Genomic DNA, 71,283 nt, shown 5'->3' on the forward strand with positions numbered 1-71,283 from the left:
AAAACACTCACATAAGACGCAGACCTTCACAATAAAACAGGAAACACAAACACACAAAGACACAGACTAAGAAATGCGGACTTAACACAGGAATAGATGAGCAGAACAGAATAACACTAAACAGGAGGAACAACAAAACCAAAATCACACTAATAGAAAACACAAAACGCTGGGTCAAAAGGACCCAGGATCAAGTTAAAATCTCCCAATTCTTTGAATCTTTGGGCTGAAGGAAGGACAATACTCGGTGTATAAATGCTCAATCAACGATTATTTATTTCCATACAATGAGCATAAGCCATCCGGCATGGGGAGACATGCATGAAGAGGGTTACAGCAAAATCTCAAAATGGTGATGGGTTACACAGCTTCTTATACCCTCTACTGGCCCCCACCTAGTCGTAAAAGCCTAAACATTCACATTCTTTCTCTGTCACGGCGCCTTAAGTTATGACCTCGGCTCCCTGTCTTTCTGCCCTCTACAAAGGTGGGGACATGGAATGTGGTCTGTTTCTTCTATTATCGGCACAAGGTCCTTTGCACACAACATTCTCTTCGTGATTTAGCAGTCTGACATGTCAAGAAAACAGTGTAATACATTCACAGCAGATAAATGGCATGTCTAACAGAATCCAAAGATGGTCACATTCTTTCAATCCCAAAAATATAATGGAACACCTGTCTAACAAACTACAAAAATGGTCAGGTTCTTTTAACCTAAAAATATAAGGGAAACTAAGCTACATACTTTGCACACAATCTAGACTAAGGGATATATTTATGTTCTACAGCTGTTAACATAATTCAACTACCTTGACTATAGGTATAAGATACCATACATTTAGAATAATAATCTCACAATCATGACAATACCAGAGTAACCAGATAGGATAATATATATTTTAAATATATAACTTTCTACAGGACTGAATATAACATCATTATGTAAAGGTTTTTAAAATGTTACCAGGCTGTAGAGCGCTCTGTGTGAACTGAATCTAAAACTGTTTAAATGCATATAATTCAGATACTAACAGTAACTCTGGGTCTCTGTGGAGTCTGCTGCTGATGTCATCTCTGTCTAAAACAGGATAAGAAAAAATGAGACCTGTGGAATCATTGAAGCATAAAGACTACGGGAGTAACAGGTGTGCAGCATCGCTAACTAGCAACAACCCTCTGATACAGTGTGGCTAATCTAGCTAATGATCGCTTACAGTTAGAATGACAGAGATGACATTTTGTATAAAAACTGGTAAAACTGTTTAACAGGTTGTTGATCCTGTCGTGTTCTTTGTGTGTTTGGCAGCCATCATGAAGCTGTACGTGTCCATCACTGCTGTCAGTGTGAGAGCAGGACTTCTGTGTATTCTGGCTATCAAACAGCTCTACAGAGCACACTGTTTGTTCTTTAAAACATTTATTTAATCACAGTTCAGTGGCCGTGATATCACCACTCCTCTCTGTAATTCCACTTCTAAATCACAGAATTTTATAGGGGTGGGTGAAAAATCGATACTGTGTAGCAGGCACGTGCAGAGGGGGGGGCTGGAGGGGCTTGAGCACCCGCCCCTTTCCTGATGGGTGCCCAAAGTGCCCTTTTGTTGAGGCAACTTTTAAAAAAATGTATTTATTTATTAATTTTTTTATCTGTGCCCCTCAACAATAATATTTAACTATTAATCACAGTTTTGCTAAATAAAAGGATCTGGCTTCCATCAGTCACATGATCACATTTAACCAATGATCGCCCTTGACGGCAGAACGCGCTGGTTATGAGCCGGGAACGAGCTCACAAAGAGCACGCGCATTTTTTGCAGTCCGGAGCTGTAGGAGAAACACAAGTTAACTCAGAGACACAGACTGATGCAACAAAACCAGTAAGTAGGCGTACAGCGTACACTGTAGTGTGTAGCACACAGGAGTGTTAGCTTATTATGTACAGGTTGGTAAATTGTCTTGTCTGAAACAAATGAGCGTGCTGTGTTTGCAACAGCGTGACAAACATTACCTGTCCTTTTATTAACTGCTAAGTAGTGCTGGTCATAGCTGCTGGCTACCTGTGTAAGGCTGTCATGGGTCTGTAGCTCTGTCACCGTTTTAGGGAACATATTTAGTTTTAAAGTAAGTTTCCGGGCTTTTCCTGCCTTTCTGGGGGGATTATATTTCACTAAAAACGATCTAATATGCATGTCCACATAATTATGCATTATTATAATATTTAAAAAAACACACGCTGTATTTTAAAGAACATACATTAAGAAGCAGATTATATTAGATTTATATTTTAAATAAGACAAAATTTGGATTTTACAGCAGTAAAATGATTGTATCTCTACAGTTTAAAAATGTAATAAGCTTTGCTCTGCACAGAGTGGATAGTGAAACAAATGGAATCATCATAAATACATTATTTCATATTTATTACTTCTCCCTCCTCATTGCTTTATTATTGTAGCCCCTTTAAACATCTCTGCACGGCCCTGGCCTGCAGGACAGGTAGAAGCCTCTGGAACAAAGGATGGACTCAGCCTCAAAGTCCTCCTGATAGCTGTCCTCCAGTAGCCCCTAACAGGCGAGAGAGGGAGCTGGCTACACAGCAAACTGAGGACACTCTGCCATTGCCTGTGAGGTGTCAACCTTCCCCACATTAGCCTTAGGCATGTCAGGAAGTCGTTGGCTGGTACGCTGGTACGAGTAAAAAAAGGCGAGCACGAGCCTCTCTGTTATGTGCCGGCAATATGAAACAGTCCATGCAGGACTGTGGAGCTTCCCTGGTCTGCATGGCATGTTCCCAGAGGGAACACAGCTTACAACAGCGAGCATGGAGAGGGCACCGAGCACGAGCTCATGAGACTGTGAGAACAGCTCGATGTCCACCAGAGAACTCCCACACACTGGGCAGAGGATCCACAGCAGGACCTACTGGACCTACCAGCCGAGTGTGCAGCCTGCGAGACGTGGCGACAGCAGCACGTCACCGCAGGAGAGCTTTTCCATTTTGGATCGGGGCAACAGAAACCTGGGAGGCTGCCTCGAAAGGCTCCTCACCTCAAAGGTAATCAACACACACCAGCCACACACGGTACCACACACAAGCATGCACACACTAAAAAGTGGAGATCCAACGATCACCAGTTTCACATCTGCAGCTGATTTATAGTTAAGCTGGTCTGTAGAGTTCACATAGAGCCGGTGTGGGTGAGGGGACTCGCCCAGCTCTAATGACCAAAGTCGTCATTAGACATTCGTCATTTAACATATTGATCAGGATCATACTTTGATTATAAATTTGATTAAAAATAAAGATGATTTACTACTAGCTGACATGGACAAAGCTCTTTTTTACAGTGATACCAAAAACCTAACACATAAGGCTGGATGTTAATTTTACCCCCTCAAAGATGTGCTGACAGGGGAAAGCCAGTAGACTTCAACCTCTCTTAAGAGTGAAATTGTTTTTTTTGTTGTTTTATTGAGCTGAGATCAGATTTATGATGATCACTCTGATAACTTCATATTGTTTCCTTTAAACCATTTTGCCACAGTTTCTGTACAACTGTGTGTTTAAACTTCAAGTTCGTCTCTTGAAGGTCTTCAGCTGCTCATGTTGCAGATCCACTGTGAGCTGAAATTCCAATGAAGCTGTTAGAAAAATCAAAGTGATGTTTCAGATTAGTCAATGAGCTCATTAGTTAATAACTGTGTAAGATGGTGTTATGGTCCCCTGATCCTCTGCTGCCTACCCACCATCTATCTTTCCTCCCTCTGCTTTCTATCTTTGTCTCTCTGTGAGTGTGGCATTTGTGGTGTGTGTGATGTTTGGCAGTTCTGCTGGTTCCTGCTCCTCCTCGGCTGGAGCACCTGCAGTAACTGATAATCAGTCCAGCACATCAGTTTGGAAGAATTTGACTCCATTTTTGACACAGAGCAGCTTTAATTCTGACATGTTGGATTTTCTCACATGAACTGCTCGCTTCCAGCTCTTTCACACCATCTTTGTTGGACTCTGTTGGACTTGGTTGTTGCAAAGCTCTATTTTTAACAGCAGGCATGGACACTTTGTGTTCCTACGAGGCTGCTGGAGCTGATTGAGGCCACTCAGTACAACACTGATGATTCCAGCAGACATGCCACAGCACATTTCAGAAGCATCCCTGAAGCATCTCTTTGCTCTGCACCACTAAAAATAACTCTGGATCTATTTTTTACAGAAGCTCCATCAAGCTGCAGAAAACAGAGGAAAATGTGCAAAACAGAAGAAACAGCAAAGGAAATCCTGTCAGTGTTGAAAATAGAAGAGCCTGTGCAGACCAACATGTTTCTCTTCTAAAATACACCAGGTGTGGTTTGAAGGACGCAACAAAACCACATCAGAAAGACATCAGAGACTCATCACATCACTCGCTGGATTCACTGGATTATTTTTCTCTCAACATTATTTGGAACAAAGAAAACAAACTTGACTGGTTTGTGTCATTGTGGTGCTGCATGGCCCACTTTCTCCTGAGATTCAGTTCACAGACACATGTTCTGATAGTTTTCTTCAGAATTTGCTGCTATAATTCAAAATTGATTGTGTGATTAATGATGGTGAGCCAGATGGGCCAAACCATGATACTATCAGCAGATGTTTCATTGTAGTGGTGGCATCATTGATGGGATAAATGGACTGGTGCTTATATAGTGATTTTCTATTTTCATGTGGACTAAAGTAGTGGACTGACCAACAGACTGACATTAACATCAGAGCCGTGCTGCTAGTGTGGCTAAAAGAAAAGAGAAGAAGAGACAGTCATGTTGATATGAACATTAGAGAAACACATCATGGAGCTGAAATATGATCCTGCTTCCTCATTTGGACTCATTCACCTCAGCTGACACGTTCAACAGCAGACAGGTTTTTGTAGCAGTCTTTCTCACTGTGAGAGTGGCAGGAGGGTGGTATGACTACTACATCTTTGGCTCTGGAACTAAACTGTCTGTAACAGGTAAGAACAAACATTTATTTTCCTTCAGTTGTTTTATTGTAGAAGCTGAAAATGTGTTTAAAGTCAGTTTCTGCTGCTTCAGGCTTTACATGTTAGTTTTTCATCATTAGTAGAGAATTCATCTGCAGCCATTGTTACAGAAGAAAAGCTCAATAATCTCTGAAAACATGTTGAAATCTCACTGAACAACTAAAGTTATTCTTTATTTCTGCAAATATTAGTGATGTTACAAATATTTAGGATTTGATCCTCTCAGTGATTCTGCTGGTTTTTAACACAAGATCATATTTGATGTTAAAATTAAAGTAATATTGATTTATAAATTTATTGTTAGGAGATTTTAACTTTACGTTGATGAAGAAAACTTATTTTTAATTGTCAAATATTTATGTGTCTACTTCAAAAAGTATCTTTTAGTAAACAAAATTTTTAAATGAGATACTGATTAGAAAATTCAGAAGCAATTTGATGTAAAAAAAAATGTAGGAAAAAATGACTTTGTTAAACTCAGATATGTATTTTTCACATTTATCATATGACCCTAAAATGTACATTGAATTAAAAGGGTAACGATGTTCAAATTGATAATTGTGGTATTGAAATGTACAAAGAAATCTGAGCTTTGGTTAAATTTACATAACAAAATTGAGAAATGAGACATTACATTGTTAAACCCTTTGTGCAGCATGGACTGTTTGGAAATGTGCTTTCTAAATACGCTTGACCTTGACCAAATGTGTTCATTCAGAAAGCCACTTTTTTAAGAATATATAAATATCTTTGTTAAAACGGACACTGTTAAAGACTTATAATAAAAATAATTAACATACATAATCTTTAGTTAGCAAGTGATGATTTAATAGCAATATGTATTTCAGTTATTTCTTTTAAAACTAATAAAAGAAAACAACTGGAGGTAATCTCTGCGTTGTTCAACCAGCAGGACCCAGAGTCCATGTGGAGGGGAGCAGCTCCCTGCTGTGTGTGCCCCCAGCCATGTTTCCTCCTCTGGTCCAGCTGTCATGTAAAAGACAGAAGAAGAACAGAGGAGAACTGGAGCTGCCCCCTGCTGAGGGAGAGCAACTGGAGCTGATCCATGAACAAGAGAACAGCAAATATAAATGTAACTGCTACATCAAAAATGTCAGCAACAGCAGAGTGGAGGCCCGAACACAACAAGGTAATGAAGGCTTGGTGACTGTGTTGAGCAGTGATTCAGCTTCATGTGGAGATGCTGTCAAAGAGAGCAGAGCAGCAGAGGACTGACATTTCTGCGGAACAAGTTTAGGGTCTTAAAGTTGCACTAATTGATCAAATCTTCATCCAACAAGCTCTGATAAAGCCACTGTACACTAGCTGCTCAGCACCAAACAGCAGACAGACCATAATATGTCAGAGATCAGTTTGTTAGCTGCTTGTGGAGTTCTTCTGCCCCCAAGTGGACACAAACACTACATCAATTCATCCACTTGAAGAAGAAGCTGTGACTGTTTCTATTTGGACTTTTTCTCCTTGATCTGAGAGGAATAACCTGACTGTCTGTCTGTCTCTTTGTGTCTGTCTGTCCTTCAGTGTCCTTCCAGTCTCAGTGCAGGGTGAAGCTGCTCTGCCTGCTGTACACAGTGCTGATAGTGAAGAGTCTGGTGTACTGCTGTGGACTCTCTCTGCTGATGATGCTCACAAACAAGGGAGCGTCCACCAACTGCACACATGCTGACTGACTGTTTCCTGCTCGCCTTTTCTCACCATCAGATTTCCTCCAGTCAGCAGTCAGAAATGTAAATTAACTTCTGGTTGGTTCAATGTTTGTTTATTGAGAATTTGACCTTTTCTCATTTAATCATCTTAAACCTTCTAATATAAATGCACATAATAAGTGTGCTTTATGTGCTTGTATAAAGCAGATTATTTGTGAAGTTTACATTTCTTAATGTAAAGTTTAATTAATTTTTTGTTCAGCTGTGCAGAAAAACTCAGCTGATGCATTCAGATCCCACCATAACAAAATAACAGTGTAGTTATTTGTCTGAAGTAAAAATAAAGATTTGGATTTTAAGAATGCATTTCTCATTTCTTCTGTGATACATAACCTGTGTGACTGCAGCATTCACAGATCATAAACTTGCTCTCCTGCAGCAGACGGGCTGTGTGGCTTTCTGCTCTGCAGCCTCCACACCGTTAGCTGTGGCTTTTCACTTTAATAACACAATGACAGTTACAAGCATGAACTCTGCTGAAAGTTGTTCAGGAAGCATCTGTGTTCATGTGTGTGAGAGAAACAAAGTGTGAACTCAGAGCTGTTACAGAGTTGATGTTTAGTACGATCACAAAAGACAAATACAAGATGAAGTCTAAACATTAAATCCCACAGAACTCAAGTTGAACCGTTATGATTTAAAAACACTGAAAAAGTGAATAAATTAAGAAAACATTTGTAAAAACAATTTCACAAAACACCATCAGTTCAGATGGATATTGAGCATCTTTCTCACTTTTTCTAATAATTATAAATATGTAAAATGTTTAATCAAAATGTGTCATTGATTAATCAGCTTAATTATTCAGACTAGTACAATTTATACAAATAATATAATTGAGTCAAAAATTGAAATCAAATCATAATTATTATAATTAAGACCAGCACAGAGAAACAAACTCAAACAAAGAACATTCATCAATTTGATGATTTAACCAGTGATGAATATTTATTAAGTTCACGCTGTGCTATAAATTCTGTTGATATGAATATTAAGGTTTAACCCTCATAATGTCGTCCCGATTTCCATACACCTGTGGTCCTCAGGGTCAGAAATGTCCCCACTTCATTTGAGTGTTTTTTAAAGTATAAATTGTCAATGTGTAAAAAAATACATTAAATGATCAGTTATTGTGATTATTGTTTCACAACCAGAGTCGGTCACTTTAACAGATGATCACAATCAGATTAAGGCAGTGGTAAAATCTTGCTTCTTTCAGCTCAGGGAGCTGCAAAAATAAAGCCAATTCTTTCACGGCAGCACTTTGAGACAGTGATCCTCGCCTTTGTTAGCACTCGGCTGGATTACTGTAATGCACTTTATGTTGGGCTCAGCGCATCATATATTAGTCATCTACAGAGGAGGCAAAATGCCGCAGCTCGTCTTTTAACTGGCACTCGAAAGTTTGAGCACATTTCCCTGTTTTAGCTTCACTTCACTGGCTGCACATTTCTTCTAGGACTCATTTTAAAATTCTTTTATTTACTTTTAAAGCTCTCCATGGCCTCGCCCCATCTTATCTCTCTGAGCTGCTACAGCCTCATACACCCACCCGCTCTCTCAGGTCAGCTGATCAGCTGCTCCTGCATGTACCCAGGACTGGGCGTAAACTTCGTGATCGTGCTTTTGCTGTAGCAGCTCCAAAACTGTGGAACGAGCTTCCTTTAGAGATCAGACAGGCCACTTCTTTATCTGTTTTTAAGTCACTCTTGAAAACCCACCTCTTTACCCTGACCTTTGACACCACGTGAGATGTTGGTTTTTATTTTTATCTTTATTTCAGTTGTTTTTAGGAGATTCGATGCTGTTTTATCTTGTTTTTGTTTTAATATAGGGCTGTTTGAATTTTATGTTTGATGTGTTTCATTTATTTATTTTGCTGTTTTCTGTTATTCTATTGTTTTAACTTATTCTCTGTACAGCACTTTGTTCCTGTGCTGGGTATTTTAAAGTGCTTTATAAATAAAATTGGATTGGATCACAGACGGGTTTATGTCAAAGTTAATGTAGGAAGCTGTTTTTAAACTACTTCAAGTTTTTTATTGGCAGCAAATAATCACGTTTTCCTTTGGGCTCCAAAATGACCCCGTCTGCTTTGACTATTTCTAAATGAAAGGTATAAAATATCATCCATCTCTGTGTTTCAAGGTTTCATTCAACTTTATTCCAACTCATTGCCTGACAGTTTCCTGTATTTTGGCATGGTAGGAACAGCAGGGCATGGGTCTGAGTGAAGGCAAACTTTCATGAGGACAAAGGCGTGTCCATATTTGACACAAGTGCAGGAGGATAAATTATCAATTCGCTGAACTTTAGTGATGCTTTTAAAGAATCTGTGATTTTAAAATCTTTAATGCAAATATAAAATCTGATGAGATTTATTCCACAGATTTGTGTTTTATGTCAGGGTAAATAATCTATAACTTAAGTGATTTACTATGAAGTGAAAAAGACAAAATATGAAACAGATGTCGTCATCGAGGAGTGGACTCAGGCGCAGACAAAACTCAGACGCTGGATGGTGAAGAATTAAGTGAAGTTTATTACAGGAGGTTCGGTGTGACGACAACGAGTGATTAAAACAAACATGAACTAAAAATCGTCTCTGAGGTAAATGACTAATTTACAAGGTATCACGTATCACACCACGCTGTGAGACGCTGTCAGCAGCACTGAAGGAAAACACTATGAACAGTGTTGAGACGACACCAGCCTCTCCGATCCTTTTGTCTTAGTAGAGATCACAGAGATGTTTCCAAATATTCCTACTTTTGTACTGTTGTGTAAATGTGTGTGTAAAGGTGGATGACTGCCTACTGCAAATGAAATCTAACCATGGCTACAAATAAATGAAGCTGACGTGAAACACAGCCCTGTTTTTATTACTGTTTATAGATATTAGAATTGATGATCATCATTTGAATGATTCTTAAAAAGGCTTTAATGAATCCTTCAGTCTGAAACCAACTTGGAACAAAACACATTAGAAGATGTGGGAAAGAAGCACAGTGTGCACATATTTTAAACACACAACAGAACCACATGTGTTTGTTTCAAAGAAGATTTTTACTCTAAATGTTCTTATATATGATTTTCTTTTTTTAACTACTTTGTGTGCAATTTATGAACTTTTAAAATATTTAACCATATTATTATTTTTAATTTTTCTATTTATTTATAGTTTAGTTATATTTAGTTTGTATATTTAGTGTTTTCATCACAGCTGTTAAACCACAGATAACAGTGTGTGTTACTAAATTCACAGCAACATGAATGTTTCTGAGTGTTTGTGCATCATGTGACCCAGATTTTTGGATCTGCTGTCAGATTGAAATGAAGACGATGAAACCACAGCAGCTTCAGCTGAGCTGTCAATCAGCAGCAGCAGTCTTATCTGTGGGCCGCAGGGGCTGATGGGAGCTTTGAGGACCTGTTAGAAACCACGTGGCCCTCGTCTGATCTCGCAGCTCGTCCTTGTTTGGCCTCAGCTGCATCAGAGCGCCACTTCTCCCCAGGTTCACCAGAGGAAACACCACTGCACAAAATGCTTTTCCTCCCAGCTGCTGCTCTGTGCTGTCTGTGTTCAGGTGAGTGTTTCCAGCCAATCAGGAGCCAACAAAGTCAACCTGTAACAAACACTGTCACACTAACCTTCATCTATCTGTCTGTGTCTCTACAGCACTGGTTACCATGGCAGCAGAACAGCTGATTCAGGACGATTTAACATTGACCAGGAGAGTTGGAGAAAGTGTCTCCTTCAGCTGTGGAGGGACTGAACAGTGTTATGACAGCTATCGGTACTGGTACCAGAAGAAAGAAAAAGAAACATTTAGAATAATTCTGTATAGTTATAAGAGTGGTGGTAATTACAGAGTTTCCAAGCCTTACAATCATCCTCAGCAAGATGATTTCATAGTTGAGAATGAAGAAAACAGCTGTAAGTTGAAGATAGCGAAAGTTAAACTCAATCATTCAGCCACCTACTACTGCTCCTGTTATAAGTATGCTCCCCACAGTGAGAAATGATCCCTGCAGCCTGAACAAAAACCAACAGATGAACAGATGTCAAACAGTGTCTGTGACAGGAAGAGAGCAGTAAACCACAGCCCAGCTTCACATGTTTCACCTCCATCTCAGAGTCACAAACATACTGAGCTCAGGGACGATTTTTATTTACTGCTGTCAGAAATTCAATTCTATTTATTTCTGTTTTGAACAGATTTTTCATCCTGTTTTAAGACAGAAACAAGAGGAACAGATGACATCAAACTTCCAAATGGAAACAAATGTATCCTCAGTCCCACAAAAACATTTATTCAAAGTGAAAGAAAAACAGATTGTGTCAAACTGAATCAAAGTCCATCCCTCATTCACAGTGTTAATGTTCTCTTCATGAAAACTCTTCCAGCAGCACTTGTTGTTTAACACCTTTCAGTACATTTAACCAGACACTTGGACTGATGTCAGGTCAGGATTTTGTCCTTCTAGCAGCGGCTCATTAGGACGCTGATGTTGTTGGACAGATTTCCATCAGTTTCCTGTGGATGTTTATAGAGGATGAATCAGTCACGGTGCCTCATCTTTCTCTCACCGTCTTTTCTCTCTGACAGAAAAAAACAGATTTTGTATCTGAATATATCAAATCTGGAATAAAAGGACAAGATTTCTGCTCTCTGTTTGTGTTTCTGACCAATAACATGCAGCTTTGGTTGTGTGACCAAGTGGTCGGCGGGGTTAGATAAAAAGTAATAAAATGACAACGCCACCTAGGGGAATTTCACCCCCAGGAAATATATTTAAGAAAAATAAATAAGAATAAGAGGTCGCACAGATTCAAGGATGCACACTGAGGCAGGTTGGCTCCAATATTAAAACAGTTTTATTTATAATAAAAATAAATAAAATATTAAAACCCAACATGTAGCGTCATTGTTGACAGTGTCCTAAAGTGAAAATAAAACAATCAGGGAACTTGGACTTACCAGCAGCCGTGGACCAAAAAGAAAATCACACAAAGAAAATCATTGCAGCCCACCCGGTGCTGTACAAAAGAAAGTGTGAAAACGACCCACCACCTGAGGTCCCAGGGCCACTGGCACGTCCTCCGTTCACTGAAATAAAACACAGAAAAATATGTTAAAAGAATAAAAGGACACTGAGCATCAGGCTCGCTACAGATCATTAAAAAAAACTAAAACACTTTAATAACAGGAAACACACACACACACACACGCAGGAAGGCTTATACCCCACGGGTCAAACTACCACTCGTGCTGGTAGTAATTATCCTCAATCGCAAGCCGGTCTGGCTCCTCACCGGCTGAGACCGGCAACCGAGGCGATTTAAAGTCCCAGCACGACACTCGGGCAGAGGGTCGCTTCAGCCCGATCACAGAAGCGTGGGTACGAGCAACAGTCCAGGATAAAATAGAATAAAACCAGGCGAACCAGAAAAAGGTAAGCCTACTTAATAAAAACAAGATAAGACGAGACAAGACAAGACAAGACAGCAGGCTCCACTGAGGAGGAGTCCTCACACCAGCGGCTGGGAAGGCGTTTCACTCTTCCGGTTTAGGTTGGGCGATTTGCCACGGAGAGGCGAATACAGCAGTCAAACCCTAAAACAGATAAATGTAACCTTAGACTCTTATAGCTATGAATGCTAATAAAAGTCGTTTTAACGGCTTACCCCAGGACCGGAGGCGCTGTACTCTCACTGGTGGGGACAACAGAGCACCTCTCTCCGCTATGCCGGAATAAAACAAACTGCCGCGCTACAACAGGCCGCAAAACTATTAACACAAATTCCAGTGCTCGGAGGGAATCTGAGGTTAAGCGAGAGCACACCTGTAGCTGTCATATGCTCGACTCTTGCTGATCAGTCCGTCGCAGTGGGCCAGCATTTACTGCTGCCTTGTGCCGAATGCACGGGAGGAATGATCCAACAAAAACACCGGCTTGCTTTATACGGGCTAACGCCACCCTGCAATCAATATGCAGGTGGGCTCCCAATCAACCTAGCTACGCGGCGAAGAGAGCGAGCGCAGGAGAGAGCGAGCGAGAGAGAAAAAGAAAGGCGAGTAGCCCATCTGGCCACAGTTGCATGCAGGTAAACAGTCTGTGAGGAGAACAAAAGAGTCCATCTGCTGAAAATGCATCACATCATCAAATATAATCCAGACATGACTTTTTATTCAGTCGATTTTAAATTCTCTGTTTTCATAAACAATGAGCAATAACAAGAAATTGAAGTCTTTGTCCAGATATCTGCTGGATAAACCAGAAGCCAAGAAGAATTGCTTGTTGTATCCTGAAGCTAAGTCAGCAGACTAATCAATGGGTTCCCGGGTTGTCCAAACCCAGCAGGTCATGGCCGCCCTGACCTGGTTGTGCCAGAGGTTTGTTTGAAATAGAAGACAATAAATACGATTCTAGTTTATCAAAAATCATTTTCAGTGGGCACTGGATTAAAATTCAATGACAAAAAGACTGAGGTGATGGTTTTTGGTAGCCCCACTGAGATGCCCAATGTATATTTAGATACCTTGGCCCAGCACAATAAGCCAACTGTCACAAACCTGGGAGTCAAAGTGGACTCAGATTAAGGCAGTCATAAAGTCAGGCTTCTTTCAGCTCAGGCAGCTGGCTAAAATAAAGCAATTCTTTCACAGCAGCTCTTTGAGACAGTTATCAACACCTTTGTTAGCATTAGCTGGATTACTGTAATGCACTTTATATAGGGGCCAGTGCTTCATACATTCCTCATCCACAGAGGCCGTGAAATGCTGCGACTCGTCTTTTAACTGGCACTCCAAAGTTTGAGCACATTTCCACTATTTCAGCTTGACTTCAGACATCACACCATGCACATCTGATGCAGTTTTATTGGTTGCCATGCTGACAGGATACGATGGGAGGTGGAGAAATTAAACAACTTGCAATTACTGCATATCCAACCTGCTACCATGGATGGACAGAGAGTTAAATTAGCTCTTTTAAATGCAAGATCTGTATCAAATAAAAGTGTTGACTCAAAGGACCATGCCAGTTTCTACAGTCAATATTCCCCAGCAAGGCGACATTGATCAGTGGCCTCATCTTAAACCTGTTAAACTTCACAACATTGATGCAGAGGTGGAGCTACTGATAGGCACTGATGCTTCCAATGTTTTAGAACCATGGAAAGTGATAAACAGTGTGGAGGGTGGACCTTATGCTGTAAAAACAAAAGTTGGCTGGGTCATAAATGGTCTCCTGCGCACTGGAAGTAACAGCGGAAATAATAACAACTGCACTGCTGTAACAGCCAATAGGATTTCTGTTGAGCGTCTTGAAGAAATGTTGATTAAACAGTACAACCATGATTTTAATGAAAGATTCTCAAAGGAGCAGACTGAAATGTCCAGAGAGGATATGTGTTTCATGGATATTGTTAGTAGTTCAATAAAACTTATTGGAAATCATTATCACATTGATTTGCCTTTCAGGAGAGAAGGTCCACGCTTGCCAAATAACCTCTGTGTCACGGAGCAGCTTCTCTAGAGTCTCCGACGCAGATTTGAAAAGGCTCATTATAAGGATGAATACACTGAATGTGTAAACAACATGCTTGAACAAGGATATGCCGAGCTTGTGCCTGCAGAGGAGTTGCACAAAGATGATGGAAAGGTGTGGTACATCCCTCATCACGGAGTGTATCATCCCACACATATACTGACGTTGACAGGGAGACAAGATGGCGGCAGTATGTTCGGCTCGCCGTCACTCCACCTGTTTTCTGGTTTTCTGTTTGCTGTTCATTGCCTTAACTATGGAAATTAACTCGCTCCGGACTTATGACCGAAAAACTCTTTTTATCATCCGGGACTCAGCAGTGACAGCACCTTTGTCCTTTGTTTTTGATGGGCAAACAAGCAGTGCACCTCCACCGCTCCATGGCATTCCGCCTTACCTACATCGCACCTGGTTCCTCCCTCCCAAGCTACACCGGAGAAAACGCTGGAGAAGACGAGGGAAGCGAAGTGGTCTCCTGGCTCGTACAAAGGCATTCCTGTCACTTTCTTGCCTGGCTGATCCTCTCCTTGTACAAATGGGTTTCTGCTACTCTGCCACTGTGAGAGGCTCACTCCAACCCAGAGGACCCTGGGTGCGCACTGTCTCTCCAACTCCGCCTGGTGCTTCTCCTGTTTCACCGGTGGGCCCGCTTCTCGGCCCGCGCTTCCTTCAGTCGTCTGGTTCGCTCCTCGCCATGCCGGCGGTGGCGTTCTCCTCAGGTGAGCGACTCTCTTCCACCTCCGGCCCGCGCCTGATGCCTGCTCCTCTCCTGCGTGACTCTTCAAGTACGTCGCTGTTTGCTCCTGTTCCGGGTGCTGGGATATCGGCTCCTTTCCAGCCACGGATCCGCAGACTTGGTACCGTTATTTCTAACCTCCGCCCACTCAGCCGCACATCAACCCCGATGACAGCTACTGATCTCACCTTATCTATGGCTTTGATCAACATTCGATCCCTCTCCAATAAGACGTTTCTGCTCAAGGATTTCTTCTCTTCTCATGAACTGGATTTTATGTTCCTGACTGAGACCTGGCTACATGCTGGTGAGACTGTGGCTTTCTCTGAGCTTCTTCCTCCAGGCTGTTGTTTTTTCAACTCTCCCAGGTCTTCTGGTAAAGGTGGAGGCCTTGCCTGTGTTTTTAAATCAGTTTATGACTGTCATCAGATTTCATCTTTCTCCTTTTCCAGCTTTGAACTGCAGCTTTTTAAACTGAACTCATCTACTCCATTACTGTGTGCAGTAGTGTACCGTCCTCCCAAATTCAACAAGGATTTTATCAGTGAGTTTGGGGAATTCTTATCAGGACTTTCAGTAGATTTTGATCATTTTCTTATTGTTGGCGATCTGAATATCCATGTGTGTTGTCCATCTAAACCTCTGGTTAGAGACTTTGTATCACTGCTGGACTCTTTTAACCTGACTCAGTGTGTGTCTGGCTCCACACATGAGAAAGGTCACACACTGGACCTCGTCATGTCTCACGGCCTGAGTATCCACGTCTCTGAAATCTGTGAGAGTGCGTGTATCTCTGATCACCTTCCTGTCCTGTTTTCTGCCACTGCACAATGTTCTGTTGCTGCAGTTAAAGCTCCTTCACGCCGCCACCGGATCATCAATACCCATGTACCATCCCAGTTCTCTGCTGCTTTCAACAACTCTGAGCTCTCCACGGTGGACTGGATTGACTCCCTGTGTGCAGAAGATTTAACTGCTCTTTTTAACTCAACATGCACTTCTATTCTGGACTCCATCGCTCCCCTAAAATCACTCCGTCCCAAAGCTCACACTGAACCCTGGATTACAGACTCTGTTCGTGCTCTCAGGCGCTCTTGCAGGTGTGCTGAGAGAAAGCGGAAAAAGGACAAGCTGCAAATCTCCTTCAATATCCTGAGAGACTCTCTTTTAACTTATCAGAAAGCTGCTAAAGAGGCTAAGTCCTCCTACATATCTAACCTGGTCAGCAGTAATGTCCATAAACCTCAGACTCTGTTTCGTGTTTTAAACTCCATTGTTGATCCTCATACGTCCACTTGCCTCACACCTTCTGCCACCCTCTGCAATGACTTTTTATATTTTTTTGTTAATAAGATTTCCTCCCTTCAGTCTGTCATTCCACCTCCACCTTTAAATCCCTGTGTTTCTCCCTCGTGCCAATCTGCCTTTAACCAGTTTGAGCTAATCTCTCTTTCTCAGCTGCATGAAATAGTCTGCATGGTCAAGTCTACCAACTGTTCCACTGACGCTATCCCCTCTCGTCTTCTGAAGCAGGTCCTGGACTCAGTTGGACCTGTCCTTCTGGTCCTGATCAATGCCTGTCTCAGCTCTGGTTGTTTTCCAACACTTTTTAAGCATGCTGTTGTTCAACCTCTCCTTAAAAAGCCTAACCTGGACCCATCTATACTCTCTAACTATAGGCCCATCTCCAATCTGCCCTTTCTGTCCAAAGTACTGGAGCAAGTTGTCCTCAGGCAGCTCCAGTCATTTTTAGACAACAACAGTCTCTATGAGAAGTTTCAGTCTGGTTTTAGAGCTCGTCACAGCACTGAAGCCGCCTTACTGAGAGTTTTTAATGATTTGCTTTTAACTGTAGACTCTGGTTGTGCTGCTGTCCTAGTAACCTTAGACCTGACAGCAGCCTTCGACACTGTTGATCACAACATACTGTTATCCCGCCTGGAACACTGTGTCGGTTTGAAAGGTACTGTCTTAAAGTTTTTCCAGTCCTACCTGTATAACAGGAGTTTTTCTGTCCACCTCAGTGAACTGTCATCTCCCAGAGCTCCTTTAACTTGTGGTGTACCTCAGGGGTCCATTCTAGGCCCCCTGCTGTTTACTCTGTATTTGCTCCCTCTGGGCGATGTGCTGCGCAAACATAATGTGTCCTTCCACACCTTTGCTGATGACATTCAGATCTACCTCCCTCTGAGGTTAGACTGTAAGGACTCTTTGCAGCCGTTATTCTCCTGTCTGTCTGACATTAAGACTTGGATGGCTCTTAACTTCCTACATCTAAATGAAAGTAAAACTGAAGTCATTGTGTTTGGGCTTCCTAAAGACCCCAACCTTTCCTTTGATTTTATGGGACCCCTAACTTCCAAATGTACTTCCTCCATTAAGAGCCTCGGTGTTACTTTTGACAGTGCTTTTAAATTTGATAAACAAATCAGCTCCGTAGTCAAGGGATCTTTTTATCATCTACGGATTTTAGCTAAAGTCAAGTCCTACCTGTGCAGGAACGATCTAGAAAGGGTGGTCCATGCTTTTATTACATCACGGCTGGACTACTGTAACTCCCTTTATGCTGGTTTAGATCGTTCCTGTCTGCATCGCCTCCAACTGGTGCAGAACGCTGCTGCTCGCATGCTGACCGGTTCCAAAAAGAGAGACCACATCACTCCGGTCCTCTGCTCTCTCCACTGGCTCCCAGTTGCTTTTAGGATTGATTTTAAAATTTTACTGCTGGTTTTTAAGGTTCTTAACGGTACTGCACCTCCTTACCTGGCAGAGCTTCTTAGCATTTACCGCCCCAGGAGATCTTTGAGGTCAGCAGACCTGATGCTTTTAGATGTTCCCAGGTACAGATTAAAGACTAAGGGTGAGAAGGCCTTTGCTGTGGCTACACCCAGACTGTGGAACAGTTTACCTCCTCACATCAGATTCTCCACAAGCCTAGGAACTTTTAAAACTGCTCTTAAAACTCACCTCTTCTCATTGGCTTTTAGCAAGGTTTAACTTACTGTATTAACTTATTGTTTTATCAGTGAGGTGTTTTATGTACTTGTGTTTTATTGTATTTTATATTTGTATTTTATTGTACAGCACTTTGGTCAGCCTTGGTTGTTTTTAAATGTGCTTTATAAATAAACTTGACTTGACTTGACTTGACACAAAGGGCAAGTTAAGAGTTGGATTTGGCTGTGGAACAACTTATAAAGGAGCATCATTGAACTGCCAGCTTCTACAGGGACCTGATCTCACAAGCTCGCTGGTTGGAGTTCTGATCAGATATATACAAGAGGTTGTTGCATTAATGGCAGACATTGATTCCATGTTTCACCAAGTTCACGTCTCAGAAAAACACGTCAACATTCTCCATTTCCTGTGGTGAAAACATGGTGACACTACAAGGTCTGCGCAGGAATACCGGATGAAAGTGCATTTATTTGGAGGAGTATCTTCGCCAAGCTGTGCAAATTATGCTCTACAGAGAACTGCAGATGACAATGCACAACAGTTTCCAGCTGAAGTGGTTGATACAGTCAAAAGAAACTTTTATGTGGATGATTGTTTGAAATCTGTTGCTTCAGAAGAGGAGGCAGTGCACATGGTGAAGAGGCTGACCAATATCTGCGCTAAAGGAGGATTTAAGCTTTCAAAATGGATCAGCAACAGTCGCACAGTGCTCATGTCCATCCCAGAGGAAAGAAGAGCGAAGGAAATTAAGGATCTGGATTTGGACACAGATCAGCTTCCAATTGAGAGAGCACTGGGTTTACAGTGGTGCATAGAAACAGACAATTCCAGTTCAGAACCTCCCTGCAGGACCGTCCACCAACCAAAAGGGGCATTTTGTCTGTGGTCAGCTCACTGTATGATCCTTTGGGAATCTTGTCTCCCTTCAGTATGCCAGCTAAACTGTTGCTACAAGAGCTTTGCCGACAAAATTTAAGTGGGATGAAGTTATTCCCCAATTTCTTTCCCAGCGGTGGCGTGATTGGCTGGAGGATCTCCAGCTGATTTCAAAGTTCAAAGTGGAACGTTGCTTTAAACCAAGTTGCTTTGGAAGACCAGATAAGGCACAACTTCATCATTTTCTGATGCAAGTCAAGATGGTTATGGAACCGTGTCATATTTAAAGTTGGAAAAGAATAACATCACGCATGTTGCTTTTATCCTGGGGAAGGCTAGAGTTGTTCCTCTCAATCAAACTGCAATTCCCAGGCTGGAATTGACGGCTGCAGTTCTTGCAGTTCGAGTGAATATGCTTCTGCAAAAAGAGCTGCAGATAAGGTTGGAAAAATCTGTTTTTTGGACTGATAGTACAACAGTACTGAAATACATCTCCAATGAAACCAGAAGATTTAATACTTTTGTTGCAAACAGAATTGCTGTCAATCGAGAAGCAACAGATGTGAATCAGTGGAGATGCGTTTCTTCCAAGGAGAATCCTGCAGATGATGCATCCAGAGGCATGAGTGCTGGGGATTTCCTCAAATGTAGAAGATGGATAAAGGGGAGAGAATTTCTCTATAAGTCAGAAAAGGAATGGCCTAAACTGGATGTGGAGTACAGTGTAATTTCTGCAGATGACCCAGAGGTCATAAAGGACCTGACAATGAATGTCATTGTGAAGGAATTACAAAATCCTACCAACTATCTTATCCATTACTTCTCGTCTTGGGCAAAACTTAAAATCTCTGTAGCCTGGCTTTTAAAGCTGAAAGAGGCCTTGGTGTTGCTGGTGCAGGTTTGAATAAGATTGATCTGGAATGTCAGAAAGAAGTGGAGATAAGAATGGAAAGATTTAGGACCACTTTGAAGAAAGGAAATCTGACTCCAGAAGATTTAGCAAAGGCAGAACAAGCTATTATTCAATATGCACAACAACAGAAATTTAAAACTGAAATGGCTTTAATCAGCAATGGCCTCAAAGGAGTCTCCAAGGGAAGTTGTCTTTACAAACTTGATCCAGTGTTGGATGCAGGAATCCTCAGAGTGGGTGGCCGATTGAATAAAGCAGCCACGACTATGGAAGTAAAGCATCCTGCAATTTTGACAAAGGATATGCATGTGTCAACACTGATTTTACGCCATATCCATCAAAGGTTGGGACATGCAGGAAGAGCACACATGCTGTCAAAACTAAGACAAAAATACTGGATATTAAATGCAAATTCTGCTGCCAGGAGAATCATCTCTCGTTGTATCACGTGTAGACGCAACAGAGGAAAGTTTGTTGAACAAAAGATGGCGGATCTGCCTGAAGAGAGAGTCCTGCCAGACACAGCTCCATTCACAAATGTTGGAGTGGAGTATTTTTGACCTATAAGTGTTAAAAGAGGACGAAGTCTCCTTAAAAGGTATGGAGTTCTTTTTACTTGTTTCACCAGTCGTGCAGTACATCTGGAGATTGCATGTACACTTGATACAGACTCCTGTATAAATGCTGTGCGGAGGTTCATCTGTAGACAAGGCCCAGTTTCGACCATCAGATCTGTTAATGCTACAAATTTTGTTGGGGCGAATCGAGAGTTGAAAGAAAGTTTGACTGAGCTGTACCATGCTAAAATTCAAAAGGCTTTTGTTCAAGATGGCATGAAATGGACCTTTAACATCCCAGCTTCTCACCAAGGCGGTGTGTGGGAGCCCCTCATTCGTTCAATAAAGAGTATTTTAGCCTCAGTTCTCAAAGAGCAAGTTTTGGATGATGAAGGACTCCAAACAGTCTTCTGTGAGGTTGAAGCTATATTGAACGACAGACCCATTACTAGAGTTTCAGATGACTCAAATGATCTTGAAGCACTGACACCCAATCACTTGTTATTGCTGAAAAATAAACCAGTTTTACCACCAGGACTGTTTGATCCAAGTGATCTGCATGTCAGGAAAAGGTGGAAACAGGTACAGTACATGGCAGAGTTGTTCTGGAAGAGATGGCTTTCTGAGTACCTACCTCTGATGCAAGAAAGACAAAAATGGATGAGGACTAAAAGATGTCTTATACCTGGAGATGTTGTTTTAATTGCAGACGCTGCAGCTCCAAGAGGATCGTGGATGATGGCGAAAGTCTTAAGTGTAAACCAGGGTGCAAAAGGCTTGGTGCGTTCTGTGAGACTACAAACAAAGACCAGTGTTTAGGAAAGGCCAGTGACAAAACTTATTTTGCTACTGGAAGCCTATATATTATATTTTGTTTCAATGTTTGTTTGATGTTACTTTGTTAAATTCGTCAGTAAGAGCTGTAGGGCCATTTTCTTTCTATAAATAAAGAGACTGGTATAGGACCAGCATGCACTGGGGTGGGCCTATGGTTTTTTACCAGAGCAGGAGAAGCAGCAGGAAGTAACAAAAAAATGGATCTTGTTATTGCCAAACTGGATAAATAAACCATAAAAACGCAACTTTCAAGTTTGGACAGTGGACTTCTTTTGCCTGCGTACGAAATATTATCTCAGTGCAGCAGTGGCTTGTGGACTTTTAATTGTGGGATGTTTGGTTTGTCAAACAAAAGGAATTGCCACTACAAAAAGATCTGGACTTTTTCGGTACTTATAAGCTGAACGTCATGTTCCTAACTGAGACATGGCTGCGCGGTGGTGAAGTGGCAGTTTTGCTGCAACTTTGCCCCAGTTGCCAGTTTCTTCAGCTCTTCTCAAATACACCAGGTGTGGTTTGAAGGACGCAACAAAACCACATCAGAAAGACATCAGAGACTCATCACATCACTCGCTGGATTCACTGGATTATTTTTCTCTCAACATTATTTGGAACAAAGAAAACAAACTTGACTGGTTTGTGTCATTGTGGTGCTGCATGGCCCACTTTCTCCTGAGATTCAGTTCACAGACACATGTTCTGATAGTTTTCTTCAGAATTTGCTGCTATAATTCAAAATTGATTGTGTGATTAATGATGGTGAGCCAGATGGGCCAAACCATGATACTATCAGCAGATGTTTCATTGTAGTGGTGGCATCATTGATGGGATAAATGGACTGGTGCTTATATAGTGATTTTCTATTTTCATGTGGACTAAAGTAGTGGACTGACCAACAGACTGACATTAACATCAGAGCCGTGCTGCTAGTGTGGCTAAAAGAAAAGAGAAGAAGAGACAGTCATGTTGATATGAACATTAGAGAAACACATCATGGAGCTGAAATATGATCCTGCTTCCTCATTTGGACTCATTCACCTCAGCTGACACGTTCAACAGCAGACAGGTTTTTGTAGCAGTCTTTCTCACTGTGAGAGTGGCAGGACGGCGGTATGGCTATGACATCTTTGGCTCTGGAACTAAACTGTCTGTAACAGGTAAGAACAAACATTTATTTTCCTTCAGTTGTTGTATTGTAGAAGCTGAAAATGTGTTTAAAGTCAGTTTCTGCTGCTTCAGGCTTTACATGTTAGTTTTTCATCATTAGTAGAGAATTCATCTGCAGCCATTGTTACAGAAGAAAAGCTCAATAATCTCTGAAAACATGTTGAAATCTCACTGAACAACTAAAGTTATTCTTTATTTCTGCAAATATTAGTGATGTTACAAATATTTAGGATTTGATCCTCTCAGTGATTCTGCTGGTTTTTAACACAAGATCATATTTGATGTTAAAATTAAATTAATATAGATAACAACAAATATGGTTTCAGGAAATATTTGCTTTATGTTGAGGAACAAATATTTTTAATAGTCAAACATTCATGTAGCTGCTTCAAAAAGGTAAATAAAAGTATAAAAACAGATACTGATTAGAAATCTCAGAAATGATATGACAGATAAATTTAGGATGAATATGACATCGTTAAACTCTGATATTTATTTCTGAGATGAAGTCGTGTGTGTGGATTTGTACGTGACAATAAAAAGTTAATAATACTTAAATTTTCCAAAATACTTTACGATACAAATTTTTATTAAATATACTTTGTCAAATAATTTGTATTTTATGACTAAAATATCATGAAGTATATCTCATATTATTGAAAACGTTTTATTCAACATTTCAGTTTTAGTGTTTTAAAATAGTTGCTACAGTTTTTTATTTGAATACAAACATAACTTAAAATAATCACTGCATCACTTTTCCAATTTTTACACAAAAATATTTAAGAATAAATTAGTCTGAAAGACAAATATGGTCTTTATGGTAAAATATATCAAAGACAAGAAGAATGGAAATTTTATCTGCTGAACTGAATTTTGTGAAATGATATTTAATTTTATTAATAGTACAAAACAATATGAAAAAAGATGAATTTATTTTTGGACAGAAGAGGATCTCTGTTAGAACTCGTGTCTAAGGACTAATAAGAAAAATACATTTTCACTTGTATAAAGAGAAATATTTTGAAATTGGACTTAACTAAATTTCTATAAAACAATAACAAGCAACCGCATGACGAATTAAACTGAATTTAATTTGACTTTTAAAATCATGCTGAGTGTTCCTCATGTGAGCCATGATGACATGAGCTGATGACTGTGTTTGATATGAAGCTGAATCCAGTGTATGTAGTGAACTTTGTGCTGTATTGATGAGTAGTTTAGTGATCAGAGTCCATGTAGTTTCCAGGATCAGACTGAATGCAGTGCAGTGCTGGAAGCTGCTGCTGACTGTGTGAATGTGTGTCTGTGCTGCTTGTTGCTGCTGTCAAACTTCAGATGAGCAGGTAGTGAAGCCCGTGGTGAGCGTGTACCCAGCAGCATCCAGAGCCCACCTGGAGGGGAACAGCTCCCTGCTGTGTGTGGCCTCAGCCATGTTTCCTCCTCTGGTCCAGTTCTCCTGGAAAAGACAGAAGAAGAACGGCGGAGAAGCGGAGGAGCTGCCCCCTGCTGAGGGAGAGCAGCTGGAGCTCAGAGAGTCGGGACGCACCATTGCCATCAGGATGGTTGATGGGAGCGATTCTGACACATATAAATACAGCTGCTGGGTGAAGCACGAGGGGGGCACAGTGGAGGCCCGAACACAACAAGGTAATGAAGGCTTGGTGACTGTGTTGAGTAGTGATTCAGCTTCATGTGGAGATGCTGTCAAAGAGAGCAGAGCAGCAGAGGACTGACATTTCTCACTGCAGCTCCAAACATTTGACTCCTTTTCTGTTTCAGAGCTTCCAGCTCCAGCAGCCTCCTGTCCTCCAGAGAGAGAGCCAGCAGACCTGCCAGCTCTGCAGCCAGCTGACTGTAAGATCACCTGCTGCTTCTCTGCATGGACAGCTCCAATGTCCAATGAGGGAGCTGGAACAAGTTTAGGGACTCATTCTTAAAGTTGCACTAATTGATCAAATCTTCATCCAACAAGCTCTGATAAAGCCACTGTACTCTAGCTGCTCAGCACCAAACAGCAGACAGACCATAATATGTCAGAGATCAGTTTGTTAGCTGCTTGTGGAGTTCTTCTGCCCCCAAGTGGACACAAACACTACATCAATTCATCCACTTGAAGAAGAAGCTGTGACTGTTTCTATTTGGACTTTTTCTCCTTGATCTGAGAGGAATAACCCGACTGTCTGTCTGTCTCTTTGTGTCTGTCTGTCCTTCAGTGTCCTTCCAGTCTCAGTGCAGGGTGAAGCTGCTCTGCCTGCTGTACACAGTGCTGATAGTGAAGAGTCTGGTGTACTGCTGTGGACTCTCTCTGCTGATGATGCTCACAAACAAGGGAGCGTCCACCAACTGCACACATGCTGACTGACTGTTTCCTGCTCGCCTTTTCTCACCATCAGATCTCATCAATTCATCTCATTCATCACTTTGATCAGTATTGTGTTCATGATGTAGTTCATTCTTCTTCTATTCTGTTTTTATATTGCATTTTTATGCACACTCTATTCTAAAGTACTATATATATGGACAGTTATGGATCAAATGGAAATTCCTATAATAAACTGATCACTGATCAAAATAAATGTGATTTGTATTGTCTAGTTTATTTTGATTTTTAATTTGGTCATGTATTCTAAAACAAACAAATAAAGCTTCATATTTTATCATTGTTATAGTTACATTATTGCCCAGAGTGAGTTTTTTCATGCATTCAAAAAATCAGTAATTTATGAAACCATGTTAACACTTGTTTGTCACATTTACATCTTTAGTTTTAAATTATATCCATTTCCAAACAGAACTCCTGCATCTGAAGAAGACAAAAGTCAAATGAATGATCCAAATGTACTAAAACAAGTAAAATATTTAAACACAACTTTTAACCGAAATCATCTGAACTGTGACTGAATAGGTTTTTCTGTGGATGAAAAGTTCGTCAACAGCGACACCTGGAGTTGTTTTGTATGTCAGAGAACATCAGACCTGTGCTGATAATACTTAGTGATACTTTTTTCAAAATACAATTTTGAAAATATTTTAAAACAATGACAAAATAATTATGATCACAACACCTCACACTCAACATTTACTTTTGAGGTAAAAGTATGGTATTCAGCAGATATTCATTTGGTTTTATTTGCTCTTTTTAAAAGTACTTTTAAGAGGTTTTTAGTGCTGTTGGTATATATTAAAATGGTTGACATAACTGGCAGATGTGATGTGTAAATGTGAGGTCAGACGTCAAATGTGACATGACATTTGGATGCAGGCCACATGTGAGGTGCAGAATCCTCGTATTACTTCCTAAGTGTTGCCAATACGCACAAAGGCAGCAGCATTTTCAGCTTTAATCCTAGAGCTGAAAGACATTTTATGAAAGTTTGACATTATTTGACCTTGAAGAAGAGCTCAGAGGAATAAAGTAATGTCAAATTCAGCATCTCCATATATATATATATATATATATATAAAACACCCAGCACGCCCCTGCGGGCGGTTTATCCTTCAAGCTCGGGTCCTCTACCAGAGGCCTGGGAGCTTGAGGGTCCTGCGCAGTATCTTAGCTGTTCCCAGGACTGCGCTCTTCTGGACAGAGATCTCCGATGTTAGTCCCGGTATCTGCTGGAGCCACTCGCCTAGCTTGGGAGTCACCGCACCTAGTGCTCCGATTACCACATGGACCACCGTCACCTTCACCCTCCACATCCTCTCGAGCTCTTCTCTGAGCCCTTGGTATTTCTCCAGCTTCTCGTGTTCCTTCTTCCTGATATTGCTGTCATTCGGAACCGCTACATCGATCACTACGGCCGTCTTCTTCTGTTTGTCTACCACCACTATGTCCGGTTGGTTAGCCACCACCATTTTGTCCGTCTGTATCTGGAAGTCCCACAGGATCTTAGCTCGGTCATTCTCCACCACCCTTGGGGGCATTTCCCATTTTGACCTCGGGACTTCCAGGTTATACTTGGCACAGATGTTCCTGTATACTATTCCGGACACTTGGTTATGGCGTTCCATGTATGCCTTGCCTGCTAGCATCTTGCACCCTGCTGTTATGTGCTGGATTGTCTCTGGGGCATCTTTACACAGCCTGCACCTGGGGTCTTGCCTGGTGTGATAGACCCCAGCCTCTATGGATCTTGTACTCAGAGCTTGTTCTTGTGCTGCCATGATTAGTGCCTCTGTGCTATCTTTCAGTCCAGCTTTGTCCAGCCACTGGTAGGATTTCTGGATATCAGCCACCTCCTCTATCTGCTGGTGGTACATACCATGCAGGGGCCTGTCCTTCCATGATGGTTCCTCGTCTCCCTCCTCTTTCTTGGGTTTCTGCTGCCTGAGGTATTCACTGAGCACGCTGTCAGTTGGGGCCATCTTCGTGATGTATTCTTGGATGTTCGTTGTCTCATCCTGGACTGTGGTGCTGACACTCACCAGTCCCCGGCCCCCTTCCTTCCGCTTAGCGTACAGCCTCAGGGTGCTGGACTTGGGGTGAAACCCTCCATGCATGGTTAGGAGCTTTCTTGTCTTTATGTCAGTGGCTTCACGGGCAGGGCGTACGTGTTGATGGCCCGGATCTTGTTCTTACCGTTCAACTGACTCCTCAGGACTTGCCTGACCCTCTGCAGGTACTTGGTGGTTGCAGCTTTCCTAGCGGCCTCTTCATGGTTCCCATTTGCCTGCGGGATCCCCAGGTACTTATAACTGTCCTCTATGTCTGCAATGTTGCCTTCTGGTAGTCCAATCCCCTCAGTTCTGACTACCTTCCCTCTCTTTGTTATCATCCGACTACACTTCTCCAGCCCGAACGACATTCCGATGTCATTGCTGTATATCCTGGTGGTGTGGATCAGTGAATCGATGTCTCGTTCACTCTTGGCATACAGCTTGATGTCATCCATGTACAGGAGGTGGCTGACAACTGCTCCATTCTGTAGTCGGTATCCGTAGCCAGTCTTGTTAATGATCTCACTGAGGGGGTTCAGGCCTATGCAGAACAGCAGTGGGGACAGAGCATCTCCTTGGTAGATCCCGCACTTGATGGTGACTTGTGCTATGGGCTTGGAGTTGGCCTCTAGTGTTGTATGCCACATCCCCATTGAGTTCCTGATGAAGGCTCTTAGGTTCCCATTGATCTCGTACAATTCTAGGCATTCCAGTATCCAGCTGTGGGGCATTGAGTCATAGGCCTTCTTGTAATCAATCCAGGCAGTGCACAGGTTGGTCAGTCTTGTCTTGCAGTCTCGGCTGACTGTTCTGTCTACCAGTAGCTGGTGTTTTGCACCTCTGGTATTCTTGCCAATTCCTTTCTGTGTCCCGCTCATGTATTGACCCATGTGCCTGTTCATCTTAGCCGATATGATGCCTGACAGGAGCTTCCATGTAGTACTGAGGCAGGTTATTGGTCGGTAGTTGGAGGGGACTGGTCCCTTCTTGGGGTCCTTGGGGATCAGGACCGTCCGACCTTTGGTTAGCCATTCCGGGTGTCCCTCGTTAACTAGCAGCTGGTTCATTTGTGCTGCCAGACGCTCGTGGAGTGCAGTCAGCTTCTTTAGCCAGTAGGCGTGAACCATGTCGGGCCCTGGTGCTGTCCAACTCTTCATACTGGAGACCCTTTCTTGGATATCTGCCACTGTGATGGTTACTGGACCCTGTTCAGGGAGGTTGCTAAGGTCTGCCCTCAGATCCACTAGCCACTGAGCATTGCCGTTATGGGTTGCGTCCTTCTCCCATATGCTCTTCCAGTATTGCTCCGTCTCCAGCCTTGGTGGTGCTGTTCTCTTATTATTGTTCCCTTGCCACTGAGAGTACACCTTTACTGGTTCTGTGGAGAACAGCTGGTTTATTCTCCTGCCTTCTATCTCTCTGGTGTACCTCCTCAGGCGGCTTTGCCAAGGCTGTGAGTCTTTGCTTGGCAGTTTCCAAGGCCTCAGGTATGGACAGCTTGCTGTATTTCTTATGCACCTTCTTTGTCGCACCTTTCTGCAACTCCGTTATTTGGCTGACCTCCCTCCGTGCTACTTTGATCTTGCCCTCTAGCCTCCTTCTCCATAGAGGGTACTGCCCCTTGTGGCTGTTCAACTTGTAGCCAAGCATCTCACTGATCACTGCTGCCATATTGTAGATCAGCTTGTTAGTGTCGGTAATTGTGGTTGTAGGTATTGTCCGTATTGTCTAGCAGACCTTCTGAGGGTACTCTAGGTGAGTATATATATATATATATATATATATATACTCCAGGTGAGTGGAGTGAGCAAAAACTGTAACTATGAAGACTGTCGAGAAGTCCAGTGACCGGATAACACTGGCGCGGAGGCGTCTGGTAAACTGATAGTGTGGTTAGCTGGCAAAGAGAAGTTGAGAGCACGGGCCTTATAAGTCAACAGCTTAATTACCCACAGGTGAGAGCAATGAGCAGGAACACGGTGGCTCCTCCCAGAGGTGGAACTGCCGGCTCTGTGGAAAAACACTGGCATTCACCCAGACCATGACAGAATTTGTTTCCCCTGCATCAGAAGCGTGCACTGCTGTCCAAATGACAGACAAACAGTATCCCACATTTTTAGTTCACAAACACTTCTTACAATCACTTATTACTCCTGAAATTTTGGAAGTTTTATCCTTTTTATACAATAAAGTTGCAGGACGATACAAATGATTATCAGGCAAAATGCTTTGAAGTAATCTCGTTCAATAACACATGAGGACAACAAGTGTATTTTCTGTTAATGTCACTACACTGATCTTAACCGTATGTTTTTTGATCGTAAAACATCACTCCTTCCAAATACAGTTGATTGGAATGGAGGCAGCGTCAACTGGATCCACCCTCTCTGCCCAGCGCGTGCTCCCAATACAGGAGAAACAAATTCTTTAGCATTTAACTACCTTGGCACAACACCAACACCACCATTTTTATAGACGACATCATTGATTATGTTGACAAATCGTTGCAGCCCTAGTCACAAGCTCCTTGTAGTGACTGAAACAATGAGATTGTGAATACAAGCAGCAGAAATTAGTTTCCTTCCAAGGGTGGCTGGGCTCTTCCTTAGAGATGCTGTTTGTAGCCTGGCCTTTTGAAAGGGACTCAGAGTGTAGCTGCTGCTTCTCCACATCGAAAGGAGCCAGTTGAGGTCATTCAGGCATTTGACTAGTATGCCTCCTGGACACCTCCCAGGTGCTCTCAGCTGGTTTGGGAACAATTCAGTGTCTCCCAAGATGAGCTGGAGGAGGAGGCTGGGGTGAGGGAAGTCTGGAATCTATGATTTGAACCTGTGTCAGTCTTGTAACTGTAAAAGATATTCAATAGAACCTTAATGGAGATTTTCCCCCATTCATCTCATGGTAATTATTTAGTTATAGATAATAACCAATGTATTTGTGCAGAATGTTGGTTCCATGTGAAATACACTAGTGGTACAGGAGATTCTTTAAGTTTTGCCACAAGGAAGTCAAACTTTCCACTTAATGATACCTCATAACTGAAAAACTCTTAAGATGACAGAGCAGTTTATAGTTGGTGTCTATTTTCTGTGCTAATAATTGAAAATTCAGCATCACAATAACAATTACTTGGTTTTATTGAGCTGAATTTTTTTTTATAACTTTATCAATATTTATTTTAAGGGACGGGCATGATTTTCCAGAGACAAAGGAGCTGGATGGAGATGTCATATTTAAGGTCTGCTGAAAAAAAATCTATATTCCCTTAATAACAGCTTTTGAAAAAGAAAAGTATTTTTAAGATCACGCCTCTCATAGACATGCTGGGATATGCTTTTGTGTAAAAAAACAATAATAATAATAATCATAATAATAATATGTATAACAAAAAAAGTGGATTAAAAAAAGTTTTTCTATTGCAGCTGGTGGAAACCCATGGCATGGAGATTTTTATGAGTGAAATTGGAAGGTATAAAAAGATGCTCTTTCCACACCTGTCACGCTATTCTACTGAAAGGGATGAAGACAATCTGTCTACTGAAAATACAAAGCAAGACACGAGTGCCAGTGAAGGGGTTTTGAGGATTACATTACATGTCTTAAATGAAATTGGCCAAAAGGAGCTTGCTAACAAACTGGAGAAACGTAAGGACAAAACGTGCAAATAGTACAGAATTCGTTTTATAGTTTGTTTTTGTGATCTCTTATTGAAAAAATATATAAGCTGTTTGCGTTCTTTTTTTTTCTCTTTACAACCAGATATTTATGGTGAGCTTGATGTCTGGCAGCGCAAACTCAGACAAAAACTGAAAAGGTTTGAATACATTTATGAGGGAACAGTACGGCATAGGGACCAGACTCTTCTCAACAAGGTGTACACTGAGCTCTACATCACAGAAGGACTCAGTGAAAGTGTTAACAATGAACATGAGGTCAGGCAGATTGAGGCTGCATCAAGGAGATCAATGACAAAAGATAAGCAAATCAAATGCGAAGACATATTTAATTCTCTTTGTGGATCCCATAGATTCATCAGAACTGTGCTCACTACAGGCATTGCTGGTATTGGAAAAACTATCTCTGTGCAGAAGTTTAATCTTGAATGGGCAGAAGGAAGAGTTAACCAGGATATTCAGCTCCTTATTAATTTACCATTTCGGGAGCTGAATCTGATGAAGGAGAGAAGATACACTCTAACAGAACTTCTTCACAATTTTCTCACAGAGGCAAAAGAGTCAGGGATTTCAGATTTTAGCAAATATAAGCTTGTGCTGATATTTGATGGGCTGGATGAGTGCCGGCTTCCTCTTGACTTCAACAACAATGAGCCTTGTTCTTGTGTCTCAGAGCAAGTTCCAGTAGATGTGCTTCTCACAAATCTGTTCAAGGGGAACCTGCTGCCCTCTGCGCACATCTGGATTACCACCAGACCCGCAGCTGCACGTCGCATTCCAGTTAACTGTGTTGATCGCGTGACAGAGATACGAGGGTTTAATGATCCACAAAAGGAAGAATACTTCAGGAAAAAAATCTCTGATCAAAACATGGCCAGCAGAGTCATTTCACATGTTCAGTCAACCAGGAGCCTTCATATCATGTGCCATATTCCAGTCTTCAGCTGGATATCTGCCACTGTCCTGCAGAAGATTTTAGAAGAAAAAAGCCACGAGAGGAGAGGAGAAATGCCCAACACACTGACAAAAATGTACACACATTTTCTTGTGCACAACTCATTGATCAAATGTCAGAAGTACACACTCAGGGAAGAGGTTAGCGAGACCCAATCACAGGTCAAAATGAATGAAGAGATTATCTTGAAGCTTGGAAAACTAGCCTTTGAGCAGCTACTGAAGGGAAACATAATCTTCTATGAGAATGAAATCAGCGAGTACGACATAAATGTCAGCGACACTGCAGTATATTCAGGAGTATTCACAGAGATCTCAAAGAATGATTTTGGAATTCATCTAAAGAGATCATATTGCTTTGTGCACCTCAGCATTCAGGAGTATTTTGCTGCAGTGTATGTTTTCCACACCTTCATTTGCTCTAACCTAAACTTGTTGGAACCAGAAGGATCCCTCACTGTCCGAGAGGCTTCTACTGAAGTAACTGGCCTTCTCCAAAGTGCAGTGGATAAGGCCTTGCAAAGTGAGAATGGCCAGCTTGATCTTTTTCTCCGCTTCCTTCTTGGCCTCTCACAGGAATCAGATCAGTTGAAGAGTATTCTTGCCACCATGAGGAGTACTTTACCAAGTAATGAGGAAGTTATTGAGTACATCAAGGAGAAAATCAGTCAAACTCTTTCCCCAGAAAGATGCATCAATCTCTTCCACTGCCTCAGTGAGCTTAATGACCAGTCTCTTGTAGAGGAGATCCAGAAGTGTCTGAGTTCTGGTAGTTTGTCAGAGATCACACTTTCACCTTCACTTTGGTCTGCTCTGGTTTTTGTGTTGCTGACATCCAAGGATGAGTTGAATGAGTTTGATCTGAGAAAATATTCCAGATCTGAGGAGGGTCTCCAGCGGCTGTTACCGGTGAATCCAAAATAGCTTTGTGAGTAAATTACAACAATACTCTGTAATGTTCATATGACATACAATATTATTTTTAAATGTGACAATTATTATGATGCTAAAAACACAGCTGAAACAAACACACCAGATCAAATTCACTCTCTTCTTCATAGCTAAATAATTAAAAAAATAACACTGTATGTTACTTACTGTAAATTAAACTTAATATGCTTTACTCAGATTGACAATATGTGGAATCACAGACATTGGCCCTGGCTTAATATTTATTTAACTATTTTTTAATACAGTGCTTTAACTTGGCATCATCTACTATTTTATATTGTACAGCAGCCTCTTAACCCTGCAAAATATACTAGCATATGGTTATTTTTTCTGCTTTTAAGGCTTAAAGAATGCAACCTTACTGAGAAATGCTGTGAGATGCTTTCCAAAGTTCTATTTAGTTCATGTCTAAAAGAGCTGGACTTGAGTGATAATGACCTGCAGGACAAAGGAGTGAAACGTCTCCTTGATGGACTGGGAAATACTGCATGCCAGCTGGAAAAACTTAGGTTTGTGAAAATATCCTGGTGCAGGATATTTATGCCACACAAATAGCTAAAAGAAACTAACTCTATATGCTTTAAATTTAAATTTCAGTTTGGCATTCTGTGGAATCACTGACTCGGGCTGTGACTCTTTGGCTAAAGCTCGGACCTCCAGCCTCAAACACTTGAAGGAGCTGGACTTGAGTTACAATCATCCTGGGGAGTTGGGAATAAAGCACCTCTCCTCCATAGAGAACGACCCTGATCACCTCACTATCAGGTATAGTTGAGTTAAATTACACTTACAGTTAAATAAAAGTTCTTTTTTTTTCATGTTCTCTAGATTAGCAGAAAATAACATCTTTGATTTTACCTAGGATAAGTGACAGTGGGGAGTGTTACTTAAAATCAGCTCTGAAGAAATGTGAGACTTTTTGTTATTATTTTTAAACAAACATACCAGTGACATTTCAAGTTTTTATACTGGATGGGAGCACAAAAAACAAAACTGAAATCTTTTTTTTCAGATGCACAAGAGCTGACTGTGAACATGAATACAGCACATTCAGAACTATCTTTTTCTGAAGACAAGAAAAAAATGAAACGATTGGAAGAAAGTCAGAAATACCCTGACAACCCAGAGAGATTTGAAGACTGGGGACAAGTGCTTTGTAATGAGGGTCTCCGTGATCGGTGCTACTGGGAAATAGAGTGGTCTGGGGAATGGATGGGTATAGGAGTTGCATATAAAGGAATCAGCAGGAAAGGTAAAGGGAACGAACCAGTCCTTGGCTACAATGATCAGTCCTGGAGTCTACGCTACTGCAAAGGCAAATACACCGTCTGGCACAATAAGAATGATGATGCACCCATATCTGTTCCCTATTTCAACTCCAAGAGGGTTGGAGTGTTCTTAGACTGGACAGCTGGCACGCTGTCCTTCTACGCAGTGTCTTCACAGACCATGATTCACCTGCACACTTTCCACACTGAATTCACTGAGCCATTGTATCCAGGCTTCAGACTGGGAGAGCCACGTGCTACATTAATTTTACGCCAGCCAGAATATCTTTAAATGGTGATAGCCCCTGCAGACAACAGTTTTTAGAGTACAGTTTTACAGTATTGACAATTATGTGAACGCTGTAAAACAAATGAAGGGATTTCAGAAGACCTTGTATGTAAGTGATTTCAACAAAAGTTTTGTTTGTCGTTTTTTTTAAATCAAGTTCTAGTTTTGTAGCAAGTGGATATCAAAGCTGTGAAAAGCTGTCTGTCTTTAACCCTGAATTGAATCAGCAGAAGCGGACGGAAGGATGTATTTTTTCCTATAACTAACAATTTCAAGGAAATTGGTAATAAATTACATATTTTAAATCTTAATATCTATTTTCTGTAATGAGTTTTTTTTATGTTAAAGTGTTTGTATTATGTTTTTTATGCTTTTGTGATGAGGGATGGGATATGGATCAATAGGTGACAGTATTGAGAAAATATACTAGAAGCTTGTGAAATCAAGCTGTAATAAATAATCATCAGAACGATCCCATTGCAAACCAAAAGTGTGGGCATTGGATTTATTTTCACATTTTAAAAATACAGAGAAACGTAGATGTCGAAAGCAAGAAGGTACTAGGCTCACATCCACCATCTGCCTGGGCTCTTTCTTTGTGGAGTTTGCATGCTATCAGAATGTTTCCATGTCCAGTCCAAAGACATGCAGTTAATTGGTTATCTGAATGGGCATGATTGCAAGTGGATATCAGCGTGGAAAAAAAACCCCACACAGCAACTTACTCATATTAACAATGATTAATTGGAAAAATATATTTTGTGCTCAGTCATAAAATGTTTTGTGGCACTGGTTCTTCCCATGGGTCAAATGTAATGTTAACTTCAGTTACGTTATATTGATCAGCCACAACAGTAAAACCACTGACAGATTTTAAATTAAATGTGTCCGAACAATTAAAAGATTACAGCAAAGAACCAAAGGCCCTGACTCAACCTCCTTCCTATTCCAATCTGAGTATCAGTGGGATGACCCTGAACATGCCTGATCCATGGAAGTTCCACTCAGCAACCCACAGGACCAAAGGACCCCAGTGCCTAATGCTACACAGTGATCGGCAGGTGATTTTCATGCTGTGGCTGTTCAATGTATATACTGTACATCTCAAACATTTAAACTACAGTTACGGTGCTTATGGGGAACAAACATATATTTATACATAAGACTTAAGAAACAGCATATCGTATTTTTTTTTCCTTTTTTATTTCACGAGGAAAAAATGTCCCGCGCAATGTTTATGGAGATGTGGAGGAGCCGTCAAAGTTAAAAGCAAACAAAAAGTATGATTGGCTAAATCTGGTTGATGCATATCAAACAGTTGAAATGAAAAAATATATATATATATATTTTTGTGCAAAGCTAGGTGAACCTTGTGCTATATTGACATAATAATAAAATAATATTAAAATATGGAAACACAAACTCTTGTCTATTTTTTTTAATTGAATTATACTAAAATCTGAAAAAAAGAATGAAAATAAAAAATATATCTCTATTTTCTGTTGCCTACATTGAGGAGGGTGACTTTGCTTCTGAACAGGAAAATGAGTGGGAAAGGCTAAAGTGTGTGTAACCCAAAGGACCAAACAGGACGCAGAAACTCGTGTTGGGCTTTTGTTTATTTGTTCGTAATGTCATTGTTTGCTTTAGCACTTTTCGGTGCTCACTGCTCCAGATCCGCACCGACTCTCTGCTCCAGCAGCTCTCTTCCTCTCCAGCTTGGCCGTTACTGAAAGGGAAGGGATGATTATATGATGCTTGCCATGCTCCGAAAACAAGCCTTCCCAGGCGCCACACCCTGAACACTCTGTTTGACTCCTCCCTTGCAACCGAGCCACCAACAACACCCTGCCACACACCCCCAGCAGGAAATCAGCCACAGCCATCTGAACCCCCGTCCTATGGACCACTATGAACTTAAAAGCCTGGAGGGCCAGATACCACCATATGATCCGACCATTAGAAAACATAACAAATTAAACTGAAATGAATTTAATTTGACTTTTAAAATCATGCTGAGTGTTCCTCATGTGAGCCATGATGACATGAGGTGATGACTGTGTTTGATATGAAGCTGAATCCAGTGTATGTAGTGAACTTTGTGCTGTATTGATGAGTAGTTTAGTGATCAGAGTCCATGTAGTTTCCAGGATCAGACTGAATGCAGTGCAGTGCTGGAAGCTGCTGCTGACTGTGTGAATGTGTGTCTGTGCTGCTTGTTGCTGCTGTCAAACTTCAGATGAGCAGGTAGTGAAGCCCGTGGTGAGCGTGTACCCAGCAGCATCCAGAGCCCACCTGGAGGGGAACAGCTCCCTGCTGTGTGTGGCCTCAGCCATGTTTTCTCCTCTGGTCCAGTTCTCCTGGAAAAGACAGAAGAAGAACGGCGGAGAAGCGGAGGAGCTGCCCCCTGCTGAGGGAGAGCAGCTGGAGCTCAGAGAGTCGGGACACAGCGCCTCCATCTTACTGATCCAGGAGCAGGACACCAACACATATAAATACAGCTGCTGGGTGAAGCACGAGGGGGGCACAGTGGAGGCCCAAACACAACAAGGTAATGAAGGCTTGGTGACTGTGTTGAGCAGTGATTCAGCTTCATGTGGAGATGCTGTCAAAGAGAGCAGAGCAGCAGAGGACTGACATTTCTCACTGCAGCTCCAAACATTTGACTCCTTTTCTGTTTCAGAGCTTCCAGCTCCAGCAGCCTCCTGTCCTCCAGAGAGAGAGCCAGCAGACCTGCCAGCTCTGCAGCCAGCTGACTGTAAGATCACCTGCTGCCTCTCTGCATGGACAGCTCCAATGTCCAATGAGGGAGCTGGAACAAGTTTAGGGTCTTAAAGTTGCACTAATTGATCAAATCTTCATCCAACAAGCTCTGATAAAGCCACTGTACACTAGCTGCTCAGCACCAAACAGCAGACAGACCATAATATGTCAGAGATCAGTTTGTTAGCTGCTTGTGGAGTTCTTCTGCCCCCAAGTGGACACAAACACTACATCAATTCATCCACTTGAAGAAGAAGCTGTGACTGTTTCTATTTGGACTTTTTCTCCTTGATCTGAGAGGAATAACCCGACTGTCTGTCTGTCTCTTTGTGTCTGTCTGTCCTTCAGTGTCCTTCCAGTCTCAGTGCAGGGTGAAGCTGCTCTGCCTGCTGTACACAGTGCTGATAGTGAAGAGTCTGGTGTACTGCTGTGGACTCTCTCTGCTGATGATGCTCACAAACAAGGGAGCGTCCACCAACTGCACACATGCTGACTGACTGTTTCCTGCTCGCCTTTTCTCACCATCAGATCTCATCAATTCATCTCATTCATCACTTTGATCAGTGTTCACAAATGTTAGTTATGATGTGTTGTGCTTATTTTGCCTTTTTCTTCAACAGTTAGAAGATCATCTGAAATAAATCCATCTTTACATGTATTGTTGCTCTGAGTTAGAATTCTTTTTGTACTTATTGTGACTTTTATTGTAGTAACAAAAATCATCAGGAATATTTTTATCACAAGTTTTCAGTTTGATTTGTTTTTGTTTGATTTTCAAATGTCAAACAGTGTAGTTGTGTTTGTGTGAATAATAAAGATTTCAAGATGAAGAGTTTGATTCTACTTTCATTGTGTGATGAACAACAAGCCGTGTGAGTGAAGCACAAACTGACTGTATCCAAACTTCCTGCAGCAGACGGGCTGTGTGGCTTTCTGCTCTGCAGCCTCCACACCGTTAGCTGTGGCTTTTCACTTTAATAACACAATGACAGTTACAAGCATGAACTCTGCTTCAAGAATGATTCCAGGAAGCATCTGTGTTCTTCACCTGTGAGAGAAACAGCTCAAATCCTCAACTCAGAGCTGACAAATGAACTTTCATGGACTCAAAGGAGAGACCATGAAGCCCCTGCAGTCTGCTCAGCTCCCATTTTATTAGCTGAGCTGAGTTTTTCATTCTGGATATCACACACGTAAGAACAGATCAAGTCTGAACAGCAAATGTTGGAGAATCATTTTGAAGTGTTGCTAAATGTCCTTATTATTACAAAAACTACTGAATGATTCAGAAAATCGTTTCCAACAAGCAGAAATATGCAAACAAAGTAGAAACAAGGCAACATGAGTCATTCAGATGCAGATAACATATTGTCCTTATTTTGAAGAACACAGTCATGAAATCTTTCTGTGTGTCATTCATTGAGTTGAAGTGCCTAATAGAAGAGGAAAAGCAGAAATAATCAATGATAGCTGAGACATTGAGAACATGGCTGTATGCCTGCTATCATAACAGGAAACAAAGCACACAAACAGCAAACAGACAATAATGTGCTCGCAGGTTGTTGTGTCATTTTTGACATTTAATGAAGTCACAAAAATGTGTGCGACTCATTAAAGGAGTCTGTACGTGTCAGTCAGTGCTCTGTATTCATGTGTTCACCTCATTAAAGTCACTGAGACACTTTTCTCCTCCAAACTTACAGCACAGCTTCATATTTCACTGACTGATTCTTTGATTACATCCATTAAGGGTCACACAGTGAAATTAGTGCAAACTTACAAATGTGTTGCAACAATTTTGGCCTCCAAACTGAACTTTGAGACAAACAGTGAAGCTGTGAGCAAAAAGAGGCTCCAGTGTGTGTCATGGTGGAGGAAACTGTTGTATTCCCACATTAAAAACATGCTGATCTTATTGGATTTTTCCCTCAAAGTCTTTTTCCTCCTTTTTCTCTTCATCCAAATGTTCTAGCAGGCTGACTGTGAGTCCCTGTTTAAGCTGTACAGCAGAAAGTAACAGCAGTCAGCGGCCTCCACTTGACTTCATGACTTCAACCCCTCGCACAGTCACTTTCACTTTCTTCCTTCTGTCTTTTAGTCCTAAAATGTAGAACAACACCAGATCAAAAGATTTGTGTCCTTCACTCACATCTTCAAATGAGACCTTCCATATCAGAGATGATACAAAGGCAACATTTGTCTTATTTCTCTTTCATGAATCAAAAAGTACTTTTGTACTGTTGTGTAAATGTGTGTGTAAAGGTGGATGACTGCCTACTGCAAATGAAATCTAACCATGGCTACAAATAAATGAAGCTGACGTGAAACACAGCCCTGTTTTTATTACTGTTTATAGATATTAGAATTGATGATCATCATTTGAATGATTCTTAAAAAGGCTTTAATGAATCCTTCAGTCTGAAACCAACTTGGAACAAAACACATTAGAAGATGTGGGAAAGAAGCACAGTGTGCACATATTTTAAACACACAACAGAACCACATGTGTTTGTTTCAAAGAAGATTTTGACTCTAAATGTTGTTATATATGATTTTGTTTTTTGAACTACTTTGTGTGCAATTTATGAACTTTTAAAATATTGAACCATATTATTATTTTTATTTTTCTATTTATTTATAGTTTAGTTATATTTAGTTTGTATATTTAGTGTTTTCATCACAGCTGTTAAACCACAGATAACAGTGTGTGTTACTAAATTCACAGCAACATGAATGTTTCTGAGTGTTTGTGCATCATGTGACCCAGATTTTTGGATCTGCTGTCAGATTGAAATGAAGACGATGAAACCACAGCAGCTTCAGCTGAGCTGTCAATCAGCAGCAGCAGTCTTATCTGTGGGCCGCAGGGGCTGATGGGAGCTTTGAGGACCTGTTAGAAACCACGTGGCCCTCGTCTGATCTCGCAGCTCGTCCTTGTTTGGCCTCAGCTGCATCAGAGCGCCACTTCTCCCCAGGTTCACCAGAGGAAACACCACTGCACAAAATGCTTTTCCTCCCAGCTGCTGCTCTGTGCTGTCTGTGTTCAGGTCAGTGTTTCCAGCCAATCAGGAGCCAACAAAGTCAACCTGTAACAAACACTGTCACACTAACCTTCATCTATCTGTCTGTGTCTCTACAGCACTGGTTACCATGGCAGCAGAACAGCTGATTCAGGAGGATTTAACATTGACCAGGAGAGTTGGAGAAAGTGTCTCCTTCAGCTGTGGAGGGACTGAACAGTGTGATTATGATTATATATTCTGGCTCCAGAAGAAAGAAAATGAAACATTCAAATTAATTTTTGCTTTTCATAAAGATAACGGTGAAGCTCCACCTGTTTTCGAGAACAGTACTTTCGCAGGTGTAAATAAAGGGAAAGGCTGGGAGTTAGAGATTAAGGATATTAATTTAAATCATTCAGCCACCTACTACTGCGGCTGTTCTAAGTATGCTCCCCACAGTGAGAAATGATCCCTGCAGCCTGAACAAAAACCAACAGATGAACAGATGTCAAACAGTGTCTGTGACAGGAAGAGAGCAGTAAACCACAGCCCAGCTTCACATGTTTCACCTCCATCTCAGAGTCACAAACATACTGAGCTCAGGTTTTTATTTACTGAGATACTTGTAAATAAACAAAAGAGACAGTTTGTGGCCTTTTTGAAAAAGCAAAATGTTTCCATTCATTGCACTAAATCCGCCCGTTTAAAAGTTTGTAATCACATATTTTTGCTACTGATGCTGGTGACTGTGTTGTTCCTGTCCTTTTAAATTTGACAGCTACATTTGAAACAGTCAGTTATGCTATTTTAATCTCTCCTTTGGAGCAGTGGTGGGCATTGAAGGCACTGCACTGGAGTGGTTCACGTCCTACTTGGCGGAGCGAGATTTTGTGTCAGTCTCTGTGACCATGTATCATTCTGTGCTCCCCTCTTGTGTGGTGTCCCACTGGGCTCAGTTCTAAGCAGCCTCCTCTTTTGTTAGTATCTGCTCCCTCTTGCTTTTATACTGAGAAAACAGGTCATTGCTGAAGACTGTCAGATCTATCCTGTACAGCCATTAATCCAGTGTGTTGATGACATTAAAGCTTGGATGTCTCTTAACTTTTTAAAATTCAGTAACAAAAAGACTGAGGTGATGGTTTTTGGTAGCCCGACTGAGACCCCCAATCTGTATTTAGATACCTTGGCCCAGTATGTTAAGCCAACTGTCACAAACCTGGGGGTCAAAGTGGACTCTGAACTGAAGCTTGACAGTCAGATTAAGTAAAATCAAGCTTCTCTCAGCTCAGGCAGCTGCAAAATTAAAGCCAATTCTTTCACGGCAGCACTTTGAGACAGTGGTCCACATCTTTGTTAGCACTCGGCTGGATTACTGTAATGCACTTTACATTGGGGTCAGTGCATCATACGTTACTCATCTACAGAGGGTGAAAAATGCCACAGCTCATCTTTTAACTGGCACTCGAAAGTTTGAGCACATTTCCCCGTTTTAGCTTCACTTCACTGGCTGCCCATTTCTTCTAGGACTCATTTTAAAATTCTTTTATTTGCTTTTAAAGCTCTCCATGGTCTAGCCCCATCTTGTCTCTCTGAGCTGCTACAGCCTCATACACCCACCCGCTCTCTCAGGTCAGCTGATCAGCTGCTCCTGAAGATACCCAGGACCGAGCGATAACTTAGAGGAGATTAAGCTTTTGCTGTAGCAGCTCCAAAACTGTGGAGTGATCTGCCTTTAAAGATTAGGCAGGCCTCTTCTCTGCCTGTTTTTAAATCACTCCTGAAAGCCCCCCTCTTCACCCTGGCCTTTGACACCTTGTGAGATGTTGGTTTTATTTTATGTTTATTTCTGTTGTTGTTTTAGTTGATTGTATGTTTTATTTATTTATTTATTTATTTATTCTTTGCGGTTTCATTTTATCTATTGTTCTTAACTTATTAACTGTGCAGCACTTTGGTCATGTGCTATTTTAAAGTGCTTTATAAATAAAGTTGTATTTGGATTTACTGCTGTCAGAAATGCAATTCTATTTATTTCTGTTTTGAACAGATTTTTCATCCTGTTTTAAGACAGAAACAAAAGGAACAGATGACATCAAACTTCCAAATGTAAACAAATGTATCCTCAGTCAACAGACTGTGTCAAGAAACTGAACTCAAATCCCAGAGTAAGTCAGTGCTGCTACTATCAGTCAATACTACTTCCAGATCGATAGAATCAACTTTTAGGATGCAGCACCTTTGCATCCCGATCAGAGTGGACTTTTCATTTTTCATCAGCTGGACAAAGATCTGTAGTTTATTCATGATGATAAAACTGAAAACAGTCAGTGGAACTGGCTCTTCAGTATCTACATGTTCATCTCCCTTTTTATGACTACAGCTCACCTTCAATAATCACTATGTTGGATAATGATGAACTACATACACTGCTCTGAGTTGTTCCATTTTCTACTTTATGTTTATTAGAATAGATATTTCCAGCTCTGACTTCTAATGTTCTTCTGAACAGGAACTCTAATAGTTGCACAGTTCACCCCCTATACCTAACTTATTTAGCTTATGTATCTAATCTGACTCTAATGTTTGACTCTAATCTAACATTTGATAAACAGATTAATGCAGTGATCAAGTTGAGTTTCTTCCATCTTCAGCTACTTGCTAAAGTGAAGCCATGTCCCTGTTTTAGAGACTTTGAGAGAGCTATCCACGTCTTCATGTCATCTCGCCTCAAATATTGTTATAGTCATCTGCAGCTGGTCCAAAATGCTGCAGCATCGTTACTAACTGGCACATGCAAGCAAGAACACACATCTCCCATACTGGCAACATTACACTGGCTGCCAGTTTAGTTTAGATTAAGATTTAATTATCTGTTTTTAAGGCGTTGCACGGGTTAGCACCCTCACACCTTTCTGATCTTTTAAATTGTACACTCCTACAAGATCACTGAGGTCTGTGGATCAAATGCTCCAGGCTGTCCCGAGGTCCAGATTAAAGCAGAGAGGAGATCGGGCCTTTGCTGTAACTGCTCCTAAACTGTGGAACAAACTGCCCCTTCACATCAGGACCTCCCCAACACTGCACACTTTTAAAACCCGTCTGAAAACACACTTTTACTCCATGACTTATAAATCAGAATGAGTTTGTATTACTGTTATTTATCTTATTTCTTACTCAAAGCTTCTCATTTTATTATTCTTTTTCTTAACTTTTATCATGTCTCCCTATGTTTTTATTTCTTTTGATTACCTTAATTATTCAGCACCTTGGTCAAAATTTGTTGTTTCTGTTATTAAACAATCTCAGAACAGCTGTGAGCTGTTATCCATATGTTCTGAGATACTGTGCCATATACCATGTTACCCTGGGGAGGTTTGATGTACATTTGTATCTCTTTTTAACTTAAATATACTGGAAGGTAAATTAAAACTGTCATCATTAATCACTTCTCTTCAAAGTTAGCCTAGGATTACTCTAAGCAACATTTGTCAAATTTTCTGAGCTATGTATATTTACTAATGTGTGAGCCAGAAACACTGGCCTGTGTTACGAAATCAGTTTCACCCCGGTTCTTTTTATTCCTCGGGCATCCAGAGACGGCACCGGACTCAGTAGTCATTTTCGCAAAAACCTTTATTCATCTTCATTTAAGCATGCATCTTCTTGAAGGGAAGACGTGCAAAACCGAAACTGAAGACAAAACCATAACCAAAACACTGGAGCATGGGAAGCAGATCAAACAGTTCGAGAGGCCGACCCGGAGGTTGCCGGCACAAAAGTTCATAAGTCAAACGGTCGGGGGGCCGACCAGGTGGGTGACCCAGGTGACAGAGCTGGTGCGGAAAGCAACGGCAGCGACGATGTAGAAAGAGTTCAGGGGACCGGCCGTGCGGACGGCATCGGCGGCGACGACGTAGAAACAGTTCAGGGGGCCAGCCGTTCGGACGGCAATGGCGACAGCTCTGGTCCGGGGGCCGGCCATGCGGAAGGCATTGGTGTTGGAACAGGTCTGGAACAGGCTTAACCCGGGGGTTGTGTACATAACCTGGTTAGTGGCTCTGGTCGCTCTCAGAGGTTGTTCTCCTCGTGGCCGCGTGCAGCGGGGCTGGAGGATGGTCTGTGCTGGCGGACGTAGGTTACTGGCCTGGTGGCCTGGCTGCCCCTGAGTGGATCCGGGGCGGGCGTGGGGGTTTGGGGTTCGGGGGTGCTTCGCCTCCGTGCTGGGGCTCTGGCTGGGCCTTGGGGGCTTCGGTCCTCGTCGGTGTGTCGCCGAGGTTGTGGGCGGGTGGGTGCACGGGGGCTCAGCCCTGGCGCAGGGGGCCTCTTGTGCATCGGCCTAACCGGGGGGCTCTTCAACTGGCAGGGAGGTTGTTCCATCTTTGCAGGAGTCCACTCTGCAGGTGGGGGAGAGACATAGGAGAGGTGGAGAATAAACTTAACCTGGGTGTCTGTGTCTTGTGTAGTCTGGGAGATGATTGAATGTTGGGGTGGGTACAGTTTCCTCTGCGGTGGGGTAGGGTGGGCTGCCCCGGGTCCTGTGGGGCTTGGCGGTGCTGCTGCCGTAGGCCCCGGTCTGGATGGGCCTGGGCTCCCTTGCCTTGGTGGATACCAGAGGACGGGGGTGCCTATTGGGGTCAGCGGGGGAGCTGGCCCTAGGGAGGGACACCCTCCCCTCCCTTCTTTTCCTCCCCATCCCCGGCTGCCTCCCTCTTCCCGCTCCACCACACCCACCCACACAGGTAGGGCTTTGGGGTGCGGGTGTGTCACCAGGGTGCAGGGGAGACATTCTCTCCCCCCCCCCCCCCCCCCCACATTACTTACACTCTCATAACACACACACACATATATATATATATAGGGCCTTGAGGGTGGGCACGTTAACGGCGTCCAGTAGACGGTCTGTGTATTCAAACCTACCTCTGGCGCCGGTGCCCACCTCTCAATTTTAAATCCATGTAGACACTGAGAGTTCTCGGGAGGGGCCGTGCTAACACCTGCTGCTCTCTGGCAGCAGCACCATGCTCTCCCTTGTTTTAAATACACTTTAGAGCAACACGCAGCAACACTACACTTGAGCGGGAGGAGGAAGGTATGGGGTCTTAACACACCCCCGTTCTCTACTAGCCATCGGGGCGGGGGGGCTGGGAAGAGATGCTGGCTGTCCGATTGGCCTCCCTGCTGCTGCGGAGCCTGGGGCAGGGTAACATCTCTTGGGTCTGGGTGCCGTTTCCCCCTCTGGGGGCGAGGATACCTGGACCCGGGGTATAGAGTATGTTTGGGGAGTGTGATTGTGTGTACATGTCCATTTACGTTTATTCCTACGTTGGGTGAGTGCTGAGTGTTTGTATATGTGTGCATGAGGGTGGGAATGCATGTCTGTGTCTGTGTGTGCCTGTTTGTCTGTGTCTATATGTCAGGTCGGATCTTAGACTCCACCTCTCTGGGAACTCCCAGGCCCTCCAAGTGTGGAGGCCTATCTCCCCTCACCACACTCCCTGCCGGTGACTGATGCCCTCAGGGGTCGGTGCATTGTTGGTTCTTGGTGTCCGGGGCTGGGTGCTCAGGTCATGTGCCAGCTCACTCCCGGTGGCTACTTGGCGGGGCCTTACGCCTGCTGCTCGGTCAGGCCTGTTCCGGGGCGCGGAGGGCCCTCGGGCCTCCGGCCTCTGTGCCTGCGGCTCGGTTCACTCTGGCACAGCTGGCTGCCAGCGGAGCCGGCGGGCACGCCGGTGCAGCCCCCTCTAGTTTCTGCCCGGTGGCTACTGGGTGACCCCTAGTCTGGGGATCCTCAGCCCTTCCCATGAAGGTGGCACGGATGCCCCTCCGGTGGTCCTCCTTGGGCTCTTGCACTCTGGGGCCTCTGGATGTCTGGGGCCTGGATCTCCTCCATGCCTGCTTCATGCCCTGGGGGACAGGGCTATGGCTCTCTACATCCTCTTGCAGACCATTACATGGGGAAACCATTTGAATACAAGCGCGCCGATCCACACAGGTGTGCACACGGGTGTTCACTGTTCGTAGACTTAAATCACACCTTTCTTGGCTGTGTAAAGGTTCTTTTTGATTTGGAAAGAAAAGTAAGCGCAGACAGAGTCCTAGGGGGTGTCCAAAAGGTGATTTATTAAACACACATGTATTATACAGTGTGGGAGGGCCGGTCTCTCTCCGTTCATCCCTAATACAGAAAGCTTTATAGCCTTTATGACGTCAGAACAATTCCTGGACATCATCTTATCAGAACAACAACATCTCAACAACAACCAGATGTTTTCCCATATATAGTCATATCAACTGTGAAAAACAAGTGTGCTGTTGTGCAAGATTGTTGGTCCAGGCCACCGAAAGTTCAGCGTCCTCATCTGACTTACTGTGAATGTGTTTGATTCTGCGCGCTCTGGAAAATATACTAAGTGGTAAATGATACATGATAATATGGGTGATAACCTGATAATGATAATGATAAGTGATGCAGACTAATGAAGTAATGATGAAATAGTGATTGTGCATGTGAATAATAACACAGTGACAGAAAAATAACATTCCTTTACGTGACAACTCCTCCTCTTGGGCTCGCTTGCGAGACCAACTTACACCAGGATTTGTCTCACTCCTCCTCCCAGCTTACAATCTCCTTCAAGGGCATCATCGACTCAGGCGCCGCTGAACCCTTCGAGCCAGAGCTCAGGGCTCTCTCCAGCATCTTTACCAAAACTCGCCGGACCAGAGGGATGAGACAACATCCGATCATTAATATAACAAGAAAAACAACAAAAGAAAACATAGCAGACATAACAACACTCTTCCATTGCCCAAAGACAGACGTGAACCAGTCTCCCAGTCCAGTGTTCACTCCTGATTGCTCATGCATGGTTCTAGATAACATTTCCAGACTCTCAAGCGCCCCAGTAACCGTACCGTCTGGGGCCGTATTGTTGGGAATAAAAGTACAGCACATGTCCCCAAACATGGCACACACACCACCCTTCTCAGCCAACAACATGTCAAGGGCCATTCGATTTTGGATTCCCATTGACGACGTCGGTCCCAATTGTTCCGCAAGGCCTTCTACCGCGTCCCTAGTGAGATTAGAGAGTCTCAACACATTATAATGAACATAGTTAATGCGATCAACATTTTTATTTGGAGTTATCCACAAAAACACACTTTCAAAACCGGCCGCTATCTGATTAACTAACTTATACTCATCTGGAACTCCCCTGGGAACTCCTATTGAGTCAATCCAGGTTGGTGAGTCCCATCTCGGGTCATATTCGTGCACACCCCTTACACTTCTCCTACGTCTGGCTGTCAACACACCAGTGTCCTGCTGTGGAACTGTCTCTACTCTATTTCCTATCAGCATCAAAGGTGCTCCTAGTCTTACCAGAGCACAGGTTCACACACTCCCCAGTGGAACCTGCACCAAAAGGGTGTACTGCCCACAATAATAATATAGCCCACCCCTTGCCCAGGTGCCTATAATAGTATTTGGGTCACTTACATTATTGGTAGTCCTGCCTGGGATTGTCCTCTGACACCAGCTTGGATCAATTCTTCCTAATGTATATCTCACACTGTCTGTAGAGAACTCAAAACATGTATAATTATCCTTTTTAGGTGTGAATGAACCTGGTTGTGTACGTTTATCAATTGGCGGATATAATCCTGACAAAGTGGTGCAGTTACCTGTGTTCACTGCCTCTCTAGTTAATCTCAGCATACAATCATAACCCCACTCATCCTCTGGATACAGAGGAGCGGGTTCAGTGAACAGACGAGGCCTAGCTGTAGCACAAGCAACACAATCAACCACTCCCTGCTCTTTAGCATTTTAAGCCACCCAATCTTAACCAAAGATTCCTATCACTGACATAGGGTAGCATACCATAGGGTGATAACAAATCCACACATTATATGTTCTCCAGCTGCTACCGTCTCCTGGGCATCTAATTACCTCACACAAATCGAATGTGAATGCTGTCGTGGACCCATTAACATACCCAAACTCGACTCCCCCACTGGCTTTGAGACACCCATCGTTCCCACCTGAGCCAACCTCGCGCTTGAATTTTCTCGACGACTCGATCGGTTTGGACTCTGGAGCGGATAGACCTCTGCGTCTGGGCAATTCACCTGTCTGCCAATGAACAAACAAACACGTTACAACACTTATCAACCCCAATATCCCCGTTAATTTCCAATTTTCCCACAATTTCATGATCACTGTCCCCAGGCTCTTTTACTTTTACCTCAAACTTCGTGATAAGAGTATAAGATTACGAGTATAAAAGTAGGCAATTAACGTGCAAGACTATTACGACTCCTTTAAACTACCAATTACTTTAGACTAGAGCCCTAGCCTATCATGAGCCTGGAATGAATTGATGCCTGGCGCGTGACGCTCCTCTTCTTTCTTCGTCTCCCCAGGTAGACTGCTGGGGAGAACCGCTGCACAGGGGGAGAGGATTATTCTGCCTCTATGTTCCCCCCGTGTTACTTTAGGTGGAGCTTATCTCGAGTAAGCTCTCGTCCGCCACTGCGCATTGAGACCAATGGAACCAGGTCTCACCCTTTCCCTTCAACCGAACCGCACTGGTGGTACGAGCCGTCACCTCGAATGGCCCCGTCCACCTTGGATCTCTCCACTTGCGCTTAATGACCTTCAGCCACACCGCCTTGGCGTCGGGGATGGACCTGTCCACCGCATTCACGCCCACTCCAACCTGTTGTGTGAAACTAGACACAAGAGCTTTTAATTCTTTCCAACATTCAGCATGTTTTCTATTACTTTTTATACTTTCTTCCGCCGGGACTGTTGTCCATGGACCTGGAAACTGTCGTCCTGTCAACAGCTCATATGGTGTGAAACCTGTGGATTTATTAACACAACATCTTATTATCATCAATGCAATTGGCAGGGCTGCAACCCAATTTAGCCCCGTCTGAGCAGAAATTTTAGCTATTTTATTTTTCAGGTTTAGATTCATTCTTTCCACCTTCCCCTGGGACTGAGGATGATACACCGTCCCAAATCGGTGCTGCAACCCCAGCTTCTGTTCTACTTCTGCCAAATCTTTATTTTTAAAATGAGTTCCATTGTCTGACCGAATTATTTTGGATGTAATGATTGATTAAACACTTAATCACACTTTTTGCATCCTCCCTCTTTGTTGGCCACGCTTCGGGCCACCCCGTCAGAGCATCCACACTTACCAGCAAATACCGGACTCCTCCCGGTCCCACATCAATCATGTCAGTGAAATCAATGACAATTTCTTCCCCTGGTCTTTCTGGAATGGGGAACTTACCTGCCTCTGGTTTAATCCCTGGCTTCGGATTGTGCCTCCCACAGATCAGGCACGTCCTAGCTTTTTCCTTAATCATATCCCTCAAAAAGGAATGCCACCAATGGCACAGATGTCTCTCCATCTGGGCCACACCCACATGGCCAAGCCCATGTGCTTCTGCAATCTTCTGTTCCGCTAGGTTGGCGGTCAACACCGGTCGTCCGTCAGGTCCTCGCCAGAGACCTCCTTCTTCCCATGCTCCTCGACTCTTCCAGACCCCCTTCTCTTCCGGGGCCGCCTCCTCTTGGGCCTTCCTGGCCTCCTCCAACATGTTGACTCCTACTTCTTCCTCCACACTTATTTGCACGATCTGCCGTAGTGCTTTATAGCCGGCTGCCTCTTTCGCAGCCCGATCGGCTTCCTGATTTCCTCTGGCCACCATGCCAGTCCCCAAGGAGTGACCTTTACACTTTATAATACTCACCTCCTCTTGCACATGGCTTCCTCCATGTTTCAACTCCCCAATGAGACATGTACAAGAATGTTGCACCTTCTCTCTGAAACAATCTCCTGCCAACCTGTAACCTTGTGTAAAACCTGAGTCAGCAGTTACCTGTTAAGCCTGTTTAACTCCCAGCTCAATCTGGAGCCTGTATCCTGCAAAACAAATCTGTAAAATCAAACTTCTTATTTACAACCAACTATAGATCATGAGAGCAATAAAGCATTCAGCACAACAGACAAGTATCATGTGCAGGTTTTCTCCAATCATTAACTCACTCTTATTACCATAATTTGTCTCCAATCATGAATCATCCCAATTTACTCCACAATTTACTCAGTGACTTTCCTTAAGCAATGTCACTCCCCCATTTATCACTAGGAGCTCAAAAAGTGGCCAGCTAGTGAGCTCCATGTTGAACTATTCCATAAACACTGCATCTCTTATTTGTTTCCTCATGTCACTTGTCTGTTTTCTACCAACTCCTCCACATGCACCCTTAACAAAAGCAAAACAAACATTAGCAACACACATTGACCATCCCGGTGATCAGGCGTCATAACCTATAAACACAGTTTCTTCACACATAAGCCCAGAAATCCTATAGTAGAAAACCAAACGTCAATCAATTGTCCTGTGGTAAATCGCATGATCAAACCACATGAAGAACTGTAATGCTGTAGAGAAGAAAATGCAAATGTTAGCGCTGCGCAGATGTATACACTTTCTCACAGTTACCTCTGTGAGCAACACACAACACAAACCCATGAATAACACACCCCTGGTAAATTTACAAACACCGAAAGTGGCATTTAAAAGTTAAATCGGTAGGCCACAGCTCACGCAACCTCGGATGTTGCTGTCATCTCTCTGCTCCTGTAAAAGAAACACACATAAATTCATCCACCCTTTCGTCCTGTCTAGGTGGAGGTTTAACTTTGAGTCGTGGTCAAGTCTTATCAGCTTTTGTCAGCCTTCACCAGTCAGTCAGTTTGTTTTATTTCCACTCATTCATCCATTCATTCTTTCTTTGCTGAGAGTGGAAACCATCGTCGCATTTGATCTCCACCCTCAGCAAAATGACGTCATTTCAAAAAGAAAAAGAAGAACTTTAGATCGGATTACCTCGCTGAATCCTTCTTAGGCCGGGACTCTCATTTTCTAATTGTCCCAAATAAGTGGCTTTCTCCAGAGCCCATTTTAATGTGGAGAAACTCACTTGCAACAACTTTCTTGACGACGTGTAGCGCTTTTAATTCCCAACGTGCAGATCTGCTTAAAGAAAAGAAATTCACAAACAAAATCAGTGCACTGTAAAATACAAATAAAATGAAAAAATAAAAGATAAAACTGAAAAACAAAAGTAAATAAAAATACAGAAGCCCGGTCTTAGGACTTGTCACTCTTATAAGTGAAAAAATACCAAATCTAAACTTGGTGCCATGGTAAAACTTTCCCCGTACTTCAGAAACAAAAACAAAACAATCTGCTAGTTTCACTCATTTAAACTCTGGGTGCAGGATTCTGTTCACCCCTGCTATCATCTTCCCCAAAATAAGACTAATTCAATCTATGTATCAGTTCTCAACCCACTCAATAAACCAGACAGGATGCTGGTAACAGTATTACCTTCTTAAAATTGTGTTTGATCCTAGTGAGCTGATTGCGTGTGTGTGTGTGTGTGTATATGTTAGTCGGGTTAATACATTTTCCATTTCTATGTATCCTTTTATGTACCTTCCCCCTTTTTTCTGAAACAAAAACACTCCGTTCACTCCTAAGTTTGTTTCAGAAACACCTAAATGAAAAACTCTGTCATAGTCAGGCACAGCTAAACCCCAATGTTTGCAGGTTACCATCGGCAACCACACTGTGTGTTGTTAACCCCTTCTACAAATGCCCTCTTTTAATGTGTATCACTTCATGTATGATTTTGTGTTATCTCTAGTGCATATCATGTGAAGGTGTGGTGTTATCTTTTCATTTTTCTAACAGTACTCTTGCATACCTCAGTGCTTGTCTTCCTCCCCCTTTTGTAGTGGTCTGGACACTGTGTCAACCCTCCACTTCCAGGCAGTCGTTTGTCTCCCCGGATTCCTTAACCCAATTTAATTCCCCAAACTAAAACAGCAGCCTCAGTCATCCCGTGCTCCTTTTCTCTCCGCTCTTTTCTCCCACTTTTCAGTCCAATAGCAGTCAGTTCTCTTCAGCCTTGTCCCGTGTATCTCTTTGTCCCACTGTCTCTCTCATTGCCATCTCGCTCCAAACATGGCAAATGTCAAACTCAGACAGTCTCCTCAAAGGTCCTTCACACACAGTGAGGTCGCAGCTTGCTGGAAACGCATCTCCATCCATCCAATCTAGATGGTGGATCTTCTCTTTCTGATGCCGTTTGCCCATAGCGCTGCTGGACCTCTCTGCTCAGAACTCCGGTATTGTCTCTTGGACTTCTGTCCATTGTTGATGTTCATGCTCATGCTTCTGGAACTGCACTCTGTGTCTTCAGGGAGAGATTAGCTTCCTTGGAGTTTGCTTGTTCAGGATGAGGATGGGAAGCTGCAAAACAATTCAGCCAAAAACTCTGGCTGGGTGTTTCTATTTTATTTCTAATGATTTTAACCTATAATTTTCTTCCGACCGCTGCCCATGGAGAATTGATCCAGGTCCGTTTCCCACCTGTAAACGACAGACTGAGAGACTTTCATTACTCATTGTGACTGCAGATGTTTTCATCACTCCTAAAACAACAAATCTCTACTTATTTTGTTTTGAACTCTACTGACTTTAAACCCCAAATGTGAATTTTAGTTGTTCATAACCGCAAACACAAAAAATCTTCTTGATGTTTTTATTAATTATTTTCGTCCACGACACTCCAAATTATGTTTTCATTTTGTGTCCAGCAGGGGAATAAGGTGACCTCTAGCATCACTGCTTCCCCAGTTGGAGACAATTTCTCACTCACACTTCCACACTTTTATTTTCTTTGTTTATTTTAGTTCCTTTTCTTTCTTTTATTTTTCACAGGCACACATTAACCTGTTTACTCACTCATACAGTCAGCCATCAAATCTCCATTCATCCTTGAGTACTTGATCACCTCTAAAGTCACTGTTAATCTTGTCAATTTATTTATCTTTACCTTAACACTAATTCACTATTTTAGTTTTCTTTATTTATTTTCAGTTCACTTGCTCCTCTTTGGTCACTAGGATTTCTTGACTCTTATTATTTCACAGAAAATCAACTGATCTACTTCTCCTTCTTTTGTCATCCAGGAATTCACACACATGCACAGGCTGGTCACTCGGCCCCCACCTTTTTCTTTCACAGAGACACACACATTTTACTCCTCGTTCGGTCCGCCTGTGAACCCGCCCCTCGAGGCTGGCTCACACTCACTTCATGCTTGTCGCAGTACCGTTCAAACTCTCTGTGAGACACTTCTTTCTCTGCTTATTCTGGACAACGCCCTAGACGGCACACAGAGCGGGTGCCATCCGCTCTTGTGCACCTCACAAATTTTCAAACTGCGCCACAGACTCGATACCGCAGTTTCTCTTCCTCTAAAAAATATAAAACCAAACTCAACCCCCCTATTGACTGCACAGTTTGATTTCTACACACCACAAACATACACTATTTTGTTTAATCCTCATACACTCAGCTTCTGTATTAAATCACTTTCACAGCACACGCAGTTATAATCAAAATAAACAATTTACACAGCCGATTTACACTTTATTTTATATACATTTTATATACACAGGCCTGTATCAACATGAGAAATGACGCCAGATGCCAAGACAAATTATTCACCAGTTCCTTATCACTTCTTATCACTTCTGTACCGGTACACTTAACTGAGTTGAACAATTAAACAAATAGAGAAAAACAGTTTTTCCTTTAATACTCGATGGGCACATGCGCTGCCCCCCTTTGTCTCTTTCTCCTCACACACACACTGCGGGGTTCACCGAGCCCCCTCCTTTGCAGCTGCTTGAGACAGAGAGGCAGAGACGCTTTTCTTTTTTTCTCCACCACACACGACAGCAAGCCTATACATGCAAGCTTTTAAACAATATAAGCGCTTCTACACCGGTATTTACACACTATTTACATACACGGGCCCGTATAGATGCCAGTATTCCTAAGTTTTTGACTAATTTGAAAGCTCTAAGCCCAGGCTTCACCTTGGTCCACTGAACCAGCCTTGATGATCAATAACCCCGCGTCGGGAACGCCCTCACCGGCCACGGTCAGATTCCTAAGCCCTAATTAATTTAAAACCGCTCCCCGCAAGTTAACAGGTCGCTCCACGTCCTGCGTCAAGGAATCAACCTCACGCGTTCAGCTTTACTTAAAGCTCACTGTCACCCACGTTAATAGTCACGGCCGGGTCTCACCCTTCAGCCAAACAGCACAGTAAAAGGTAATCCTTGATTACCTGGCCTTTAACGGGTGTCCGAAGTCCCGCGGGAGGCCACCCGAGCTACCTGGACGCCACCAGTGATGACCACACGTCTGCGATCACCTGTCGCCGCTACACGCTGAACACTGTGCTCTACGGAGTCTCACCCCGGTCTAGGTTAATTTATACACTATTTAAAAGCGTCCCTGGGGACTCTCAGCCCCTCAAGTTTTATTACCTGACGCCCGAAACCGCGTTTCTACCATCCAATTGATTCCGAATTCCCCTAATCTTAAAGAGTGCTTGGCATCTAACTCCACACTCTCACTTAAGGCACTCAAACCAAGCCTCTTAGCTTTAACACCACAAAAAACCTCACAAAAACACAGAGAACCCCTAAAATAAACAGCAATAACTTTTGGGAGAATTTCATCAAAGTTTTACCACTAATTGTCCTAATTAAATAAAATCACTACGGACAGAACCCAGCAGAAGGCCCCCCTGAGTGAACATTCAATTTAGTTTTAACTTCCCATTTAGTACCTTTGGATAAAAATTATTCAACAGGTGGTACTAACCTTTTATACCGCGGTTTTTGTCACTCAGTCGGTCCCCCCCCGGTTTCCCCCGTCTTTTGGCACCCCCGAGGAGCTCCGCTCCCTCGCAGCGCGTCTTCTTTCCCCCCAAACCGGGTTTTCGGCACCAAAATGTAAAGGTTCTTTTTGATTTGGAAAGAAAAGTAAGCGCAGACAGAGTCCTAGGGGGTGTCCAAAAGGTGATTTATTAAACACACATGTATTATACAGTGTGGGAGGGCCGGTCTCTCTCCGTTCATCCCTAATACAGAAAGCTTTATAGCCTTTATGACGTCAGAACAATTCCTGGACATCATCTTATCAGAACAACAACATCTCAACAACAACCAGATGTTTTCCCATATATAGTCATATCAACTGTGAAAAACAAGTGTGCTGTTGTGCAAGATTGTTGGTCCAGGCCACCGAAAGTTCAGCGTCCTCATCTGACTTACTGTGAATGTGTTTGATTCTGCGTGCTCTGGAAAATATACTAAGTGGTAAATGATACATGATAATATGGGTGATAACCTGATAATGATAATGATAAGTGATGCAGACTAATGAAGTAATGATGAAATAGTGATTGTGCATGTGAATAATAACACAGTGACAGAAAAATAACATTCCTTTACGTGACAGCTGCTACTTCAAAGCACATTGTGCGCTGTCTGTCCTGCGTGCTGCACAACAACATTCAATATTTAGTATTTACTGCTGTTTACACTTAGCTAGATTAATGCGATGGTGTTGTGTATAGTATGTTGCTTTGTTTTGTTTTTTTTTTGCTTGTTTTCTATTCTTTTTCTCTCAACAGGTGATCCCGGAGATATTTTTTTTCCCCCTCTTTCTCACTGTCCCTCTCCCCTTCTGTTTTTCTTTTCCTTCCTCTTTCTTTCTCCCTTTCCTATCCCTCACTCATGTCTGTCCCGTCTGTAACAACTGAAAATAAAATAAAATAAATAATAAAAACAAAGGTCGATCAAATGGACCAATACAGCAATGCCATGATGATCCATTTGGCAAAATAAATCCATTGGGTATCCTTGTTGGTCTTCAGACAACAATTCTGACGGCTAAAGAACCAAATGGGACAGGCAAAAAAAAAAAAAAAAAAAAAAAAAAAAGGAACAGGTCCGGAGGCCGGCCACACGGAAGGCAGTGGCGGCGGTGACGGAGCAAATCCGGAGGCCGGCCACGCGGAAGGCAGTGGCGGCGGTGACGGAGCAAGTCCGGAGGCCGGCCACGCGGAAGGCAGTGGCGGCGGTGACAGAGCAAGTCCGGAGGCCAGCCACGCCAAAGGCTGTGGCGGCGACGGCCTCGTTCAGGGGGCCGCCCTTGATGGCGATGACGTCCAACCAAAGGCCTGGAAAGTGGCCGGCAATGTTGAGGAGAGGACCACGGAAAAGCTGGCCGTGCTAGGCGTGGATGAGATGGTGGCGTGGCAACCACAGGGCCAGACGAGGCAGAAGCTGAAACAAGCAAAGCTGAAGCAGAGGCTGGACCAGGCGACGGCGAAGCTGAAGCTGAATCGGGACCAGGCGAAGCTGAATCTGGACCAGACGACGGCGAAGCTGATGCAGAGGCTGGACCAGGCGAAGCTGAAGCTGGACCAGGTGACGGCGAAGCTGATGCAGATGCTGGACCAGGCAAAGCTGAAGCTGGACCAGGAGACGGCGTGGATGAAGCTGAAGCTGGACCAGGCGACGGCGTGGATGAAGCTGAAGCTGGACCAGGCGAGAGCGAGGGCGAAGCTGAAGATGTACCAGGCGAAGCTGAAGGCTCGGAGGCTGGACCAGACGAGAATGGAGCTGCAGGCGGCGGCGTGGAAGCCGGAGACGGTGGCGCTGCAGGCGGCGGCGTGGAAGCCGGAGATGGTGGCACTGCAGGTGGGGGTGAAGCTGCTGCTGCAGGCAGCGGTGTGGATGAAGCTGCTGCTGCAGGCAACAGTGTGGAGGTTGCAGGTGGTGGAGATGGTGGTGGCTGAAGAGTCTCGCCAGAACCGTCAGCAGACATGAGGACGTGCTTGCTGGGTCCTCCCGGACCCCCAGCTGACAAGGCAAGCGGCTGGACGGGCTCCTTGGGCCCTCAAGCGGACGAGACAGGAGGCTGAAGCGGCTCCTCGGGCCCTCCAGCTGACGAGACAGGAGGCTGAAGCGGCTCCTCGGGCCCTCCAGCTGACGAGACAGGAGGCTGAAGCGGCTCCTCGGGCCCTCCAGCTGACGAGACAGGAGGCTGAAGCGGCTCCTCGGGCCCTCCAGCGGACGAGACAGGAGGCTGAAGCGGCTCCTCGGGCCCTCCAGCTGATGAGACAGGAGGCTGGACGGGCTCCTCGGGCCCTCCAGCAGAGACAGGAGGCTGAAGCTGCTCGTCGGGCCCTCCAGCTGATGAGACAGGAGGCTGGACGGGCTCCTCGGGCCCTCCAGCTGATGAGACAGGAGGCTGGACGGGCTCCTCGAGCCCTCCAGCAGAGACAGGAGGCTGAAGCTGCTCCTTGGGCCCTCCAGCTGACGAGACAGGAGGCTGGACGGGCTCTCCAGAACCCCCAGCGAATGAGGCAGGTGGCGGCGTGGGAGCCGCGGAGTGCTGTATAGACTCATCAGAGCGTCCAGCAGGAGCTGATGTAGAGCCAGAGGGCATAGGGACCCCTGGCTGAATGTGTAGATGACCAGGTGAGTGAGTGTGTATAGGACCAGGTGAGTGAGTGTGTAGCTGACTAGGGGATTGAATCACTACAGCAGACACCGGGAGCTGAGCTACTTGATGCTGTCCTGAAATATGAACTGGTGGGAGAGCTGATGTCTGAGCTGCAGTTTGTAGTGGCAGTTGTGGTGAAGCTGGTGATTGAGTGAATGCCTGAGGAGCAGGAGTCTGAACTGGGCACAGCCAGGCAGCCAAGCGAGCTTCTGGCTGGGCAGCCAAGCGAGCTTCTGGCTGGGCAGCCAAGCGAGCTTCTGGCTGGGCAGCCAAGCGAGCTTCTGGCTGGGCAGCCAAGCGAGCTTCTGGCTGGGCAGCCAAGCGGGCTTCTGGCTGGGCAGCCAAGCGGGCTTCTGGCTGGGCAGCCAAGCGGGCTTCTGGCTGGGCAGCCAAGCGGGCTTCTGGCTGGGCAGCCAAGCGGGCTTCTGGCTGGGCAGCCAAGCGGGCTTCTGGCTGGGCAGCCAAGCGCACTACCACAGTGGAGCTTTTAAATGACTCGGGAAATGCTGGCTCTTTAGCCTCTAGCGGTCCGGAGTCTGCTGAGGGAGGGGACTCAGACTCTGGAGAGGCCCTGAAGAATGTTTCAATATCTGCAACATTACCACTTGAGGTCTTTAAATGAGTGTCAGTAGTCCAAGAAACAAAACATTTGGGTGCACACTGAACAGTCTCTTGAGGTGGCAGTTCAGAGAATAAAACAGTCTTAATGTTCTCAGAGCTTAGGTTAATTGTCTTTGGGGTGGAAGCCGCAGCTTTAGCTGATTCAGGGATAGCTGATACGGGGTTAACAGGTTCAGATGGAACAGAAGAAATATAGTCCTTTTTATTGTTATGCCCAGAAAGAGTGCGGGAAGAACTGTCGTGGTTACTCACAGCTGCTGATTGCTCTGGGGAGGGGCTGGAGTGCAGCTGTAGTGAGGAATGGTGATGGCGCCGGTGCCGCTTCCTCCTGGAAGTGGGAATACGGACTGCAGAGGAGAAAGGCAATGGCGGAGAGGCAGACTCCTCATCCTGCGACCATATGGCCGCAAGTCTGGCAAGCGATAGCCGGAGCAGACCGGAGTCGGTAGTTCACTCTGTGGCCACGGCAAGGGGTTGATATCCTGCCGCAGCAATCGCTGTGGTGTCGCAGAAAGCTCCGTGTTCGGCTGCTGCTGTGTTGCAGGGAGCTCACACTGCTTCGCAGTGAGCTTCGTCTGCTGCTGCTGTTGGTGCGGAGGCCTCGGAGTGGAGTACTGCGAACGAGCAAAGACTGCTAGCTCCCGAGCCTGAAGAACCTCCTGGGCTTCGTGCAGCTCGTCCATTAAGCTCTTAATTCCCTTAAGTTGGCAAATGTGGATTTCCCTCGAGGATTGTTCCGATAGCATTTAATCCGATCGCCATTGCCTTAGTATCCTTCGTGTGGGAAATTCGCTTTATGAGGCCCATGACGCGGGCGAGATCGCTCTCCCGAGATGAGCCTGCTGGGTCCAGGTTATGGTCGCGTCATTCTGTCATGGTTGGCTGTGTGGCAGGCAGGCAGGAGTGGTGGACCCAAAATGCAGGACTCTCAGGAAACAAGGTTTCAACTGAAAATGCAGCTTTATTAATGGAACAAAACTTCAACATAAAATAAAACTCACAAAAGCAAACAAAACTCTAAACTGAGGTGCAGGAGGACTGGAAATCATGAACACACAGCAAGTTGAGGGTACGACGTGACAGGGAGCACAGGAAAACACAGGGCTTAAATACACAGGGGAGTAATTAGGAAATGGACAACAGGAGGGAGACACAGCTGGGAGAAATTAGGCTAACGAGACAGGAGAAAGGTAAAACTGAACACATTGACATGAGACATGAACTTTCAGAATAAAACAGGAAACAGACACAGAGAAGCATGGACAGACAGAGGGAACACAGGCAGGCATGAAACAAACACACTAACACATAGCAAACCTAAACAAAAGACAAGGCAGAATAAACAAGAATATAGAAGAAGATAAAGAAACACAAAACACCGAGTCCTCAGACTCAGGACCATGTCATTACACATGTTCTTAGTTAAGATTATTACACCTATCACAGAGAGCTTCTGTCTGGTAAAAGGCCAGAAGCACCAACGGGCGGCGTCAGGCTGAGTGCGTTGGAGGTCCACACACACACACACACACACAAACAACAGTTAGGCTCATGTTTAGGCTAGGAGTTCGAATAACAGTTTGCAAATGCCTGTAGCTGCAAAATTATGTCTGTGAAAGGGACAGTCTGCTCCAGGAGATAAGTGAGAGACGGCACCTGGCCTCAAGACGGAGAGAAGGCTCTTTCCATATATGTCGAAAGTCGTCAATATTATTGTATGTGCTTTGTATGTGTTCTGACGCATGAGGGGGTGTCATAAACCAAGCCCTGATGGTATAAAACAACCGTTTGTGTATTATTGGGCGGAGATCGATGTTGTCGGTGGGCAGTGTTCATCTCCCCACGCGTGTGTTCATTAAAATCATTGTTTGACCGAAGCTCTTCTGGACCATTATTGTTTTTGTGCTCACCCTCAATATCTGAAACCGCAACAACGTGAGTAAGTGTCATGGTCCTGGGTCATTTTGACCCAGTGTTTTGTGTTTCCTTTATTCAGCCCTACCTGTGTCTGTCCTTGGTGCTCTGTTCATGTCCCCGTGTTGTGTTGTAAATCAGTCTGTGTGTTCCCTGCTTTACTTTGAAGGCTCGTGTTCTGGATTTCCTGTTTTATTTTGAAGGTCTGAGTCTGTTGTCACTGTGTTCAGCTTGTATCCTCCAGTTGTCTTTGTATATTAGAATCAGCTGTTCTTCCCTCCTGTGTGTGATTACCTGATTACCTTGTGTGTGTGTGTGTGTGTATATAGTGGGTGTCGGTCTGTGCTCGTTGTCGGCTCGTCTGTGTTTCATGGTGTCCTGTTCCTCGTCTGCGTCTCTCTGCCTCCCACCCCATTCGTATGATCTCAGGTTTGTTATTTAGCTCACCCAGTTTAGGTTTATGTTCTGTCCTGCCCTCAGTTCTGTTATTTGTGCACTGTAAATAAAACATACTTGCACCTCCGCCACTGCCTGCATTTTGGGTCCTCCTTTTCCTCCACACCACACGGCTCACCCCGCCAGCCGTGACAGTACGAGCCGACCAAACATGGACCCAGCAGCATCCCCACCTTCCCAGGAGTTTCGGGAGGGAGTGATTGACTCCGTTTCAAGGTTGGTTAACCTGTGGCTGGAACATGAGGGGGAGGAATGTCACCACGCTGTAGAAGCCAGGCTACAGCAATTAATCTCTGCTCACTCCTGGCTATTGGACTCTCTTCACCCGCTCGCACAGACTTTCATACTTCACGAACTTCACCTTCACCCTCCAGCTGCTACCGCTTCCCGACCCAGCCCGGCGGTGAATGTGTTGCACTGCCCGCCGGGGAATCTGCGGCCCGGCCCGCCGGATGTGGAATTACCCGGCCGGTCGGAGCTATCTCCAAGAAGGAAGCGATGTTCACGCCGCCGACGCCCATCGCCACAGCCGGGCCCCGAGAGTTCTGAGTTGCCGGCTGTGGTGAGTGGAAAAGACATTCTTTCTGTTTCGCCAGAACTTGTGACTGTTTATACCGGGGCTGTGTTTTTTGAGCCAGCTGCCCAGCCGGTAGCTCAGTTAGCTGCCCAGCAGCCACTAGCTCAGTTGGCTGCTCGGTCGTCACCTCCGTCACATTCAGCCTCACGACCCATAGCCCAGTCATTACCACAGCCAGACCGACTACAAACTACGTTGCAGTCCATAGCCCGGTCAATAGCTCAGTTGGTAGAAGACTCATCAGCTCAGCCACCTATTCAGCCATCATCTTCACCAACTCCTCTGGTACAGCAAGCCATAACAGTTCAACCCATAAAGGACAGTTCAACAACTTCTTATTCCAAGCAGAGAGACAAACCTAATGACTATAAAAACGTTCCTCAAGAGCTGGCCAATTCTGAGACTGAGACGCACTCCAGGGCCTCCCCAGAGGCTGGGTTTCAGCCCCCAGTAGACTCTGGACCCCTGGAGGTAAAGAAGCCAGCCGAGGACTGCACCCGGCTGTCGCTGCCTGAGCTGAGTCAACGCTCGGTGCAGCTGCAGTCAGCTTTGTGTTTGCCAGAGGCCACCGTGCCTGCTGGTTCTGATTTGTTCCTGCCAGAGGCCTGTGCGCCTGCTGGTTCTGATCTGCGCCCGCCAGAGGTCCCCGCGCCTGCTGGTTCTGTTCTGCGCCCGCCAGAGGTCCCCGCGCCTGCTGGTTCTGTTCTGCGCCCGCCAGAGGTCCCCGCGCCTGCTGGTTCTGTTCTGCGCCCGCCAGAGGTCCCCGCGCCTGCTGGTTCTGTTCTGCGCCCGCCAGAGGTCCCCGCGCCTGATTGGTTAGACAGAGAAATTGAGCTGGTTCTGTTCTGCGCCCGCCAGAGGTCCCCGCGCCTGCTGGTTCTGTTCTGTGCCTGCCAGGGGCCCCTGTGCCCGCTGGTCCTGAGACTGTTCTCACTGGAGGGCCCGAAGAGCCCGTCCGGCCTCCTGTCCCGTCCGCTGGAGGGCCCGAGGAGCCCGTCCAGCCGCCTGTCTCGTCAGCTGGAGGGCCCGAGGAGCCCGTCCAGCCCCAAGACTCGTCAGCTGGAGGTTCAGGAGAACCCAGCCAGCTTCCTGCCTCGTCAGCTGGAGGGCCCGAGGAGCCCGTCCAGTCTTCTGCCTCGTCAGCTGGAGGGCCCGAGGAGCCCGTCCAGCCGCCAGCTGCAGCCTCATCATCCTTGCCGGCTGCCGCTTCATGCACACCGCCGGCAGCAGCAGCGGCTTCATCCTCGCCAGCTGCAGCCTCCGTGTCTTCACCCTCGCCAGCTGCAGCCTCAGCTTCACCCACGCCGTCGCCTGGTCCAGCTCCGGCTTCACCCACGCCGTCGCCTGGTCCAGCTCCGGCTTCACCCACGCCGCCGCCTGGTCCAGTTCCGGCTTCATCGTCGCCTGGTCCAGCTCCGGCTTCATCGTCGCCTGGTCCAGCCTCTGCTTCCGCCTCGCCTGGTCCAGCCTCTGCATCAGCTTCGCCTGGTCCAGCCTCAGCTTCCGCCTCGTCTGGTCCAGCCTCAGCATCCTCCTCGCCTGGTGCTGTGGGGGCCACGCCACCTTCAGGTCCCAAACTGCCGCCTCGACATCGGCGGTCATCTGCCAGGCCGCTTGTTGGGCGTCATCGTCGATATGGACGACCTCCCAAACGCCGCCCCTACCTTCCGCGCGGCCGGCCTCCGGACTTGTGTCGCCGCCGCCGTTGCTGTCCGCACGGTCGGCCGCCTGACCTGTTTCCCCGTCGCCGCCGTTGCTGTCCGCACGGTCGGCCGCCTGAACTGTTTCCCCGTCGCCGCCGTTGCCGTGTGCACGGTCGGCCCCCTGAACTGTTTCCACTTCGCCACCGCTGCCTTCCGCGCGGTCGGCTTTTGGATCTGTGTCGCCAATGTGGCCGGCCTCAGAAGATGACTTGTCCTGGACTTCGGAGTTGTCAGCCTCCAGGCCGGCTTCCTGAACTGTGTTTTGTTCTTGGACTCCGGCATGTGTGTTTGTGTTTTGGACAATTCGCTTGGTTCGCTGGAGCTTGTTTTTGTTCGGTGTTGGTCCCTCCGTCCTGGTCCCCCCGCCGCCCGCCCTGGGTAAATGGACTGGTTCTTATATAGCGCTTTTCTACTCTTCTGAGCACTCAAAGCGCTTTACACAACTTGTGCATTCACCCATTCACACCCATTCGCACAAGCACATCTCTCTAAGTGCTTTCTAGATAACATTCACACACATTCATACTCCGATGGATGCATCGGAGAGCAATTTGGGGTTAGTATCTTGCCCAAGGATATTTGGCATGCAGACTAGGGGAAGCCAGGAATCGAACCACCAACCTTCCGATCAGTAGATGACCTGCTCTACCACCTGAGCTACAGCCACCCCGTGGGTTGGTCGTCTGTTTTTGTTCTGGGCTGTCTGGAGCCAGCCCTTGGAGGGGGGGTACTGTCATGGTCCTGGGTCATTTTGACCCAGTGTTTTGTGTTTCCTTTATTCAGCCCTACCTGTGTCTGTCCTTGGTGCTCTGTTCATGTCCCCGTGTTGTGTTGTAAATCAGTCTGTGTGTTCCCTGCTTTACTTAGAAGGCTCGTGTTCTGGATTTCCTGTTTTATTTTGAAGGTCTGAGTCTGTTGTCACTGTGTTCAGCTTGTATCCTCCAGTTGTCTTTGTATATTAGAATCAGCTGTTCTTCCCTCCTGTGTGTGATAGCCGTGACAGTAAGTGTGCATGTAGGTGTGGGTGCGTCGTAACAGTCAAAGCACTGTGTGGTTCTCTGTGTCCGTGACTTCCTGCCGGTCATAAAAGTAATCTCCTATCTCCCCAGCTACAACAAATTCTTCTACACAACATAGAAAACAGAGTTAACATATTACAAACACTGAGACCCCCACTCTGCATCCACTGGGCCATTGCCCTCTTGTTGTCTTACATTTACAGATAAGGCGGAGAGTCTCCTGCAAACCTACTTCTAAGTTTTAACAATTATGAGTTTTTATTAAAGGTACAAGCATCAGCATCAGCAACCCCCAACTGTAGCTTCCTGTCTCCTTTTATGACAGCAGAACCCCAGTGTCCATAAATTCCTTTCCCTCTAAACAATTACACACTCTCAGGCTACAGCTAAGCCAAACTAAAACACAGACAAATCGTTCCCTGTTCGTCTCATCTACTGCTGGACCCTCTTATCTAAGCAAATTTAACACATTGTATTCTAATAATTGTTTTCTTGTACTCACACCTGTCACTGTTATTAACAGCAGTTTTATCCTTTTGGCGCAACATTAAAATTTCCCAATTCCTTACTAGTCCATTCATTCTACTCATCATTCCACGAATGTTAGCTAACTGTGTCTCTGCCTCAACTTTTGCAATAAAGTTTTTGGAAGTACTGTTTGCGCTCACTTCTAATGAATTAGCTTCAATACTATTCTCAATCCACCGAGATACAATCTTCCCTGGCCCTAAAACCATTGGAAATATTTCTTCTGCAGTCTGTATGATTACTGCCACCAGCTCTTTGTTACAAACCCCCACCTTAAAAATAATTAATAAATTAATAAATTAATAAATTAATAAATTAATAAATTAATAAATTAATAAATATTAAAGAACAATCAAGTGTAGCAGTATGGCAAAGCTGTAGTGATCCACTTGGGAAAATAAATCTTAAGTACAACTGTGTGTGTAACCAAAGTGTGTTTAAAATGTCAAGTTCAGCTCTTGGAGGTCTTCAGCTGCTCATGTTGCAGATCCACTTTCAGCTGAAATTCCAATGAAGAAAAATCAAAGTAATGTTTCAGATTAGTCAATGAGCTCATTAGTTAATAACTGTGTAAGATGGTGTTATGGTCCCCTGATCCTCTGCTGCCTACCCACCATCTATCTTTCCTCCCTCTGCTTTCTATCTTTGTCTCTCTGTGAGTGTGGCATTTGTGGTGTGTGTGATGTTTGGCAGTTCTGCTGGTTCCTGCTCCTCCTCGGCTGGAGCACCTGCAGTAACTGATAATCAGTCCAGCACATCAGTTTGGAAGTATTTGACTCCATTTTTGACACAGAGCAGCTTTAATTCTGACATGTTGGATTTTCTCACATGAACTGCTCGCTTCCAGCTCTTTCACACCATCTTTGTTGGACTCTGTTGGACTTGGTTGTTGCAAAGCTCTATTTTTAACAGCAGGCATGGACACTTTGTGTTCCTACGAGGCTGCTGGAGCTGATTGAGGCCACTCAGTACAACACTGATGATTCCAGCAGACGTGCCACAGCACATTTCAGAAAGATCCTTGAAGCATCTCTTTGCTCCGCACCACTAAAAATAACTCTGGATCTATTTTTTACAGAAGCTCCATCAAGCTGCACAAAACAGAGGAAAATGTGCAAAACAGAAGAAACAGCAAAGGAAATCCTGTCAGTGTTGAAAATAGAAGAGCCTGTGCAGACCAACATGTTTCTCTTCTAAAATACACCAGGTGTGGTTTGAAGGACGCAACAAAACCACATCAGAAAGACATCAGAGACTCATCACATCACTCGCTGGATTCACTGGATTATTTTTCTCTCAACATTATTTGGAAAAAGAAAACAAACTTGACTGGTTTGTGTCATTGTGGTGCTGCATGGCCCACTTTCTCCTGAGATTCAGTTCACAGACACATGTTCTGATAGTTTTCTTCAGAATTTGCTGCTATAATTCAAAATTGATTGTGTGATTAATGATGGTGAGCCAGATGGGCCAAACCATGATCCTATCAGCAGATGTTTCATTGTAGTGGTGGCATCATTGATGGGATAAATGGACTGGTGCTTATATAGTGATTTTCTATTTTCATGTGGACTAAAGTAGTGGACTGACCAACAGACTGACATTAACATCAGAGCCGTGCTGCTAGTGTGGCTAAAAGAAAAGAGAAGAAGAGACAGTCATGTTGATATGAACATTAGAGAAACACATCATGGAGCTGAAATATGATCCTGCTTCCTCATTTGGACTCATTCACCTCAGCTGACACGTTCAACAGCAGACAGGTTTTTGTAGCAGTCTTTCTCACTGTGAGAGTGGCAGGACGGTGGTATGATTACCTCATCTTTGTACTTCATCTTTGGCTCTGGAACTAAACTGTCTGTAACAGGTAAGAACAAACATTTATTTTCCTTCAGTTGTTGTATTGTAGAAGCTGAAAATGTGTTTAAAGTCAGTTTCTGCTGTTTCAGGCTTTACATGTTAGTTTTTCATCATTAGTAGAGAATTCATCTGCAGCCATTGTTACAGAAGAAAAGCTCAATAATCTCTGAAAACATGTTGAAATCTCACTGAACAACTAAAGTTATTCTTTATTTCTGCAAATATTAGTGATGTTACAAATATTTAGGATTTGATCCTCTCAGTGATTCTGCTGGTTTTTAACACAAGATCATATTTGATATTAAAATTAAATTAATATAGATAACAACAAATATGGTTTCAGGAAATATTTGCTTTATGTTGAGGAACAAATATTTTTAATAGTCAAACATTCATGTAGCTGCTTCAAAAAGGTAAATAAAAGTATAAAAACAGATACTGATTAGAAATCTCAGAAATGATATGACAGATAAATTTAGGATGAATATGACATCGTTAAACTCTGATATTTATTTCTGAGATGAAGTCGTGTGTGTGGATTTGTACGTGACAATAAAAAGTTAATAATACTTTTTCCAAAATATTTTAACATACAAATTTTTATTAAATATACTTTGTTAAATAATTTGTATTTTATGACTAAAAATATCATGAAGTATATCTCATATTATTGAAAACGTTTTATTCAACATTTCAGTTTTAGTGTTTTAAAATAGTTGCTACAGTTTTTTATTTGAATAAAAACATAAATTAAAATAATCACTGCATTACCTTTTCCAATTTTTACACAAAAATATTTAAGACTAAATTAGTCTGAAAGACAAATATGGTCTTTATGGTAAAATATATCAAAGACAAGAAGAATGGAAATTTTATCTGCTGAATTGAATTTTGTGAAATGAGATTTAATTTTATTAATAGTACAAAACAATATGAAAAAAGATGAATTTATTTTTGGACAGAAGAGGATCTCTGTTAGAACTCGTGTCTAAGGACTAATAAGAAAAATACATTTTCACTTGTATAAAGACAAATATTTTGAAATTGGACTTAACTAAATTTCTATAAAACAACAACAAGCAACCGCATGACGAATTAAACTGAATTTAATTTGACTTTTAAAATCATGCTGAGTGTTCCTCATGTGAGCCATGATGACATGAGGTGATGACTGTGTTTGATATGAAGCTGAATCCAGTGTATGTAGTGAACTTTGTGCTGTATTGATGAGTAGTTTAGTGATCAGAGTCCATGTAGTTTCCAGGATCAGACTGAATGCAGTGCAGTGCTGGAAGCTGCTGCTGACTGTGTGAATGTGTGTCTGTGCTGCTTGTTGCTGCTGTCAAACTTCAGATGAGCAGGTAGTGAAGCCCGTGGTGAGCGTGTACCCAGCAGCATCCAGAGCCCACCTGGAGGGGAACAGCTCCCTGCTGTGTGTGGCCTCAGCCATGTTTCCTCCTCTGGTCCAGTTCTCCTGGAAAAGACAGAAGAAGAACGGCGGAGAAGCGGAGGAGCTGCCCCCTGCTGAGGGAGAGCAGCTGGAGCTCAGAGAGTCGGGACGCACCATTGCCATCAGGATGGTTGATGGGAGCGATTCTGACACATATAAATACAGCTGCTGGGTGAAGCACGAGGGGGGCACAGTGGAGGCCCAAACACAACAAGGTAATGAAGGCTTGGTGACTGTGTTGAGTAGTGATTCAGCTTCATGTGGAGATGCTGTCAAAGAGAGCAGAGCAGCAGAGGACTGACATTTCTCACTGCAGCTCCAAACATTTGACTCCTTTTCTGTTTCAGAGCTTCCAGCTCCAGCAGCCTCCTGTCCTCCAGAGAGAGAGCCAGCAGACCTGCCAGCTCTGCAGCCAGCTGACTGTAAGATCACCTGCTGCCTCTCTGCATGGACAGCTCCAATGTCCAATGAGGGAGCTGGAACAAGTTTAGGGACTCAGTCTTAAAGTTGCACTAATTGATCAAATCTTCATCCAACAAGCTCTGATAAAGCCACTGTACACTAGCTGCTCAGCACCAAACAGCAGACAGACCATAATATGTCAGAGATCAGTTTTTTAGCTGCTTGTGGAGTTCTTCTGCCCCCAAGTGGACACAAACACTACATCAATTCATCCACTTGAAGAAGAAGCTGTGACTGTTTCTATTTGGACTTTTTCTCCTTGATCTGAGAGGAATAACCCGACTGTCTGTCTGTTTCTTTGTGTCTGTCTGTCCTTCAGTGTCCTTCCAGTCTAAATGCAGGGTGAAGCTGCTCTGCCTGCTGTACACAGTGCTGATAGTGAAGAGTCTGGTGTACTGCTGTGGACTCTCTCTGCTGATGATGCTCACAAACAAGGGAGCGTCCACCAACTGCACACATGCTGACTGACTGTTTCCTGCTCGCCTTTTCTCACCATCAGATCTCATCAATTCATCTCATTCATCACTTTGATCAGTATTGTGTTCATGATGTAGTTCATTCTTCTTCTATTCTGTTTTTATATTGCATTTTTATGCACACTCTATTCTAAAGTACTATATATATGGACAGTTATGGATCAAATGGAAATTCCTATAATAAACTGATCACTGATCAAAATAAATGTGATTTGTATTGTTTAGTTTATTTTGATTTTTAATTTGGTCATGTATTCTAAAACAAAAAAATAAAGCTTCATATTTTATCATTGTTATACGTACATTATTGTCCAGAGTGAGTTTTTTCATGCATTCAAAAAATCAGTAATTTATGAAACCATGTTAACACTTGTTTGTCACATTTACATCTTTAGTTTTAAATTATATCCATTTCCAAACAGAACTCCTGCATCTGAAGAAGACAAAAGTCAAATGAATGATCCAAATGTACTAAAACAAGTAAAATATTTAAACACAACTTTTAACCGAAATCATCTGAACTGTGACTGAATAGGTTTTTCTGTGGATGAAAAGTTCGTCAACAGCGACACCTGGAGTTGTTTTGTATGTCAGAGAACATCAGACCTGTGCTGATAATACTTAGTGATACTTTTTTCAAAATACAATTTTGAAAATATTTTAAAACAATGATAAAATAATTATGATCACAACACCTCACACTCAACATTTACTTTTGAGGTAAAAGTATGGTATTCAGCAGATATTCATTTGGTTTTATTTGCTCTTTTTAAAAGTACTTTTAAGAGGTTTTTAGTGCTGTTGGTATATATTAAAATGGTTGACATAACTGGCAGATGTGATGTGTAAATGTGAGGTCAGAGGTCAAATGTGACATGACATTTGGATGCAGGCCACATGTGAGGTGCAGAATCCTCGTATTACTTCCTAAGTGTTGCCAATACGCACAAAGGCAGCAGCATTTTCAGCTTTAATCCTAGAGCTGAAAGACATTTTATGAAAATTTGACATTATTTGACCTTGAAGAAGAGCTCAGAGGAATAAAGTAATGTCAAATTCAGCATCTCCATATATATATATATATATATATATAAAACACCCAGCACGCCCCTGCGGGCGGTTTATCCTTCAAGCTCGGGTCCTCTACCAGAGGCCTGGGAGCTTGAGGGTCCTGCGCAGTATCTTAGCTGTTCCCAGGACTGCGCTCTTCTGGACAGAGATCTCCGATGTTAGTCCCGGTATCTGCTGGAGCCACTCGCCTAGCTTGGGAGTCACCGCACCTAGTGCTCCGATTACCACGGGGACCACCGTCACCTTCACCCTCCACATCCTCTCGAGCTCTTCTCTGAGCCCTTGGTATTTCTCCAGCTTCTCGTGTTCCTTCTTCCTGATATTGCTGTCATTCGGAACCGCTACATCGATCACTACGGCCGTCTTCTTCTGTTTGTCTACCACCACTATGTCCGGTTGGTTAGCCACCACCATTTTGTCCGTCTGTATCTGGAAGTCCCACAGGATCTTAGCTCGGTCATTCTCCACCACCCTTGGGGGCATTTCCCATTTTGACCTCGGGACTTCCAGGTTATACTCGGCACAGATGTTCCTGTATACTATTCCGGCCACTTGGTTATGGCGTTCCATGTATGCCTTGCCTGCTAGCATCTTGCACCCTGCTGTTATGTGCTGGATTGTCTCTGGGGCATCTTTACACAGCCTGCACCTGGGGTCTTGCCTGGTGTGATAGACCCCAGCCTCTATGGATCTTGTACTCAGAGCTTGTTCTTGTGCTGCCATGATTAGTGCCTCTGTGCTGTCTTTCAGTCCAGCTTTGTCCAGCCACTGGTAGGATTTCTGGATATCAGCCACCTCCTCTATCTGCTGGTGGTACATACCATGCAGGGGCCTGTCCTTCCATGATGGTTCCTCGTCTCCCTCCTCTTTCTTGGGTTTCTGCTGCCTGAGGTATTCACTGAGCACGCTGTCAGTTGGGGCCATCTTCGTGATGTATTCTTGGATGTTCGTTGTCTCATCCTGGACTGTGGTGCTGACACTCACCAGTCCCCGGCCCCCTTCCTTCCGCTTAGCGTACAGCCTCAGGGTGCTGGACTTGGGGTGAAACCCTCCATGCATGGTTAGGAGCTTTCTTGTCTTTATGTCAGTGGCTTCACGGGCAGGGCGTACGTGTTGATGGCCCGGATCTTGTTCTTACCGTTCAACTGACTCCTCAGGACTTGCCTGACCCTCTGCAGGTACTTGGTGGTTGCAGCTTTCCTAGCGGCCTCTTCATGGTTCCCATTTGCCTGCGGGATCCCCAGGTACTTATAACTGTCCTCTATGTCTGCAATGTTGCCTTCTGGTAGTCCAATCCCCTCAGTTCTGACTACCTTCCCTCTCTTTGTTATCATCCGACTACACTTCTCCAGTCCGAATGACATTCCGATGTCATTGCTGTATATCCTGGTGGTGTGGATCAGTGAATCGATGTCTCGTTCACTCTTGGCATACAGCTTGATGTCATCCATGTACAGGAGGTGGCTGACAACTGCTCCATTCTGTAATCGGTATCCGTAGCCAGTCTTGTTAATGATCTCACTGAGGGGGTTCAGGCCTATGCAGAACAGCAGTGGGGACAGAGCATCTCCTTGGTAGATCCCGCACTTGATGGTGACTTGTGCTATGGGCTTGGAGTTGGCCTCTAGTGTTGTACGCCACATCCCCATTGAGTTCCTGATGAAGGCTCTTAGGGTCCCATTGATCTTGTACAATTCTAGGCATTCCAGTATCCAGCTGTGGGGCATTGAGTCATAGGCCTTCTTGTAATCAATCCAGGCAGTGCACAGCTTGGTCAGTCTTGTCTTGCAGTCTCGGCTGACTGTTCTGTCTACCAGTAGCTGGTGTTTTGCACCTCTGGTATTCTTGCCAATTCCTTTCTGTGTCCCGCTCATGTATTGACCCATGTGCCTGTTCATCTTAGCCGATATGATGCCTGACAGGAGCTTCCATGTAGTACTGAGGCAGGTTATTGGTCTGTAGTTGGAGGGGACTGGTCCCTTCTTGG

The 71,283-nt window shown here is 44.0% G+C and overlaps 3 protein-coding genes and 1 pseudogene across 5 annotated transcripts; all 4 read left to right on the top strand.

Moving 5' to 3' along the window:
• The first annotated feature begins 10,292 nt into the window (after positions 1-10,292).
• LOC148097288 (immunoglobulin lambda-1 light chain-like) lies at positions 10,293-24,711 on the top strand. Of its 2 annotated transcripts, XM_087831799.1 has the most exons (6): positions 10,293-10,335; positions 10,428-10,749; positions 22,275-22,336; positions 23,685-23,996; positions 24,129-24,203; positions 24,563-24,711. In XM_087831799.1, exons 1-6 carry the CDS (start codon positions 10,293-10,295, stop codon positions 24,709-24,711), a joined length of 963 nt encoding a protein of 320 aa, XP_087687925.1. The 2 variants fall into 2 exon arrangements, with proteins under 2 accessions (XP_087687925.1, XP_087687926.1); XM_087831800.1 differs by lacking the exons at positions 10,293-10,335; positions 10,428-10,749; positions 24,129-24,203 and adding an exon at positions 23,566-23,584 and having other exon boundaries at positions 22,186-22,398; positions 23,697-23,996.
• A 4,787-nt stretch (positions 24,712-29,498) lies between these two features.
• On the top strand, positions 29,499-34,150 carry LOC148097289 (NLR family CARD domain-containing protein 3-like; annotated as a pseudogene). The gene is made up of 7 exons (XR_015716828.1): positions 29,499-29,584; positions 29,970-30,024; positions 30,209-30,431; positions 30,546-32,323; positions 32,654-33,130; positions 33,228-33,274; positions 33,378-34,150. The product of XR_015716828.1 is annotated as an NLR family CARD domain-containing protein 3-like (transcript).
• A 26,151-nt stretch (positions 34,151-60,301) lies between these two features.
• On the top strand, positions 60,302-64,714 carry LOC148097290 (uncharacterized). The gene is made up of 3 exons (XM_087832393.1): positions 60,302-61,349; positions 61,703-61,939; positions 64,671-64,714. Exons 1-3 carry the CDS (start codon positions 60,302-60,304, stop codon positions 64,712-64,714), a joined length of 1,329 nt encoding a protein of 442 aa, XP_087688519.1.
• A 966-nt stretch (positions 64,715-65,680) lies between these two features.
• On the top strand, positions 65,681-68,217 carry LOC148097291 (uncharacterized). The gene is made up of 5 exons (XM_087832310.1): positions 65,681-65,768; positions 65,806-65,844; positions 67,191-67,502; positions 67,635-67,709; positions 68,069-68,217. The coding sequence occupies exons 1-5, from the start codon at positions 65,681-65,683 to the stop codon at positions 68,215-68,217; spliced, it is 663 nt and encodes a 220-aa protein (XP_087688436.1).
• Positions 68,218-71,283: the final 3,066 nt, after the last annotated feature.

Source organism: Neolamprologus brichardi, chromosome 18, assembly GCF_056152115.1.
Source record: "Neolamprologus brichardi isolate AB-2024 chromosome 18, ASM5615211v1, whole genome shotgun sequence".
Taxonomy (NCBI): domain Eukaryota; kingdom Metazoa; phylum Chordata; class Actinopteri; order Cichliformes; family Cichlidae; genus Neolamprologus; species Neolamprologus brichardi.

Excerpts from the sequence above, each read along its gene's own strand:
- LOC148097290 (XM_087832393.1), top strand. The coding sequence starts at position 60,302 with ATGGACCCAGCAGCATCCCCACCTTCCCAGGAGTTTCGGGAGGGAGTG. Across the intron at positions 61,350-61,702 it reads GGCCTGTGCGCCTGCTGGTT|CTGGAGGGCCCGAGGAGCCC; the intron begins CTGATCTGCGCC and ends CTGTCCCGTCCG. Across the intron at positions 61,940-64,670 it reads CTTGCCGGCTGCCGCTTCAT|TTCTGCTGGTTCCTGCTCCT; the intron begins GCACACCGCCGG and ends GATGTTTGGCAG.
- LOC148097288 (XM_087831799.1), top strand. The coding sequence starts at position 10,293 with ATGCTTTTCCTCCCAGCTGCTGCTCTGTGCTGTCTGTGTTCAG. Across the intron at positions 10,750-22,274 it reads TACTACTGCTCCTGTTATAA|AGTGGCAGGACGGCGGTATG; the intron begins GTATGCTCCCCA and ends TCTCACTGTGAG. Across the intron at positions 24,204-24,562 it reads AGCTCTGCAGCCAGCTGACT|TGTCCTTCCAGTCTCAGTGC; the intron begins GTAAGATCACCT and ends TCTGTCCTTCAG.
- LOC148097291 (XM_087832310.1), top strand. The coding sequence starts at position 65,681 with ATGATCCTGCTTCCTCATTTGGACTCATTCACCTCAGCTGACACGTTC. Across the intron at positions 65,769-65,805 it reads AGCAGTCTTTCTCACTGTGA|ACTTCATCTTTGGCTCTGGA; the intron begins GAGTGGCAGGAC and ends CCTCATCTTTGT. Across the intron at positions 65,845-67,190 it reads AACTAAACTGTCTGTAACAG|ATGAGCAGGTAGTGAAGCCC; the intron begins GTAAGAACAAAC and ends GTCAAACTTCAG.